Source organism: Hippocampus bargibanti, linkage group LG01 (assembly GCF_051943395.1).
Source record: "Hippocampus bargibanti isolate YZ-2025 linkage group LG01, ASM5194339v1, whole genome shotgun sequence".
Taxonomy (NCBI): Eukaryota; Metazoa; Chordata; class Actinopteri; order Syngnathiformes; family Syngnathidae; genus Hippocampus; species Hippocampus bargibanti.
In genome coordinates this window covers 17,151,058-17,223,146 of record NC_142734.1, presented here as the reverse complement: position 1 = coordinate 17,223,146, position 72,089 = coordinate 17,151,058, and the positions used below count along the sequence as shown (strand labels likewise).

General features: G+C 44.2%; 2 protein-coding genes across 2 annotated transcripts; both read right to left on the bottom strand.

Annotated features, from left to right (window-relative positions):
* Positions 1-16,557: 16,557 nt before the first annotated feature.
* Positions 16,558-46,137, bottom strand: LOC148903358 (sodium/potassium-transporting ATPase subunit alpha-1). The gene is made up of 23 exons (XM_089001063.1): positions 45,962-46,137; positions 24,325-24,438; positions 23,932-23,991; positions 22,470-22,571; positions 22,260-22,361; positions 22,053-22,166; positions 21,819-21,953; positions 21,618-21,735; positions 21,241-21,509; positions 20,867-21,175; positions 20,316-20,450; positions 20,033-20,228; positions 19,772-19,947; positions 19,546-19,682; positions 19,216-19,366; positions 18,958-19,126; positions 18,730-18,884; positions 18,520-18,643; positions 17,775-17,920; positions 17,572-17,702; positions 17,295-17,396; positions 17,113-17,204; positions 16,558-16,915 (listed from the first exon to the last, which is right to left on the bottom strand). Exons 1-23 carry the CDS (start codon positions 45,971-45,973, stop codon positions 16,887-16,889), a joined length of 3,078 nt encoding a protein of 1,025 aa, XP_088857189.1. The 5' UTR covers positions 45,974-46,137; the 3' UTR covers positions 16,558-16,886.
* An 8,591-nt stretch (positions 46,138-54,728) lies between these two features.
* On the bottom strand, positions 54,729-66,658 carry LOC148903357 (sodium/potassium-transporting ATPase subunit alpha-1). The gene is made up of 23 exons (XM_089001057.1): positions 66,405-66,658; positions 66,031-66,141; positions 64,151-64,210; positions 63,314-63,415; positions 63,121-63,222; positions 62,928-63,041; positions 62,717-62,851; positions 62,492-62,609; positions 62,148-62,416; positions 61,763-62,071; positions 61,252-61,386; positions 60,845-61,037; positions 60,434-60,609; positions 60,220-60,356; positions 59,470-59,620; positions 59,214-59,382; positions 58,038-58,192; positions 57,823-57,946; positions 57,558-57,703; positions 57,314-57,444; positions 56,665-56,766; positions 55,717-55,808; positions 54,729-54,884 (listed from the first exon to the last, which is right to left on the bottom strand). The coding sequence occupies exons 1-23, from the start codon at positions 66,414-66,416 to the stop codon at positions 54,856-54,858; spliced, it is 3,072 nt and encodes a 1,023-aa protein (XP_088857183.1). The 5' UTR covers positions 66,417-66,658; the 3' UTR covers positions 54,729-54,855.
* Between the last annotated feature and the right edge of the window lie 5,431 nt (positions 66,659-72,089).

Genomic DNA, 72,089 nt, shown 5'->3' with positions numbered 1-72,089 from the left:
TTAGTCTCACAGTGGAGAAATTTACATTTCACAGCAGCAAAGTGATGAAAGGAATGAAAGTAGAAAAACAAAATACATGAGCTGCTGGAAAGGCAGCCACTCTCGGGGCGCCGTCTTGAAGTCAAAAGAAAAAAAAAAACTAAATAACCAATAATATGACAGCTTTGGGTTCTTCATCTTCCTGCCAGCGTCATCCTACACACCACCAACCTATGCTGTCTGGCTACACCAACGACTACTTTGCAGTCACTGATTTCCTTTAGATGGCGCCGTTGACACAAAATGTAGTCTACCTCTTTACTTCTGCCTCCACTCTTATAGGTCACCCTATGTTCCTGTCTCTTCTGAAAGAAAGTATTCACAATAGCCATTTCCATTCTCTTAGCAAAGTCAACAACCATCTGTCCTTCAGCGTTCCTCATCTGGAGTCCAAACCTGCCCATCACCTCCTCATCATCTTTGTTTCCTGCGCCAACATGTCCATTTAAGTCTCTACCCATTACAACCCTCTCACTTCTCGGGATGTTCTGTATAACTTCATCAAAGTCCAACCAAAATTTCTCCTTCTCCGCCAGCTCACATCCTACTTGTGGGGCGTACCCACAAACAACATTGAACATCACACCTTCAATTTCTAGCTTCAGACTCATCATTCTATCTGATAGTCTATTTACTTCTAAGACATTCCTAACAAACTCCTCTTTTAAGATAACCCCAACTCCATTTCTATTTCTATCTTCACCATGATAGAACAACTTAAACCCTGACCCTAAGCTTCTAGCCTTGCTCCCTTTCCACCTGGTCTCCTGGGCACACAGTATGTCTACCTTCCTTCTCTGCATCATGTCAACCAGCTGTCTCCTTTACCTGTCATTGTTCCTACATTCAAAGTTCCGACTCTTAGTTCTATACTCTTGGCGTTCCATTTCTCTCTTTTCCTCCGGGCACACCTCCCTCCTCTCCTTCTTTGACTAACAGTTTTTCACAATTTTCCACTGGCACCCTGAAGGTCAACAGTACCAATGGCGTCCGTTGTTAACCCGGGCCTCGACCGATCCGGTATGGGATTCAGAGGTTTGATTCGCATATTTGTTTTGGCAAAAATTTTTACGTCGGATGCCCTTCCTGTCACAACAGTCTGTATTTAAATGTCATGCAACACTCTTCCCTTTTCAACTTCTACCATTTTGTCCTCATTTCAGCCTTTGGGTTCTTCATCTCCCTCACTGCCAGCGTCATCCTTGGGTCCGGCACAATAAGACACTGGCTTGCGCCCCCTTGTGGCTACATTATATACAGTATTTTTTATGTAATCTTGAAAATTAACCTCGTACATATTTTGTATTCCGTTTGTAGTCTTGAAATGTTGCAGGTTAAACAATGGACTGTGCAATACTGGCCAAAACGTAGGAAAGAAAAAGGAAAGAAAGATGTGATGAAATTTTGTGATAAACCTGAACTTGCCTAAATATTGTCACATATGACTAATTAAATGTGATTTGACTTGATACAGTAGTTCGGCAATCAAGGAACTGTGCATGCCATTTTGCTTTTTCTTGATCTTATTCTCATGGAAGGATCATAGTCAAAATAGCTAGAGTGAGGACTCATTTTTCTCGAACTCAAGTTTTTTCCTCCTTTATCATTTAACTGAAACCCATTGCGTTACAACCACAGCTTACAATAACTCATTCACTGCCATTCCCGAATTTATTCGTGAATTGAAAAGCAAAAGCCATTGGTTCTTGAATTTGTTCGGGTTTTGATCAAGCTCCGGTCAGACCTTTTTCCTTCCCACGATGGAGCAGCATTTGCCTTTTGTACAGCCGCCCCCACTTGCACTGCAGATAACTCTGGAACCAAATAAGCTTGACACAAACTTTTTTCTGATAAAAGAAAAGAGTCTAAGGTTTCTTACACTGCATTGAACGATTCTGTAGTTCTAAAACTCAATATTCTTTGGGTCCTGCAATTTGAGTGAAAATGACCAAAACTCTAGCGCTAGAATGGACACATATTTGCCCAATGTCTGGCAGTGAATGAGTTAAACAAAGAGAACCTTTCATTTGTATCGCGATTTTTCACCCAAAAGGCACTCAAAAGTGATTCATGCTGACTCTTCATTCACTTACTTATTATTATTATTATACTGAAGAAAAGACAGGAAGCAGAGCTAGAGGTAGCAGAGCTGAAGATGTTGAGGTTTTCTTTGGCAGTGACCAAGTTGGATAGGATCAGGAATGATTACATTAGAGGGACAACTCATATTAGAGACTTTGGAGAGAAAGTCAGAGAGGCCAGACTGAGATGGAGGGTGGGTGAGAGGGGGACTATATCGGGAGAAGGGCTTGAACTGCCAGGCAGGAGACCAAGAGGAAGACCGAAGAGGAGGTTTATGGATGTGGTCAAAGAAGACATGAAGGCAGCTGGTGTGAGAGAAGAGGATGCACAAAACCGGGTGAGATGTAGGACATTGTTTCGCTGTGGCGAACCCTGAATGGAAAAGCTGAAAGGAAAAGAAAAGGAGATTATTATTATTATTATTATTATTATTATTATTATTATTATTATTATTATTATTATTATTACTCGTGACACAGCATCAGTAGCGAGTTGGGATTCAGTATCTTGCTCAAGTTCACTTTGACATGGTCATAAAGGTCAGGGCATCGAACTCAAAACATACGGGTTGCAAGACGTCAACTCTACCTGAGGCACGCCGCCCCCATAAGGTGCCAGTCTATTTTTATAATCTCTTTTGTGGAGCAGCTGCTCTCAGACCAATTGGAGAGCCCAAATGTCTTTGTCTTCATCGATATCATGCAGACTCATGTAACTCCTACACAGGCCAGCTTGTTTTTGAAACCTCCACATCCTCAAAATGGAGTCCCAACAATTTAATGGTGTTCTTGCCACCCAAAATGCACCGTTCACTCTTGCAGACACACTGAATCACCTCATTCTCTTTCGCATATGCTGTTTTCCTCCCCATCTTTCCACATCTATTATTCATGAAAGTGGCTCAGAGAGAATAAATAAAGACAATGTTCACCCTCATTGCTGTGACTTTTATGGCAATCCTTATACAGTGATTGAGTGGATTTGTTCCAATTGTAAAGAAGCACACAAATGTGATTATATGCGCATGTTTTCTTTGCAAAAGAAGAGCTGGTAGAAACTGCATAGAAAATACAACCGACATTGTTGATTACATTTGCGACAGAAAAAGACAGAAAAACAGAGATAAATGTTTTGTGATGAGAAATTGTCATATTTCGTCAACATTTTCCATGCATAAATGTAGTTGCACATAATATAGGGTGCGAGCTCACTAAAGGAAGGGTACAATTGCATAAACACTATTAATTAAATAAGTGACATCCATTTGGTGTTTGATACAGCGACTAAGATGTTCACCCAGGTGATGAGGAGCACAAATGGGAGATCTGCAGTGTGAGGTGTCAGTGCTCGGTCTGCTGGGACTCTCATCATGCCTCTCAAGTCCTTGTCAACATGTTTGCTAGGTGATACCACAAACTGCTGTTGCAACACGCATACCGTAGAGCACATGTGAGCAACACAGTGACATGTTTCTAAATCCTGAAAGTCATTACACTGCAGGATCAATCCTACCTCTCTTTTTCGGTTTTCCAAGCAAGATCCTGTGCCTCTTTCTATCACATCATCCACCAAGTATTTCATCTGCCACCCAAAATCAGGCATTGATCAGCATTTCATTTGTCATAATTAAAGGATAATGTCTTCGAAAATCGACTACTTCCGCCTCTGACGAAGGCGGAAGTAGTCGCCGAAACATGTCAGGTATTTGAACACCGACAATACACTGTCTGTAAGTAAGGAATCTGCTTAACATCGGTTCATTGTTTGCTGCATGCATTGTGTATGTGTTTGTTAAACCTTGGCGGACTTTTCCTTTTGGTCTTCTTTTGATACTTTGTATTTTTTCCGTTCAGATGATTTTGATGTTTTACATTTTGTTCCTGCTGACCTTTATTTTAATATAATTTGTCAAACAATCTCCTGCTCCCTCCTGCCTGCTTTTTGGGATCCGCACCCGCCATCACCACCTCGCAAACCGTGACAGAATGAACCGACCAACCATTGGATCCCGCAGGTACATCGGACCCGTCTCATTTCCACCTTGTGCCTGGCAATGCTACGTTCACGTTAGCCAGAGCCTCGACGAGTTTGAATTGCGTCACTCGACGAGCTGTAACGTCCACGTAAATGTCTGGCCGAGACCTCCTTCTAGGTGGCCGTCCAGGGTGACACTGGGTGACTGGCAGTGCACGCCCACGTCCAGCCACGCTGTCGTCGTGCATGACGAATTGAGTCTCATCCACGACGAGCCGTGCAATGTCCGCGTCAACGTCAGTCCGAGACCCCACTCACCGCTGGATCCCGGAGCGGCTCTGGACTGGTTTCGTTTCCCCGGTGCCGGGCAGTTCACGCCCACGTCGGCGTCCGGGCAAGACCTGGTCCCATACGGCCGTACGGGGTGCCATTCTGCGCCTGGCAGTTCGACGTCCACGTTGAGCCATGCGCCGTCGCGTGAACGTGCGAGAGGAATCGCACTCACGCCCACAACGATCCGCGCAGCATCTTCGTCCACCCCAGGCCGAGTCCCGTTCCCATCAGGCCGCCGCCCGTCGTATGCTGGAGAGGCAGCGGTTGCCCTCTCCCCCGACCGTTCCCTGGCGAGTGGACCTTTTGGGAGACTGTTGGGACTTCTGGAAGCAGCCCCTTGAAGGGTGGGTACTGTCATGATCTGGTTGGTGATCAACGGGGGGCGCTGTCGGCACCGCCTGCACCTGCACAGGTGCTGGTCGTCCCGATCAGATTGGCGACCAACGGGTAGCGACGTCAGCCCTGCCTGCAGCCTCGCAGGTGCTGGTCGTTTAATCACTGACACTTAAAAGGACACCCGGCACGACCATCCGGTGTCGGTTCATTGTTTGCTGCTTGTTTGCTGCATGCATTGTGTATGTGTTTGTTTAACCTTGGTGGACTTTTACTTTTGGTCTTCTTTCGATACTTTTTTTGATTATTTTTTCTGTTCAGATGATTTTGAAATTTTAATGTAGCCACAAGGGGGCACAAGCCAGTGTCTTATGGTGCCGGTCCCAAGCCCGGATAAATACAGAGGGTTGTGTCAGGAAGGGCATCCGACGTAAAAAATTTTTGCCAAAACAAATATGCGAATCAAACCTATGAATCCCATACCGGATCGGTCGAGGCCCGGGTTAACAACGGCCGCCATTGGTACTGTTGACCTTCAGGGTGCCAGTGGAAAATGGACTACTGTTGGTCAAAGAAGGAGAGGAGGGAGGTGTGCCCGGAGGAAAAGAGAGAGATGGAACGCCAAGAGTATAGAACTAAGAGTAGGAACTGAATGTAGGAACAATGACAGGTAAAGGTAGAGAGCTGGTTGACATGATGCAGAGAAGGAAGGTAGACATACTGTGTGTCCAGGAGACCAGGTGGAAAGGGAGCAAGGCTAGAAGCTTAGGGTCAGGGTTTAAGTTGTTCTATCATGGTGAAGACAGAAAGAGAAATGGAGTTGGGGTTATCTTAAAAAAGGAGTTTGTTAGGAATATCTTAGAAGTAAAAAGAGTATCAGATAGAATGATGAGTCTGAAGCTCGAAATTGAAGGTGTGATGTTCAATGTTGTTTGTGGGTATGCCCCACAAGTAGGATGCGAGCTGTCGGAGAAGGAGAAATTTTGGTTGGACTTTGATGAAGTCATACAGAACATCCCGAGAAGTGAGAGGGTTGTAATTGGTGGAGACTTCAATGGACATGTTGGCGCAGGAAACAAAGATGATGAGGAGGTGATGGGTAGGTTTGGACTCCAGATGAGGAACGCTGAAGGACAGATGGTGGTTGACTTTGCTAAGAAAATGGAAATGGCTATTGTGAATACTTTCTTTCAGAAGAGACAGGAACATAGGGTGACCTATAAGAGTGGAGGCAGAAGTACACAGGTAGACTACATTTTGTGTCAACGGCGCCATCTAAAGGAAATCAGTGACTTCAAAGTAGTGGTTGGTGAGAGTGTAGCCAGACAGCATAGGTTGGTGGTGTGTAGGATGACGCTGGCAGTGAGGAAGATGAATAAACCAAAGGCTGAAGTGAGGACAAAATGGTGGATGTTGAAAAAGGAAGAGTGTTGCATGATATTTAGGAAGGAGGTAAGACAAGCACTGGGTGGGCAAGCGGTCCTTCCAGATGACTGGCAAACTACAGCAAACATAATCAGAGACACGGGTCGGAAAGTACTTGGTGTATCGAGTGGAAGAAAGGTAGATAAGGAGACTTGGTGGTGGAACGAGGAGGTGCAGGAGTGTATACAGAGAAAGAGGTTAGCAAAGAAGACGTGGGACACTGAGAGGATGGACGAGAGTAGACAGCAGTACAAGGAGATGCAGCGCACGGTAAAAGTAAAGGTGGCAAAGGCCAAACAAGAGGCCCATGATGACTTGTATGCTCGGCTGGTCAGCAAGGAAGGTGAGACTGATCTTTACAGGCTGGCGAGACAGAGAGACAAAGATGGTAAGGACCTGCAGCAGGTTCGGGTAATTAAGGATAGAGATGGCAATGTATTAACAGGTGCCAGTAGTGTGATGGCAAGATGGAAAGAGTACTTTGAAGAATTGATGAATGAGGAAAATGAGAAGGAACAAAGAGTAGAAGACGTGACTATTGTGGACCAAGACGTAGCAAGCATTAGCATGGATGAAGTGAGGAGGGCGCTGAAGAGGATGAAGGTGGGAAAGGCACTCGGGCCTGATGATTTACCAATCGAGGTATGGAAGTGTCTTGGAGAGGTGGCGGTGGTGTTCTTGACTGGGTTATTCAACAAGATCTTAGATGGTGAACAGATGCCTGAAGAATGGAGACGAAGTGTACTCGTGCCCATTTTTAAGAACAAAGGAGATGTGCAGAGTTGTACTAATTACAGAGGAATAAAGTTGATGAGCCATACAATGAAACTCTGGGAAAGCAGCAGAGCAGTGTTTGCTTTAAGAATGCTGATAGAGAAGTACAGAGAAGGTCAGAAGGAATTGCAAAGTGTCTTTGTAGATCTGGAGAAAGCGTATGACAGGGTGCCCAGAGAAGAGCTGTGGCATTGCATGAGGAAGTCTGGAGTGACGGAAAAGTATGTCAGAGCGGTGCAAGACATGTGTCATGACTGTAAGACAGTTGTGAGGTGCGCTGTCGGTATGACTGAGGAATTCAAGGTGGAGGTGGGACTCCACCAGGGGTCAGCTCTGAGCCCCTTCTTGTTTGCTATGGTGATGGACAGGCTGACAGACGATGTTAGACAAGAATCTCCTTGGACCATGATGTTTGCAGATGACATTGTGATCTGTAGCGAGAACAGGGAACAGGTGGCCGAGAAACTAGAGATGTGGAGATATGCCCTGGAAAGGAGAGGAATGAAGATCAGTCGCAGCAAGACGGAATATATGTGTGTGAATGAGAAGGATCCAAGTGCAAGCGTGATGCTACAGGGAGAAGAGATAAAGAAGGTGGAGGATTTTAAGTTCTTGGGTTCAACTGTCCAGAGGAATGGAGAGTGTGGAAAAGAGGTGAAGAAACGTGTCCAGGCAGGCTGGAGCGGCTGGAGAAAAATGTCAGGTGTGATGTGTGATAGAAGGGTTTCAGCTAGGATGAAAGGAAAAGTGTATAAAACCGTGGTCAGACCAGCCATGACGTTTGGACTGGAGACAGTGCCACTGAAGAAAAGACAGGAAGCAGAGCTGGAGGGAGCAGAGCTGAAGATGTTGAGGTTTTCTTTGGGAGTGACCAGGTTGTATAGGATCAGGAATGTGTACATTAGAGGGACAATTCATGTTAGAGGCTTTGCAGAGAAAGTCAGAGAGGCCAGACTGAGATGGTTTGAACATGTCCAGAGGAGAGACAGTGACGAAATCGGGAGAAGGATGCTGAGTCTTGAACTACCAGGCAGGAGACCAAGAGGAAGACCGAAGAGGAGGTTTATGGATGTGGTCAAAGAGGACATGAAGGTAGCTGGTGTGAGAGAAGAGGATGCACAAAACCGGGATAGATGGAGGACACTGATTCGCTGTGGCGACCCCTGAGGGGAAAAGCCGAAAGGAAAAGAAGAAGATGATTTTGATGTTTTACATTTTGTTCCTGCTGACCTTAATTTTAATGCGATTTGTCAAACAATCTCCTGCTCCCTCCTGCCTGCTTTTTGGGATCCGCACCCGCCATCACCACCTCGCAAACCGTGACAGTTGTGCTATATGCTCACCAGTTTCACTCATAGTGGCTCATCTGTACATGGAAGAGATGGAGAAACAGGCCCTCACAACCTTCCCAGGGACAAAACCTAGACACTGGTTTAGATATGTGGACGATACTTTTGTCATAATTAAAAAACAAGAAATTCAATCCTTCACAGATCACCTCAACTCTGTAGACATCAACATTAAATTTACTCGTGAGGGCATTAAAGAGAACCAACTGGCCTTCTTGGTTTGTAAAGTAATTAAAAAAGAGGACAGCGCGCTAAAAACAGAAGTCTTTAGGAAGGCTACGCACACTGACCAATACTTACTTTTTGACTCTAACCACCCTTTACAACACAAACTAGGAGTTATCAGAACCCTCCAGCATAGGGCTAAACTAATACCAACTAGCATTGAAGGTAGAGAAAAGGAGTCAAAACATATCAGGAGAGCACTCACTAACTGTGGGTACCCTCAGTGGTCATTCAACAAATGTCAGAAAGAAAGAATAGGGAATGAAACCAAAAATTCTCAAGATACAAAAAGGAGAGGAGTAGCAGTACCTTACATTGCAGAAGTTTCTGAAAAATTACAGAGTCCTTTGGCAACACAAAATTCCTACTTATTTCAAACCGATAAACACGTTAAGGCAAAAATTAGTGCATCCAAAAGATAGGCTACCAAATGAAAAACAAAGTAATGTAGTTTATTCAATACATTGTAAGAATGAAAATTGTAAAGAGCAATACATTGGGGAGACTCAACAAAATCTCAAAAAAAGACTTTATCAACATCGCAGGGATAATACGAGTAGGCCTCAATCGGCAGTACATTTGCACCTAAAAGCTAGCAACCACTCATTTGACGACAATGAGGTTAAAATCTTAGCGAAAGAACATAGATGGTTTGAAAGGGGGGTAAAAGAAGCGATTCTTATAAAACAACAAAATCCTTCATTAAACCGGTCTGGTGGTGTGAGGTTCAATTTGGATTGTTCATACAATAGCCTGCTTAGGCAAAACAGGTTCGGCAACATTCATAATGCTGATGAGGTGATACCGGGGGGAGTGGGGCAAATAGGCCAGTCGTTAGTCAGGAATGTAGGAACAATCAGTGGGGTCACAGGGAGTGGTCCTCTGTTCCCCCCAACCTGAGAGTAGGGACCTATCATAGCTGTGTCCGGCGCCGCCATGTCTGGACAGTAGGGATATATAAATAGGGCAGATACGACCAGTCAGACTTTAGTTCTCTGACGAAGCCCCTTGGATAGGAGGCGAAACGTCCGAAACCTTCAAATTTGTACAGATGACGGCTGAAGAAACCTTCTCACCGATCTTGTTATCATAGTTTACATGAGATAAGCTACAAAAAAGCAAACCTGAAGGAATCGCCTCCTCCATCTTAACACTGTCTTGCTACTCAGAACTGCACGGTTTAGTTAGCACAAGTGAAAAGCTTCACTCAGCAGATGCTGCCAACACTCAGTGACCTCTGCCAGGGGGTCCAGGGCCTTAGAGGCCAGCCTGCTGTTGCTTTGAGCATATGATGTAGAGCACTGATGAATGTTCATGCTACTCTGTGCTACTTATGTTACTCTCATGCACACACTACACTATAGTATATTATAAACACCATTTGTTCCTTTGCTCTTGGACACATTTTCTGGTTCATTTATTCCTCTTATAAGTGGCGAGGAGCACTTGTTATAAGGGGTTGCCAGTAGCAAGAATGGCAATGAGCGCCATCAACTCATAAAAGTCACTGCTGTGTGTGCACGCTTTGCCTAGCCAGCAATTGTAAAAGCAAATGCACGACTATAGGCTCTTAAATAAGTGATTTGCACAGCTGTTCCAAACATACATGTGAGCTTCTCTGCGCCATTTCCCAAAAACATTGAAGTCAGAAATGTCAAGCGCCTGATGAGGAAAAGAGCAGCAGGAGGCCATTCACAGTGAGTTCCTCTGGTAGGGTTATGGTTTTATGCTCTTTTATAACACACAACAAACCCCTAATCCAATGTTTTTGTGTATTTAATGTTAAAAGAAGGCAATGTATAGTGCACAGGTGTCAAAGTCAAGGCCTGAGGGCAAAGTTTGGCCCGCCACATCATTTTATTCGACGCGCAGAAGCAAATCAAGCATCTCAAGTGCTACGATACCTGCAAAAGTTCGAACCAAAATTTCAAATTGTCGTATGTAAACCACAATAATAGTCATTATTCTTGAGTTCACATTTCTAAACAACCATTCGTCAATTTGATGTGTGTTTATATGTAATGTGTGGAGAGGATTAAACAAAGGCTGGAGTGGAAACCATAACTACAATATGGCTTGTAGCAAAAAATGATTTTGAGACTCCTGGTATAGTAGAATCTCTGTCGTCAAGCACCCCAGAGGTCCTATAATTCTGAATGTAGGATGCCACATGAAATATCTGCATATACCTGTCTCAGTTCTGATGTCATCTCTGCGAATCTTGACACATTTTCATGTGTTCTTTTTCTGAAGGACTTTATCGCTTTTTAGTAAATACACTTTGTTCGCCAATATCCTGGAACTGGACTTGTCCTAATCTTCCTCGTTCGATGGCATTTCATGAATGTAATCATGTTTTTCTGCGATACAAAAAGGGGGCTATACAAAGATCTTGCAGTCTTCCTGCCAATATCATGCACGGACCCCAGCGAGTGTATTTCTGCCAAGTAGAGCATGCACCCTGACCACCCTGATTTCAATATGAATGAGGGATGCTGCTACAGCTGGCCATTGAACACACCCTGTCACTTGATCTTTCAGCAAATTAATGAATTAAAACCAAATACAGCGGCTTCTTGAAAGCTCATCACGTGACAGATCGTTGGGGGTGAATATTCCAGTCTGACTCCACCAGCTCTGCGGGTGGATGAAGCCACTTTGAAGAATTAATTCGATTCTCAAGCAGACATTCAGCTGTGGCCCAGCACACGACTTGGTTTGACAAAATATTTTCTGGCACACACTCAACATTGAAGGATCTCAGACCTTGGAGCTCAGCTGGGATCTGCGTCCTTTAAAAAGGATTAATACGCCTGCGAGCATAAAGACTGAAGACAATGATGATGGATAGGACAAGAGATGAAATAGAAAAGGCAACGCGCACACCTGCAGGACATGGTGATTGTTTGTACTAGTATTTTTTGTGTCAATTTACTGCCATATCTATCATGTTTTATTTTGATTGTGATATCTGCTTTTTTTAAGTGGACAATATATGCACCAAGTATCGTAGCTGCACCACAGCATATTGATATGAACACAACAAGCAGGATCATGCATGTCAATCTGGTTTTGGACGTACTGTACCTTTGGCACGATTTGAGGACTCTGATTCTATCCGTCCTCTGCAAGGCATTTCCTCACCAGCTTATATGACATCTGTCACAACAAACTAAGCCTCGGCACACTGCGAGGCCTCGTAGGCAATGTAGAGACAGTGGGGCCTGAGACAGCACGCAATCATGAAAGCCACAGGTCAGAGAGGAGCCTGCGATATTTTGACAGAGACCAAATGCTGGCTGGCATACAAACACCAACTGCACAGGCTCACGGGCTTGGTGTAAAACTATGGAGGCATTCAACTGTGTGGCAAAGCAGAATATAAATTATAACACTGCATTGGAAATTATAATAGGTTTGCATAATTTATCTCTGCTATTCAAGGGTATGTTTGGGCAAAATGAAAATATATGCTTAATGGGTTATGTCACAATAGATAGAAAATCACGGATGTTTGGCTTTTGGATGGAATTTCAGGAGGAGCCTTGAAAACCTTTCCAGGTGAACTGAATGCAACCTCCTCTACGGTTAAAGCTTTCTGTACTTTTTGTACAAGTTGCTGTTCTCGAACAAGGAGCAAAATGTCAAAGTTGAGCTGGTGCTTAAACAGTCGTCATCACCATGTTGTTCACATTTTGACATCGTGAGTTAAAGGCGACACCTATCAGCAGATCCTTGCCATTGTGAGGTTTCAAACATGACATTCTGGGACAGAAACGGACACCAAAGTGTTGCAACAAAGATAGCAATCCCATGTTAACTCATTCACTGCCAGACATGTGCAAAAATAATAATAACACATTCAATTTATAAAAATGTGTTCACTCCAGTGCCAGGGTTTTTGTCATTGTCACTCGATTTCCAGCAAAATGTGACATACTGTTGAAATACCGAGCATGGAGAACTATGTTTTTCCCGTCTCCCCAATGCTGCACATCTGCTGGCCGAGGAGAAATGAGTGTAGAAAAACGGTATATTGTAAATATTAATAACTACATCTGTTAAAATTGAACAGAATTCTCCATTTAATAAAATATTTTCAGGAGGCTGGAACACTGGAACCTGCTACAAGTCAAATACATCCTTCTAATGAGGTCCCAGGCCACTTGAGTTCAAGCCAAATGACAATGTTTCTATGGGATGAGAGACAGCTGTCAACATTCACTTGTGGGTTAATTAGCGTTTATTTTGGAGACACTCAAATTGTCTGTTATACAATCATCTCCATCGAGTTCAACTTTTCAAAATGTTGAAACTTCAAAGGCAATGTAAGCCTGGCCAACTAATTTTTTCACTGTTTCAAAAAAAATATGTGAATCAGTGATTTTGTCATACGCCGGCTGTTAAAGCATAAACTGGTAATTGTCGGGAAAATAATAAAATTATGCATTAGCTGTGCCATAAATTCTCACTTGGCACTCTTGTTGGAGGCACTGAACCCCACCAGTTTCATATGATCATTCACCGAACCCTTTTTTGATAAAAAATAAAATATGATTTTTTTTTTACTGGTGCACGAAATGAATTGTGCATTAATATCACTGAGTTCAAATAACAAAACAAATACAGTGCATGAACTCATAACACTTTCAATGACTGTGCCAACTAACTACAGACTAGAGCAGATTTAGGCAAACTACGGCCCGCGGGCCACATACGGTCCGTTAGGCTTTTTAATCCGGCCCGCCGAATTTGCCCAAATTATAGAAAAAACAGTGTCTGAAACTCATGACAAAAAGTTAGTGGACAACAGGGCAGATAACTGAAAAGTTGCCTGCCCGATTTTTTCACAACTTGATGCACAATGAGACAACTAATCACATTAAAAAACATTGTCACAAAGTATAAAGTTTTTTTTTAAATCAAGAATGTACCTACTACAATTGCTACCGTGCTTAATTTACGGTAAACGTGCATGACTGTAGATTTTGCTGCAGTAGTCGATTGTCATTGCGGTGCACAATGCAACGTTCGCATTCCTTCTTAGAGCCACTAAGCCCCTTTCATAAGTCTCACCTACACTTTACAGTCACGGTTTAATGTAAATTTACATTTACATTGTAGCATCACACATGTTGTTAGCTTCTTTTGAATCTTTCTTCTGGGCTGAGGTTCTGTGCATCTATTTTGGAAAATGACACGCAATTGCACGACTTTATAACGCTTGCGAAAGTCCGGAAGAAAGAAGCAGGCTTCTGATTGGCTGCCGTGCCGAGTATGCAAATTCCAACTGCAGGAAGCCTATGTCTGTGTGCTCGGAACGAGTCAGTGGAGAGTTTGTTGAGCGCGCGGTCAGGACAAACCATCTATGATTTGGCGAAATTTAACACAAGTCGGTATTATTGAGCTTGAATATTTCGTTGTGTAATAATATGTTTTGAATGTTGAAAGTGATTCCATTTTTCAATAAATGTTGATTTCTTTAACTTTGCCCCTTCGATGGAAACTTATTAAAAACAGACGCAATCTTGATAAATCACAGTGCATATGTTATTTTAATCTATTTCCATTTCCTCCTCCAAGTATCTGCGAAATAGTATGTAAACACCATATTCCTTGCGACAAATTTATTAACTGATCAGGGATATTTTTCACATTTGGTTGTCGTGTTCTTACTGTGCTATGAGGTTTGTACACGCTATGTTTAAAGGACAACCGGCACCATTTTTTTTTTTTTTTTTTTGTTTCCTACGGACATCAGAAAAACGTTTGATAGCATCTAAAATACCCAAATCAGGTAGGCTGATATTTTTAGTTAAATGAAAAACACCAATAAAAATGACTTCAAAATGAATCCGTAAATGGCCAGTTTCAGAAGGTCCCACCCCCTTGTTCGTGACGACACGCCAAGATGTCTTGCCTTGCTCGAGAATCAAAACAATGGCTTCAGATTCGGAGAAGATGCTTTCTTGTTACTCATCCAGTTATGAATATGATTCAAATAGTTCTGAAGAGGAAAGCATAAATGTTTGCAATTGATTCAAGGAGTCCTCCCATATCAATTCGAGCCGTCAATGACAGCAATGTAGCACCCAGAAAATGCAGAAGATTGCGCCCAAGCTCCGTTGGAAATGGGCTGATTTGTCAGGTGGGAAATTGTGTCAGCGAATATCAAATAGTTGTCTTGGTGCAACACACAACGATTCACCATGGCATTATTTATGTGTTTTCCTACTAATTTCTCCATCAACACGGATCAACACGAAGTTTTCAGACCAAACAAAGTACCCAAAATGCATTGCGTGTCGCTTTCTTGGTCAGGGGCGGTCCTAACGTGATGTCACATGGGGATCGTCATCAACTGGAAAACAAGACTTCCTGAATATTCAGCGCAAGTCTTAAAACGTAAACTACAGCTATATGCCGTGGAATCTTTGTAAAATACGCCCAGTCAAAGTCATTTGAAGTGATTTTATAAATTATGGACATAACTTGTCCGGAGGCGTCGGTTGTCCTTTAATGTTTTAGGTTTAGTATTTCCGGCCCAAACACTCCCTCCAAATGCTCCTGGCCCGGCCCCTCTGTCAAATTTTAGAACCCAATGCGGCCCACGACTCAAAAAGTTTGCCCACCCCTGGACTAGACTGAGGGGTGGACCTCTGCGGTGGAGGATCCACCGAAGCCCTGAGACCGACTCACCGAACCCCTAGGGTTGGATAAAACCCAGTTTAAAAATCACTGCTTTAGACATCGATTAAAATGGTTTCTTCAGACGCGATTTATACTTCGTTGAAGGTGTCTGACGTTTCGCTTCTTATCCAAGAGGCTTCGTCAGTGAACTAAATTTTTTTAACTAAATGTTCGCTGACGAAGCCTCTTGGATAAGAAGCGAAATGTCCGATACCTGCAAAGAAGTACAGATGACGGCTGAAGAAACCTTTTCATTGATGGACCACTCCTGTACGACTGAGAGCTTACACAGACGTACTGCTTTAGACAATTGACACCGGTCATTGTCACTCTCTAAGAAATAGTAGCTTCACAATATGGTGATCATTGTAGGTGTAGTTTGCAGTATGTGCAACGCCTGCACTTTATAGCATCGATGGCACTTTCTAATCATTTTTAACCCCTTTCATTTGCTGTTGACGTGTTGGGTAACGGCGCAAGTAGTGTACTGTGTTTTCGAGATTAAAGATCTCAGTGTGCTCTCAATTCGTTCAACGGTAGTGCAGTTTTACCACAATGCAGTGTTGCAAGTAGTAGTCCTCTAAACTGAAAGTGTAAAACTAAGATTTGATGTGAATAGTATGGCACATCACTTGATGCCATTGTTCAATGTGTACCAGAGGAAGTAAAATTAAAGTAAAAGTATGAACAACAAGCATAACATGCAAACGCATGTCCTCACCGTAAAAAAAAAACAGTTAGCTATTGTCATGCAAGTGGTATGTTTGAAAATCAGTCACCTCCCTACCGGTTTACAGTTCTCACGTTTGCTGAGAAAATGTGTATTGCCCGCAATTAGAGCACAGTATGATGAATCTTCCATCAAGATGAGGAGTGTTTTTAACTTCCTTCCCACGTGACATGCTGAGTGATGATTTTGGGTATTTTTGCAACTACGGCGTTGTTCGGGAAGTTATCTGACTTGTGTTTTTGGCATGAGAAGGTCACACAATCATCCTGAAATTGCCTTTCCAATTCAACCAATGATGTCACTATCCCCGCCCAGAACTTGACAAATGACTTATGTTCTTTTCATTTGACGTTTCATGACTTTGACTGCACGTCCATGTTAATAATTCATTGATGCTATCACTACAAAGTACCACAAATATGATCCTTTTTTCTAAAATGGTGGGATTCCAACCTTAAGGTGAAGTTGTTGGTTGCCCACTGCTGTATTGTTTTAAAATGGTTATCGTATTGTTTCTAACAGGACAATACATTAGTTTGCAAAAAGCTGAGCCCGAACTTCACAAATAAAATGACAGAATCAATAACAAGAACAGCAAACATGTAGGACCTGACTCAAGCGCATTTTATTGAAGATTTATAACTGTTAAAAACATGTATAAAATTGGTCCTGTTTCAGAAACAAGGCACGCATAGTCAAAGTCAATGTTCAGTGTTCATGTTATTATTAGCATTTATCATATACGTATCATCAGCACGTTCCATCTCAGTATGTCTATAATAGTAGTATCAAGCATTCACTAATATAAAAACATGTTCCAATGGGTTACTTTTTTCCCCACAGAGGTTAAAATTTTATTCCGAGCAGCAAGACAATATTCATGCAATGATGAGAGTGAGGGGGAAGATGAGAGCTGATGGGTTGGTGGGTCTTCAATAGTAGGTCTCTTGTTCCACCCAACCTGGAAACACAGGGGGGTGACATATTACAAAAACAAACTACGTTGCAATGCCATTACTTTCCGGCTGTTCACTGGGGAGGAAATTTACACCCAAGTGAAGAGTTTCTTTAACTTAATACAAATTTGGAAGAGAGGAACACAAGAGAGCAGGACGCTCTTGCAACTGAAGATAATGAAAGCATGGCGCTTGAGCTCACCTCCTGGGCTGCGTCTGATGATCAGCTTGCGGATTTCATCATAGATAAAGATGAGCAGGGAATATGGGAATGCGCAGAACCACCAGTTGGCCCTGGAAAAAACACAAGCACGAACATACAAGGAAATCAGATACTACGCTGCGATGTGAGGCTGCCGTGTGACATTCTGGCATCCCACTTACCTGAGAGGATACATTCTGAGGGCGACGTCCATGCCAGGGCAGTAGGAGAGGAAGGCAGCCAGGGCAGTCTCCTCAAATAACCCAAAGATCAAGATCTTGTTCCTGCAGCATGAAAATAATAGTTTACTCATTAAAGAAGCCATATGATCCAAAAACAATATCATTAAAGTTGAAACAGTTTTAATATTTTTTTTTCCAGCTTGGGACGATCAATTGGTTGCGGCATGGAAACAATTTGATCTTTAACACTTTGTTCAGGTGATGCTTTTCCACTGACCTCATGCCCTGCTGGAAGACAGAGTTCCTCCTGGTCTTGCAGATGATGAGATCAGCCCACTGGACAATGACAATGCTGGCAAAGAAGGCCGTATGGCATGTAAACTCGACGATCTTTCTCTGCTCATAAGTCTGCACACACAAATAGGCAGCAGAATGAAGATCTGCAATGTTGAACGACCGTGTGAAACTGATTGTACTAACCCATTGCTGCCCGTAACTGTCTTCTAGATCATTGCAATACTTGTTGTCCCAGGACACACGGATTCCCAACAATGTCCGCGGCAGAAAGCCGTTCTCAGCAAGAATCACAAAATAGGTAAAAAAGCCGGCAAGAGCTTGGATCATGCCTGCAAGCAGATACGTGAATGGATCACCAACATTACATTGTCAACAGGAAAATAGTTGAAACATTTCGGATGACAATGTATCTTCAGACTAAATTCCAAATCAATACGTGATTCCATTCACAGATTGGTCTGGAGGTCCTGATGATAAATTAAGACAAAACATCTGTCATTCTACAAATAACCAAGTCAATTGATCCATTATGAAATTACCTTGAAAAAAAAGAAAATCATAAATCCTCCTATGAGAAGTTATGAGACAGTGGAGGGCAGTTAAAAATATTTTGTTTACGAATGACGACACTTGAAATTCATTGTTTTCAGAGTCATGAGATGGGGAAGCTATTTGTTCAGGTCTATTGCGTGTTTGCATTTTGTTATTTCATGAAGCCCACGTTAACTGGGAGGTCAAACTTTATCCTGGCTTTGTTACAAAAAAGAACACTGAGCTGTCATCCCATAAACACATGGTTGCTCTGTGAATGTGGGCCTATGGTTTTCTATTCATCTTAGAAGATCGAGATACCAACCCACTAGAAAAAAAATCTAGCAATGACATCAAGAGTTTGGGTTCACAATGGTAAGTTTGGTTGTCAAGTTACCAATCTGTCCATAGGCAATGCTGATGAGTCTCTCGTTGACCAGTTTGTCTGTTTTGGGGTTTCGAGGCTGTCTCTTCATGATGTCACTCTCAGCTGCCTCATAAGCCAATGAGATGGCAGGAACCTGAAAGGCAGCATAGGACAATTTAGCCATGCACAGACACAACTGGAACGCACAAAAAACAACTTGAGAAAAGGTCATGCATGCACCATGTCAGTCCCCAGGTCGATACAAAGGATGGTGACGGTACCCAGAGGCAGGGGGATGCTGGCAATAATGAAGAGGAGGAAGGGGGTGATCTCAGGAATGTTACTGGTCAGAGTGTAAGCGATGGACTTCTTCAAGTTGTCAAAGATCAAGCGCCCTAAGTAGTACGAGAAACACACAAACGGCATTCAAAGAACATATTCCGCCGAGGCAGCTCGGATGCGCATTACCTTCTTCGACTCCCGTAACAATAGAAGCAAAGTTGTCATCCAGCAGGATCATGTCAGCCGCCTGCTTGGAGACGTCCGATCCGGCAATCCCCATGGCAACACCGATATCGGCCTTCTTCAGAGCGGGAGAGTCATTAACACCATCACCAGTCACGGCGACAATGGCTCCCTGTATGGTGGGGAAATTACAAATTTGCACTGCCCAAAAAATGAATAAAAATAAAGAAATGAATGATGCTCAAAGTAGGCATTATGCACCTGTCGCTGGCAGCCTTCCACAATGATGAGTTTCTGCTGGGGGGAGGTTCTGGCAAAGACAATCTCGGTGTGGTACTTGAGAATGTCATCAAGCTGCTCTGAAGTCAAGTCCTTCAGGTCTCCGCCATGGACAACACAGGCTTTAGCATCCCTGCACCAAAGTTTAGGTCACTCGAACTTAAAGTGCTACATGCATCAAACGTGGGGTTGCATGTGACCAAATTATATTAAAGCTATTTGGGAGTGAGTGGGCATTGGACCCAGATTATGATCTTCTGGCTCAACAAGTGATCAAAATTATCTTTCAACTGCTTTTTCCGCACCAAATACCTCGGGTTGACTTCATTGATTGGGATGTTGAGACGTGCAGCTATGTCTTCCACGGTCTCATTCCCTTCAGAGATAATGCCAACACCCTTAGCGATGGCCTTCGCTGTGATTGGATGATCCCCCGTTACCATGATCACCTTTAAGATAAAGTGTTGCTTGAATTTTAGCGAATCTGAAACAAAAAAATGTTTAATTTACCTGCAGCAATCGGGCAGCGAAAGCATACCTTGATCCCAGCACTCCTGCATTTGCCGACGGCATCAGGCACAGCTGCTCGGGGAGGGTCTATCATGGACATTAGGCCGATGAAGCACAGGTTCTCAGTAGGGAAGTTCACTTCATCAGTATCGAAAGCAAAGCCTTCTGGAAACTGGTCATCGGGCAAATTGAAATGACAAAAACCTAAAAAAATACATTAAAAAAAAAACGCTCATGAGTCTTTCAACTGCATGATGACACTGCAGGCCAAATTTAGACTAATCCTTACCAAGCACCCTTTCTCCCAAACCTCCTAATTCGAGGTAGGCATTTTGGAAGGCATCCTTCATCTCGTCATCCAGAGGCTGCTCTTTGCCCTGGATCATGATGGAAGAGCAACGGTCCAAAATTCTCTCAGGGGCACCTTTCATAACCAGCAGATGGTTGGACTCCCTTTCGGTTAATGAATTCTTGTGAATCGAAAGCTGAGAAACAAAATGTTTTGCCAGTTAGGGTCTTGTGAATTCTAACCATTATCCTTTGCTGGCTTCCAACCGGAAAATGAACAATACCTGGTACTTGTTGGTCGAGTTGAAAGGGATCTCTGCAATTTTGCTACTTTTTTCCCTCATCTCTTGGACTGATCCACAGCAAAGCTCAATACATTTCAGAAGTGCAGACTCTGAAGCATCACCAGCTACATCTCTCTGGAGGGGAAAATCTACCGTTAGCCTGAAACCAGTTTGGCATCAGAAAGCGTATACTTAGCATGCATCATCTATATCCAAAGGGAAAGGAAATTGCCAAAACACAAAGATGCTTGTTTCCTTTCTCTCATAGACACCGGAGAGTATAAAAGGAGCTTAAAAAAAACAAGAAAAAACATTGTTGGACTGGTACTGGTAGATATCGGCTATAAGACATAAGTGAAGAAAAAAAAAAAGATTGGCAACAGCATTTTTTTTCACACATAATCAGCTACTCTGCATTTCTAAATCTCAGTATCGGTCTCAAAAGAAAGAAGGAAAGCTACAGATATTTGTTGTGTAAGTTAATTTCATCTCCAATAAATAGGAATCATTCATACGTTGCCACGATAAGAGAGAAAATAATTAAATCATACCTTGAGGATGGGAACGTTGGTCTGTTCTGCCAGGAAGACGGCACGGTTACACAGTCCAGCAATTCGAGCCAGGGCAGCCCACGTGGCGGAGCTCTTGTCAAAGGACGTCCCGCTCTGGTTCTCAGTTGTGTCTGCTTCATGGATCTGGTTATCAAACCACATGTGGGCAACGGTCATCCTGTTTTGGGTCAAGGTGCCAGTCTTGTCCGAGCAGATGGTGGAGGTGGAGCCCAGAGTCTCAACAGCTTCCAGATTTTTTACCAAGCAGTTCTTCTTGGCCATACGCTTGGCAGTCAGCGTTAGACAAACCTAGACATGAAAGGCCTCTTAGATACTGAGGACCCACTGAAGTTGAGAAAAGGCTGAAGACTCACAGTGACCGTCGCCAAGAGACCCTCGGGCACATTGGCAACGATGATGCCAATGAGGAAGATGACAGCCTCCAACCATGAGTACCCAAGAATGAGAGACAGGACAAAGAAGGACACGCCCAGGAAGACTGCTACACCAGTGATAATATGAATGAAGTGCTCGATCTCGATGGAGATGGGAGTGCGCCCAACTTCAAGTCCTGAGGCAAGTGTGGCAATGCGACCCATGACGGTCCGGTCACCGGTGCTGATGACGATGCCTCGGGCAGTTCCTATTGGGAACAAATCCAGGGTCATGAAGTTCACAACCCAACGGGTTTCTTCCTCAGATCGTGGAGTCCCTATCCTCAGCTGCTTGACGTAACCTTCCTTCTTCATACCTTCAACACAGTTGGTGGAGAAAAAAGCAATATTCCTAGTTTCCAAGGGGTTCTCGTTGGAGAAATCAGGAGTACGTGTCTGCGGCTCAGATTCACCCGTCAGGGAGGAGTTGTCCACCTGAGAATTGTCACATTGCCTGTGAATGTGTGAGATAGTTCCACGTTTCTGTTGTGCTAAGATCTTCTCTTTTGTGTTTTTACCTTGCAGCCATGGGCAGAAATGATTCGCAGGTCAGCGGGGATCCGGTCACCGCCTTTCACCTCTACTAAATCCCCGACGACGACATCCTCTGCGTTAATGCTCTGCTTTTCACCATCACGCACAACCAGCGCTTGCTAAGAGTCAGATGGATGCAGTCACTTTTCACAGACATGCAAAAAATCACACAGACCATGCTGTACATAATATAGCAACCAAAAGATGGAAAAGGCCACCTGTGGGACAAGATTTTTGAAGGAATCCATGATCTTGGAGCTTTTGGCCTCTTGATAGTATGAGAAGCACCCAGTGATGATGACAACAGCGGAGAGCACGACTCCCAAGTACAACTGCAAAACAAACATGACATTTAGACCTCCACGCGCCATCAATCATAATTTCCAACATAAATATAAATGTTTTACAATTTTCAGTAACATTACATTATCATTGGCTGGGTCATGCTCCATAGCGGCCTGGATACCATAGGCCAGGAAACAGAGGATGGCACCGGTCCAAAGGAGCATGGAGAAACCTCCAAACATCTGCATGAAGTCAATTGATTCAAAGGAAAAAATATATTTATGTATATCTATAGTGATTTTTATAACAAAACAAAACTAGAATTAAAGAGTTGGGATGTATAATGTTACCTGTTTGCAGAACTTGACCCACTCTGGAGTGGTGGGGGGAGGAGTGAGAGCATTGGGCCCATCTCGGGCCAGGTTCTCAGCTGCCTTGGCGTTTGTCAAACCCTAAAATGGTATGAAGAGTAGTCATTTAAAAGGCCACAGAGCTGCTGCGCTCCATCCCATCAGATAAACAACCAGAAATAACTGCAACTGTTCTCCACCTCATTTTGAATACAGTATACAAATATTATTGTGAGTGGGAATATACAAATATTTGTGTCCGGAGACACCAAAGACGATTTACCTTGGAACAGAAAATGTTTCATCCCCTTCATTGGCACAAAGAAGAATGTGGAGGGAGATAAAGTAGTGTCGTCAAAAAATCAGGACACAGTAGGCTTCTGTGGCTAATAAATTATTCATGATTCATTACCACTGTACATATGCAGTGCTCGAAGACGCCGCATTTAAAGGCACTGATTAACAATTCTTCTTGATCTTCACTGCATGACCAGGAGCACATTAGCATGAAAAAAAGCTTGAGCTGTAGCCCACACAATTTGACAGACTGCTAGTCAGGATTCACCAAAGCAAATTGTCTCAAATATAAAATCAATGTCATATTAACAATGTATAATCAGTATTTATTTTATGCTAGAAGCATACCAACTAGGTGTCAACAAGGTCAATGCAACTCATTGACATATTATTTAGTTTTATGACTCCCACATGATGCTTCCAAATCCAACTAGGAGCACATTATCAAAAATTATGACTGTTGGCCACTGCCTAGAACACATTGGCCGACCAAGCACAAGTACTCTTTTGCAATGTGAACAGTGCAACCCTGTATTGTGTACTGATGCTCCGTGTGTACGCATGTTGTTTTTTTAATCGATAAAAAGATGGTGTATCAGTCAAGAAAGATGCACCTTGCTACAAAGATTCAACATGGGCAAGAATAAAGACTAAAGAAATGGAGACTTCTTGTAGCTCCACCTCCCCCCATTCAATTGCATGTAGGTACGTTCACCACAAAACTAATTTTTTCCTCACCAGTGTTGCTATTTTCCCACATGACATTCATGAAATGATAAATATGGTCAAATACTGATGTTAAACAATATGTGTACTGTATATATAATGTATTTCAATTGATGAGCAGCACATGGATAGCGGCTGTGTCGCAAATTGCGTGCATGATGAGTGAAGTTCGCTCACTGAGCTGAGGCCCTTAAAGGTAAAGGACTATTCAGCAAGAAACCAATTTCAAAAAAGGTCCACTTGTCACCATTCCTCAAACGTCTCCTTCACACGGCTTCCCCTTCACCTTATTTTTAGGAGCGCAATCTGCTGCTGTTCAGATGAATCCTTTGCAGCACACTCAGTTGCGGTCCATATTATTTACATTGAAGCACACTGCAGTCAAAATTGTGCAACTTTTCAAAAACATGTCTAATAGGTGGAAAGTGGCACTTCTCACATTGCTTAAATCAGTTCCATATTTGCGATTCAGCTCATCCAAAGTCAGCTTGTGATCATCCTGCAAAGATACACAACAAATTGGATTTAAGTGCCAAATACTTCACATCTATGACACTTTGCGATACATTACAGGTGCATCTAGTTGTGTGCCTATAAACTGAAGTTTAGGACCATGATGTACTTAAGAAGTGTGGATGGTCAATGTGTTGTAGAATAGACATTCATCATCACGGCTACTGGCTTCCAAAGCACGAGCCGCAAATGGCACTTCAAGTATGGAAGCTGATTTACAATTTCATTGGCTCAGCACAAGACTGAAGGTAGTCATTTGAGTCCAGGATAAACGCAACCAATGAATGCAAGTCATTCCTTGGGTCAATCGCAAACTCACCATGTCCACTTCCTTTTTTAGTTCATCCATATCTTTCTCTTTCTTCTTCCCTTTTCCCTTCTTTTTGCCGCCCTGCTCAGAAGTGGCCGCCAGCTCATACTGCTCTCGTCCTTCCTGGAAAAACAAAGTGTCAGTGGAAAGACACAATAAAAAGGTGCCATTCAACCAACTTTCAATTTTGCAATAGACATGCCGTAAATACTGCCATCTTTTCTTTCAAGACTGGAGAACAAAACGTAATGAGGTGAGCATGAGTCTGCGGTACAAGCATGTTGGCGTCACCAGGTTTAGAAGTTCAATTAAAAGGATGCTTTTCAGGAGCTGCAGTAGTATCATGACAAGCCAAAGTCAATTAGCAGTTAAGACTCATCTATAATTCAAAGCCACATGGGGATGAGAGGTGCTAGCATATTAGCGGAGAGGTACATGTGACTACTAATGAGCCATTTGTCCACGGTCAAGGATACATAGTGAAACAGTCACCCTTGTCGTGATATTTTCGACCCAAGTTCACTGTTTTCACACTGAATCCTGAAAACATCCTTGGTCATGGAAATATGCAAACTAATAATGTTTCGAAAAGTTTCCCAGGGAGTTGCTGGAACAGAGTGCTTGATCCCGCACATGTTATTGTTGCATGAAACCCCCCACCCTGGTCAGCTAAGCTGGGAAAACACTGGTTCTGCATCACTACGGTTGGATCTTAGCCTCAGGCCATCCAAGGGCCCCCGGGGGCCATCTGGCTTTTGACAAATTATTCCAAAACAGTTTAGAGGCTGAAGCTGCTAAAGAGGCAGATTTTCAACACGTTGGAAATCCAACTTTCCCTCATCCAATAAAATAGAAAATAATTCGAGTTCCTGATGTTTGGAAATATGTTTTTTGATCCATCTGTAACAATTCCCTTTAACAGGGTTGTTCAACTTAATCTTCATCGTGGGCCAAGCCAAAGTCAGAGGGCCTGACTGCCCGAACATAATCTCAAATTTTGGCTTATATATATATATATAAGCTCTCCTCTTTCATCTAGAACTGCTTCATGTCATCACAAAGAGGGTACAGCAAGTCCTGAAGAATTAATGTCTCTCTGTGTCTTTGTTTTGTCATATTGTCTCTATGCTGTCATATTATTTGTTATTTAGTTTTTTTTGTTCTTTTGACTTCAAGACGGCGCCCCGAGAGTGGCTGCCTTTCCAGCAGCTCATGTATTTTGTTTTTCTACTTTCAATCCTTTCATAACTTTGCTGCTGTGAAATGTAAATTTCTCCACTGTGAGACTAATAAAGGCAAATCCAATCCAATCCAATATATATATATATATATATATATATATATATATATATATATATATATATATATATATATATATATATATATATACATCCCAAAAACATGCATGGTAGGCAGATTGAACACTCTAAATTGTCCCTAGGTGTGAGTGTGAGAGTAACTGTTGTACGTCTTTGTGTGCCCTGCGATTGGCTGGCAACCAATTCAGGGTGTCCCCCGCCTCGTGCCCGAAGACAGCTGAGATAGGCTCCAGCACCCCCCGCGACCCTAATGAGGAATAAGCGGTACGGAAAATGGATGGATGGATATATATATATATACACACACACACACACACACACACACTCATATATATATATATACACTCATCAGTTTGGCATACGGGAGATGAGGGTTCGCCCGCTTGAGGCTGAGAAAAATGAGCACAAAACATCATCCAGTGTGGGTCCTTGGACAAGACCCTTCACGCTAATGCCTAGTGGACCTAGCTAAGATAAGTGGACACATGGATCAATACATGAGCAAAGCACAGGAAGGCATTGGTAGAGATACTAGAGGTGCCAAACATCACCTGCTGGTTGACAGAACAGTCGCACAAAACTGCAGGTCCCGACATGCCAACCTGAGCACAGCCTGGATTGATTACAAGAAAGCATATGACTCGATGCCACACACATGGATCACTGAATGCTTGGAGTTGTATAAGGTCAACAGGACCCTGAGAGCCTTCCTGTGGGACTTCCAGATACAGACTGACAAGATGGTAATGGCCAACCAACCAGATATTGTGGTCATAGATAAAGGGCAAAGGAAAGCCATTATCGTGGATGTAGCGTCCCGAGTGATGGAAACATCAGAAAGAAAGAACATGAGAAAATCGAGAAATACCAAAGGCCAGAGAGGAGCTGGAGAGAGCCTGGAAGGTAAAGGCGACAGTTGTGCCTGTGGTGGTCGGAGCACTCGGGGCAGTGACCCCCAAACTAGACGAGTGGTTGCAACAGATCCCGGGAACAACATCAGATATCTCGGTCCAGAAAAGCGCATTACTCGGAACAGCACGGATACTGCGCAGAACCCTCAAGCTTCCTGGCCTCTGGTAGAGGACCCGAGCTAAAAAAAAAATGGGGACAAAAAATGGGTGAGACGAGGATTGTTATACACTCATATATATATATATATATATATATATATATATATATATATATATATATATATATATATATATATATATATATATATATATATATATATATAAAAATAATGAGGAATAAGCGGTACGGAAAATGGATGGATGGATATATATATATATATACACACACACACACACACACACACACTCATATAATATATATACACTCATCAGTTTGGCATACGGGAGATGAGGGTTCGCCCGCTTGAGGCTGAGAAAAATGAGCACAAAACATCATCCAGTGTGGGTCCTTGGACAAGACCCTTCACGCTAATGCCTACCTCATACAATGATGAGAGACAATAAATCGAATGACATGCCGGCTCAGACGTCGCCCGGCCAAACAAGGTCTGCTCTCAGGTGCTGGGGAACTGGAGCACCTTGATGAAAAACGGGCTACTGGAACAAAGCGGAGATGGACGAGATGCGATAACATGGCTCTGTTGGAATGCTACTACTCAAGCAACCCTAGTCAGAGGGGTTACATGCGAAATGGTTACTTCGAAACCCACAGTCACAGTTGACAACGAAACAACTAGTCGCTCAGTATTCCAATATCCACAAACGGCAATTGCTATCACAACTTGAGATTGATGAGGTACAACACAAATTCCAAGGTGAAGGGCCGCAGGCTGCCACATCAGAGGAAGAGGTTGGACCAGAGATTGGGAGGCAAGCCCCAATGAATGATGAGATTGGGAAGCTAGCCCCAATGAATGAAATGCTGAGCGAAGCAGCAACTGACCTGAGAAATAAGATCATGGCAATAATGAAAACTGGGCAACCAAGATACCGATTACAACGGCTATGTGAAGTACCACCTGAAAGTCTCATGGAAACTGTGAATGCAGCACTGAGAGCGACCCCGACCGGAACGATCACGGAAACCAATGAGCTGATATACGCTTCAGCATCAGTGATCATAGAGATGCTTGGCTACAAGAGTAACCGTGAGAGCCACGAGATTCGTTACCTACCATGGAAAAGACGGTTGGAGGCTAAGATCAAGGCGGCTCGGAAAGATGTGAGCCAGTTGACGGAGACCCAGAGAGGTGTGAATAAAAGGCCAATACCCAAGGGGTATATGTAGATAACCATACCTGAAGCACTCGCAACTGCCAAAAATGGCTCCAGGCCTTGTCCAGTCGCCTAAAGAGGTACACGAAAGAGAATGAGGCCAGAAGAATAAACAGGCTGTTCGCAACACAACCTGCGAAAGTGTATGCTCAGTGGCAGGGTCTAACAGCAGAGCAGACCCTCCAAGGCTGGAAACTGAAAGATACTGGAAAGGCATATGGGAGAAGGAGGTCGCACATAACAGCAGTGCACAATGGCTGGTGACTCTGAAAGAGGAGCACAGCAACCTCCCTGAACAGAACCCAGTTACCATCACAGCGGCAGACATACAACAACGAGTCTCAGGTATGAAAAACTGGACGGCACCAGGCCCGGATATGGTCCACACCTACTGGCTAAAGAAACTCACAGCTCTCCACGAGCGCCTAGCAGCACAAATGAACCAGTTGCTGATGGATGGGACTCACCCAGGATGGCTAACCAAAGGCAGATCATGAAGGATTCCTCAAAGGGCGCAGTTCCTTCCAACTATCGGCCAATAACCTGTCTCTCCACAACATGGAAGCTCATGTCAGGCATCATTGCGGCTAAGATAAGTGGACACATGGATCAATACATGAGCAAAGCACAGGAAGGCATTGGTAGAGATACTAGAGGTGCCAAACATCACCTGCTGGTTGACAGAACAGTCGCACAAAACTGCAGGTCCCGACATGCCAACCTGAGCACAGCCTGGATTGATTACAAGAAAGCATATGACTCGATGCCACACACATGGATCACTGAATGCTTGGAGTTGTATAAGGTCAACAGGACCCTGAGAGCCTTCCTGTGGGACTTCCAGATACAGACTGACAAGATGGTAATGGCCAACCAACCAGATATTGTGGTCATAGATAAAGGGCAAAGGAAAGCCATTATCGTGGATGTAGCGTCCCGAGTGATGGAAACATCAGAAAGAAAGAACATGAGAAAATCGAGAAATACCAAAGGCCAGAGAGGAGCTGGAGAGAGCCTGGAAGGTAAAGGCGACAGTTGTGCCTGTGGTGGTCGGAGCACTCGGGGCAGTGACCCCCAAACTAGACGAGTGGTTGCAACAGATCCCGGGAACAACATCAGATATCTCGGTCCAGAAAAGCGCATTACTCGGAACAGCACGGATACTGCGCAGAACCCTCAAGCTTCCTGGCCTCTGGTAGAGGACCCGAGCTAAAAAAAAAATGGGGACAAAAAATGGGTGAGACGAGGATTGTTATACACTCATATATATATATATATATATGATATAAAAATTATATAAAAAAAATTATATAAAAAAATCCCATTAAAATGGGAATAATCTGTTTCCGGGTTTCCATAAAATATAGTTTTTAACTAAATAAGCCTTAAAACTACACACAACATGCCTTATTCTATGTATAATAAATGTGCTATTGTATTGTAAGAAATACACTGCATCGTATCATAAAGTCACAAAGAGAGGCACATTACATGAGGACTGTAATTAAAGAAATAAACTGTGCTGTAAAATAAAGTTTTTCTTCAACTTCTTCGATTGCAAGAGACCGTCGCTTTGAGAGCACGGAAACACCTTTTGCAACAGACACACCTTTGATGGCTTCTGTGCTCGGCCACTAAATCACACGAGCGCACACCTCGTTCGTGTTTTTCAATTATCTCCTTCTTCTCAGCGACGGTGATTTTATTTTGTGTCTTCCTGGGCTGAACACGAGCCTGTGGTGGTTTTTTTTTGGTCCCATCATAGTAAAATTATCAGCAAAAAGCTCCAAGTAGGCGATCGACGTGTGCATTCAATGAGAGGGGGTGTGCAGCGCCGGCTGGAGCGCTGTTTGGTCGTGTGCTTCCGCCGAAGATCACTCTGCCAGCAGTGGTGTGTGTGTATTATATATATATATATACAGTAAAGTCTCGTTATATCGATATTCAAGGGAGTCCGAAAAAATATCGATATAACCGGGACTATCGATATATCCGACCCTGTTTGCATGTAATTTTCTCCGTGCGTGAATAGAAATAGTATCGATATAACCGGGACTATCGATATATCCGATATCGATATAACGAGACTTTACTATATATATATATATATATATATATATATATATATATATATATATATATATATATATATATATATATACACACACACACACACACACACACACACACACACACACACACACACACACACACACACACACACACACACAGTGGGACCTCGGTTTATGAACCCCTTGGCTTACGAACTAATCGGTTTACGAACGTTACATTTATGAAAAAAAATTACCTTGGCATACGAACTATTTTTCAGGATACACACGGAGCTGCCACAATGAGTAATGTTTCGTTCGTGAATGTGCCCGTTCTCCAAACAAGGAAATGGCAGCGGACTTTTTTTGTCCTCTATTCCCTGCCCCTGGGGTATCGGGTTACAGACAGAGAGAGAGTGAGGCCTTCTCCAAAAAACAAAATGGCGTCTTCGGTTAAAGCCACGTGATTGGTCAAGAACCCAGCAGTGTGATGGGGGGGGGGGGTCAAACATTAAAGAGACAGGGAGACAGAGAGAGAGAGAAAACACACACACACACACACACACACACACACACACACGAAAGGGAGAGGACAGAGCTTGAAACAAAAAAAAGAAAGGAGGGGAAAGAAACAAGTAAAATGGTGAGAAAATGGATAGAAAACAGTGAAATGTGGACCCATTTCAACTTTGATCATTCAAAAGCGGAGTGTAGACTGGAAGATTAAATATCCCATCAATCAGGCTCCACAAATAACCCGCAGAAGTCATCTGCACACTTGATGTAAAAAGCTATTAACCCAGCTAAACAGATCACAGTTGATGAACTAGATACAATTATCACAGAGAAAGCACCTACAAGGGATCATTCCTCAAGATGGTGAAAGAAGCCTATGTTCCTCATCAAGTGTTTAATGCTGAGGAAACCGGAAACTCCATTCCATCAAGCCATTAATGACCATCACAAAGCTAAATAAAATGAGTATAGTTTATTTCTTTAATCATAATACTATAGCACATTTATTATTCATAAAATAAGATATATTTTGTGTAGTTTTAAGGCTTAGAAAATTAGAAAGTAGAAAATTATGTTTTATTGGGACCTGGGAACGGATTCTTCTCATTTTAATGGTTTCTTATGGGAACATTTTTTTGGAGATGCATACTTTTCGCCTTACACACTCTGTCTGGGAACCCATTAAGTTCGTAAGCCAAGGTCCCGCTGTATAAAAATAAAAATTAAAAAAAAATCACTGCCCCGAGTGCTCCGACCACCACAGGCACGACTGTCACCCTTACCTTCCAGGCTCTCTCCAGCTCCTTGGTATTTCTCGATTTTCTCATGTTCCTTCTTTCTGATGTTTCCATCACTCGGGACCGCGACATCCACGACAACGGCTTTCCTTTGCCCTTTATCTATGACCACGATATCTGGTTGGTTGGCCATTACCATCTTGTCAGTCTGTATCTGGAAGTCCCACCGGATCTTTGCTCGGTCATTCTCTACTACCTTTGGAGGTGTTTCCCATTTTGACCTTTGGGTTTCCAGTCCATACTCCGCACATTTGTTTCGGTAGACTATGCCAGCCACCTGGTAAGCTTTCCCTGCCAGCAATGTTCCCTCTAATTTTTCATGTGTGTGAGCAGACACACAAGCTTTCTGAGCACACTGAGGACCCCTGTGAGCAACATCAGATGTGGACGCTGTGGCCACACGCCTGTTGAACTACGCCTATGGGCAGGGCACATTCGTGCCGTTCTGCTCCGATTGGCTGCGTAACGTACGTGAACTGTACGGCATTATTGGCTGGACACCTGTCACTCCAACAAATAACCTGGCACCTGAGTTATTTTGCAAAACGGCACAAAATATATATACTGTATATAATTGGTCTAATTAACTAAATTATATCAGTTCTAAAAATAGATATTAAGTAATGCATTTCTGTTTTATTTTATTTTGTGCGCTGCATAGATCACCTGAATATGTGCAAGCAGTGCGCGATTGCGCACGCGCGCAGTTTAAAGGGAACATTGCCTGCCAGTATCTTACACCCTGCAGTTATGTGTTGGATTGTCTCAGGTGCCTCTTTGCACAACCTACACACCTGTGGCTGATCACGGCTTGATTGGCAGGCAAGGCTTTTAAGGCGGAGAGCCTCTGAGTGTGAGCCCGGGGGAGACAAGCTCTGTTGCTGTGCTCCGTGGAGAAACTGATTGCTGCGTGGAACTCATTACCAGTTGGGACCATACGACAGGACACTGGATTCGGACCTTGCTAAAGGTGGCTAGCCTACATGAGGAGGACATCAAGAGGGGTGAGGCCTAGAAACTCATGGAAAAGAACTCCGTCTTCAGTTTCACCTCAGAAGAGACTTTATTATGATTTAAATATTGGAAGAGACACTATTCTTGCCTTTGTTACTTGTGAGTTCCCCCTGAAACCCTTTATTAAAACCTTTGTTTGTACTCAAACCTGTCGCCCATTGCGCTCCTTGTCCTGTCCCGCTGAGAGCTAGCCTCTCATGACATTACATATGGTGGGGAATGCGGGCACTGGACAAGCGTTAATAAGTGCATGGACATAGATGGTTTGTGTTATGTTTTTTCTAAATTGAAAATATCTTCAATTAAAAAAAAAAAAAAAAAAAAAAAAAAAATGGAAGACATTTTGAAAACCCTTCTCGCAAGTCAGGAAGCCCAATATCAGGCCAATTTGGCTCTCCTAGAGGAGCAAAAGTGAGCAAATGAACTGAAGGCAGAGGAATTGCTCTTGCAAAAACAAATGGCCGCCAAGAACATTCCCTGGGTGAAGGCGGGTGATTTTTTAGCCAAGATGGGGGCGACGGATGATATCGAGGCGTACCTGCATACATTTGAAGCAACAGCCATTCCAGAAAGGTGGCCCAAGCAGCAGTGGGTGGGATTGCTTGCACCCTTCCTGACAGGGGAATCACTGAATGCTGTCCTGGACTTGACCGCAGACAGAGCAGAAGACTATGATTATCTAAAAGCTGAAATTCTCAGCAGACATGGGCTCACCAAATTCGGAATGGCACAGCGCTTCCACACCTGGACGTTCCAGCTAGACCAACCTCCACGGGCACAGATGCACGAATTGGCCCGCATCGCCTGGAAGTGGCTGGAACCCGAAAGGAGCACGGCAGCTGAGGTGGTCGAGGCCATTGTCGTGGATTGCTACTTACGAGCCCTGCCCTATGAGGCAAAAAAGATCATCAGCCAGCAGTCGCTGACTACTACCTGTCAAACAGTGGCAGCAGAGGAACAGTACCAGGCCACAGCGGAGATGCTACGAACGACCAGGAAGGAAACCGGCAACACATCCCCACCAGGACTGGAATGGCCCGCACAAAGGGCGCCCAAGCTCCCCAACATAGCCAAGATGGCTCCAGGCGGCAACAGAAGCCCACCCAGGCAGTGGCAGATGCCCAGGGGCACTGAGCCCAGACGATGCTACAGATGCGGAGAGACGGGACACATCTCACGGCAGTGTGGAAAACCAACGGAAGAGTCCAGGCCGACCGCTGACTCTTCCAGTGCCCACCCTGCTCACTATGCCTCCCTCCTGGGGGATAGTGACAGCTCACTAACAAGACCCCCCACCTGTCCAGTGACAGTGAATCAACAGGATGTTGACGCCCTGCTGGACTCCGGAAGCCTGGTCACCTTGGTGCGCCAAACGCTGGTGGATCCAACCAGGTTGTCTCCAGAGAAAACCCTTCCAGTTTTCCTGTGTCCACGGAGACACCAGAGAGTACCACACCACCGAACTCACCATGACCACAACCAAGGCAATCATCCGCACGGTAGCTGGTGTGGTTGACTCTCTCCCTGTACCCCTCCTGATTGGACGCGACTTCCCGGCCTTTCACCCACTGTGGAGAGAAACACAGGAAAGACTGGCCCGACTACCTCGGAAGGGGAGAGGTAAGACGCGTGTAGTGAATACCCAAGCCTACCCCTCTGATTCACTCTCCCCAGCCTGTGTTCTCCTAGGGACAGCAGATGCACCACCGGAGACGGAGTCTGGCCCAGAGACCACCGAGGAAACTCCAGACCCAGCAAATCTCCCGGCTTCCAGTAGTGATGAGAACCCAGGGACTCAGAAGCTGCCTCCTCTAACAGGCCGGTATGGTACAGCCCAGTTACAGGATCCTACCCTTGCCAACGCCATGAAAAATGTGCAGGTTTTAGAGGGTGTAGTACTGGGGGAGAGGGCAGGTCCCACCTATCCCCATTTTGCTGTTGACCGGGGGTTAATATACCAGGTAACGAAGCAAAATGGTGAAGTACGTGAAGAACTTCCCGTGCCACAGCCACACCGAGCTAGAATCTTGGACTTGGCACACACACACCTGCTAGGGGGACACCTATGGGTAGAAAAGACGAAAGAGAGAATCTTGCAACAGTTCTTCTGGCCAGGGGTGCACAAGGATGTGGAGAACTATTGTCGTTCTTGCCCCGAGTGCACACAGGTGGCGCCAAACCCCACATACAGAAACCCGCTCATTCCCTTACCCATCATTGAGACCCCTTTTCAGAGGCTTGGGGTGGATATAGTTGGACCTCTGCCAAAAAGTGCTAGGGGACACCAGTAAATTTTAGTTATGGTTGATTATGCCACTCGGTTTCCAGAGGCTATTCCCCTCAGAAAGGCTACCACTAGGCAGATTGCAAAGGAACTATTTGATCTCACCAGCCGGGTGGGAATCCCAAAGGAGATACTGACAGACCAAGGAAGCCCCTTTATGTCCAAGGTCATGAAGGACCTATGTGCCCTGCTCAAGGTCAAGCAACTGAGAACCTCCATCTACCACCCACAGACGGATGGGTTGGTAGAACGGTTCAACAAGTCCCTCAAGGCCATGATGAGGAAAGTGATCAAAGAAGATGGCCGAAACTGGGATCAACTGCTGCCGTACTTGCTGTTTGCCGTGAGGGAGGTACCACAGTCTTCTACTGGTTTTTCACCCTTTGAGCTGTTGTACTCTTACAGACCCCGGGGACTGCTGGATATCGCCAAAGAGGCTTGGAAAGAGCAGCTGTGCCGACAACGTACCCTCATCGAGCATGTGGGGGACATGAGGGAAAGGATGAAGGCCATTTATCCGATGGAAGCGGCCCAACGACAGCAGCAAGCCTCCTACAATAGACCTGCCCAGCCTCGAGAGTTCAAGCCAGGAGACAGAGTGCTGGTCTTGGTGCCAACGGTGGAGTGCAAATTCCTGGCATCCTGCCAGGGGCCCTTTGAGGTCATCGAACGCATGGGGGAGGTAAATTATAAGGTGAGGCAACCTGGTAAGAGGAAACCTGAGCAGATTTACCACGTTAACCTCCTAAAGAAATGGCATGCCAGAGAGGCACTGTTCAGTTGTCTCCCCCCCAGCAAAGCGAAGGAACCGGCAAGAGAAGAAGTTCAGATGGGTCCAAGTTTGTCCCTACACCAACGCCAGCTGACGCTCGAATTGGTCGAGCGTAACCAAGACGTCTTCTCCTCCATACCTGGGCACACAGAGGTGGTGCAACATGAGATACGCACCATACCTGGAAAAACAGTACACCAGCGTCCATACCGTTTGCCGGAGGCCCGTAAGGTCGCTATTCAGGAGGAGATAAGGAAGATGCTGGAACTTGGAGTGATTGAGGAGTCCCAAACTGCCTGGGCAAGTCCGATCGTGTTGGTTCCCAAGCCAGACGGGTCAATACGATTCTGCAATGACTCGGAAGTTGAATAAGGTGTCTGAATTTGATGCGTATCCGATGCCTCGTGTTGATGATCTCATTGACTCCCTGGGACAGGCACGCTTCATCACCACGCTCGACCTCACAAAGGGTTATTGGCAGGTGCCCTTAACCCCGGCATCAAAGGAGAAGACAGCCTTCGCCACGCCTGAGGGACTCTACCAGTACACCAGGCTCCCGTTTGGTCTCCATGGAGCACCCGCCACGTTTCAGCGCCTAATAGATCGGATTCTCACCCCCCACAAGAGATACGCGGCAGCATATTTGGATGATGTTGTCATACAGAGTCCCGACTGGGAGAGTCACTTACCCCGAGTGCAAGCTGTGATTGACTCCCTCAGAAAAGCAGGTCTCACAGCAAACCTGAAAAAGTGCAGGTTGGCATTTGGCGAGACCAACTACCTGGGCTACACTATAGTACGGGGGCTGGTGAAGCCTCAAGAAGCAAAACTACGGGCTATACACGATTGGCCCCAGCCCCTTTCCAAGAAGCAGGTGAGGTTGTTATTAGGCCTGGCTGGCTACTATAGACACTTTATTGCTGACTTTGCTACTATAGCAGCCCCCATAACAGAATTGACGACCAAAAAAACACTCCCGGTTGGTGAAAAGGAGCCCAGAGGCCGAAATGGCCTTCATCAATCTAAAACAGGCGCTGTGTTCCAGTCCGAACCTGGTGGCACCAGACTTGAGCAAACACTTCATTGTTCAAGCTGATGCATCAGAAGTTGGTCTGGGGGCTGTACTCTCGCAAGTACATGGAGGAGAGGAACATCCCATCTTGTACCTTAGCAGGAAGCTGTTGCCCAGGGAAAAGAACTATTCCACAGTGGAAAAAGAATGTCTTGCCATTACATGGGCGCTGGAGTCATTTCGCTTCTATCTCCTGGGTAGACATTTCACGGTGGTCTCTGATCATGCTCCTCTACAATGGAAGGCCGCAAACAGGGAGACCAACCGCAGAATAACCAGGTGGTTTTTGAGCCTGCCCGCATATATATATATATATATATATATATATATATATATATATATATATATATATATATATATATATATATATATATATATATATATATATATATATATATAGCCCTGGATAGCTCAGTTGATAAGGCATCGGTTTGGCAAATGGGAGACGAGGGTTCGAATCCCACTTGGCAGAGAAAATGAGCACGAAAACATCATCCAGTGTGGGTCCTTGGGCAAGACCTTCACGCTAATGCCTACCTCATAAAAATGACGAGAGACAATAAATGGAATGACATGCCGGCTCAGACGTCGCCCGGCCAAACAAGGTCTGCGTCAGGGGCTGGGGAACCAGAGCACCCTGATGAAAAATGGGCTACTGGAACAAAGCGGAGATGGACGAGATGCGATAACATGGCTCTGTTGGAATGCTACTACTCAAGCAACCCCAGTCAGAGGGGTTACATGCGGAGAATGGGGGCTGAATGGTTACTTCGAAACCCACAGTCACGGTTGACCACGAAACAACTAGTAGCTCAGTGTTCCAATATCCACAAACGGCAATTGCTATCACAACTTGAGATTGATGAGGTACAACACAAATTCCGAGGTGAAGGGCCCCAGGCTGCCACATCAGAGGAAGAGGTTCAACCAGAGATTGGGAGGCAAGCCCCAATGAATGAGATTAGGAAGCCAGCCCCAATGAATGAAATGGTGAGCGAGGCAGCAACTAACCAGAGAGATAGGATCATGGCAAGAATGAAAACTGGGCAACTAAGAAACCGATTACAACGGCTATGTGAAGTACCACCTGAAAGTCTCATGGAAACTGTGAATGCAGCAATGAGAACGATCCCGACCGGAACGATCACGGAAACCAATGAGCTGATATACGCTTCAGCATCAGTGATCCTAGAGATGCTTGGCTACAAGAGCAACCATGAGAACCACGAGATTCATTACCCACCATGGAAAAGACGGTTGGAGGCTAAGATCGAGTCGGCTCGGAAAGATGTGAGTCAATTGACGGAGACCCAGAGAGGCGTGAATACCCAAGAGGTACACGCAGATAACCATACCTGAAGTACTCGAAACTGACAAACAAAGGCTCCAGGCCTTGTCCAGTCGTCTAAAGAGGTACATGAAAGAGAATGAGGCCAGAAGAATAAACAGGCTGTTGGCAACACAACCTGCGAAAGTGTACGCTCAGTGGCAGGGTTCTAACAGCAGAGCAGACCCTCCAAGGCTGGAAACTGAAAGATACTGGAAAGGCATATGGGAGAAGGTCGCACATAACAGCAGTGCACAATGGCTGGTGACTCTGAAAGAGGAGCACAGCAACCTCTCTTCACAGCGGCAGATATACAAGGAAGAGTCTCAGGTATGAAAAACTGGACGGCACCAGGCACACCTACTGGCTAAAGAAACTCACAGCTCTCCACGAGCGCCTAGCAGCACAAAAGAACCAGTTGCTGATGGATGGGACTCACCCGGGATGGCTAACCGACGGGCGAACAATCCTGATCATGAAGGATTCCTCAAAGGGTGCAGTTCCTTCCAACTATCGGCCACAACATGGAAGCTCATGTCAGGCATCATTGCGAGACTAAGATAAGTGGACACATGGATCAAAGCACAGAAAGGCATTAGTAGAGATACTAGAGGTGCCAAACATCAGCTGCTGGTTGACAGAACAGTCGCTCAAGACTGCAGGTCCTGTCATACCAACCTGTGCACAGCCTGGATTGATTACAAGAAAGCATATGACTCGATGCCACACACATGGATCACTGAATGCTTGGAGTTGTATAAGGTCAACAGGACCCTGAGAGCCTTCGTTGCAAACTCGATGAGGATGTGGAAAACCACACTTGAAGCCAATGGCAAGCCAATAACGCAAGTGTCCATCAAATGTGGCATATACCAAGGTGATGCACTCTCCCCACTGCTGTTCTGCATAGGACTGAACCCCCTCAGCCAGATAATTGCCAAGACAGGCTATGGATACCGCCTCAGAAATGGAGCTACGATCAGTCACCTCCTCTACATGGATAACATAAAGCTGTATGCTAAGAGCAAACGGGACATAGACTCTCTGATCCACACAACCAGGATCTACAGCAGTGATATCGGAATGTCATTCGGACTGGAGAAATGTAGTCGGATGGTGACTAAGAGGGGCAAGGTAGTCCACACTGAAGGGGTCTCACTCCCTGAAGGAACAATAGCAGACAATGAAAACAGCTACAAGTACCTCGGTATACCACAGGCCAATGGCAACCTCGAACTAGCAACAAGGAAAGCGGCTACGACCAAATACCTCCAGCGAGTGAGGCAAGTCCTCAGAAGCCTGCTCAATGGCAAGAACAAGACCCGGGCAATAAACAGCTATGCCCTGCCAGTGATTAGATACCCTGCAGGAATAATAAGGTGGCCAAAGGAAGAGATTCAGACCACGGATGTTAAGACCCGAAAACTCCTCACCATGCACGGAGGGTTCCATCCCAAGTCCAGCACCCTGAGACTGTACACAAGCCGTAAGGAAGGAGGCCGGGGACTAGTGTGTGTGAGAGCCACTGTCCAGGATGAAACATCCAAGCTCCATGAATACATCAAAGAGAAGGCTCCAACGGATGATGTACTCGGAGAATGTCTCAGACAATGGGGAACAGAGGATGAGGTGATGGAAGAGGGACAATCATGGGAGGAAAAGCCCCTACACGGGATGTACCACCGAACCATAGCAGAAGTGGCTGATCTCAAGAAGTCCTATCAGTGGCTAGAGAGGGCTGGCCTAAAGGACAACACAGAGGCACTCATCCTGGCTGCCCAAGAGCAGGCCCTGAACACCAGAGCCATAGAGGCAGGGATATACCACACCAGACAAGACCCAATGTGTAGGTTGTGCAAAGAGGTGCCTGAGACAATCCAACACATAACTGCAGGGTGTAAGATGCTGGCAGGGAAAGCCTACATGGAGCGCCATAACCAGGTGGCTGGCATAGTCTACCGAAACATCTGTGCGGAGTATGGACTGGAAACCCCAAGGTCAAAATGGGAAACACCCCCCAAGGTGATGGAGAATGACCGAGCAAAGATCCTGTGGGACTTCCAGATACAGACTGACAAGATGGTAATGGCCAACCAACCAGATATCGTGGTCATAGATAAAGGGAAAAAGAAAGCCGTTGTTGTGGATGTAGTGGTCCCGAGTGATGGAAACATCAGAAAGAAGGAACATGAGAAAATCGAGAAATACCAAGGGCTCAGAGAGGAGCTGGAGAGAGCCTGGAAGGTAAAGGTGACAGTCGTGCCTGTGGTGGTTGGAGCACTCGGGGCAGTGACCCCCAAACTCGACAAGTGGTTGCAACAGATCCCGGGAACAACATCGGATATCTCGGTCCAGAAAAGCGCAGTGCTGGGAACAGCACGGATATTGCGCAGAACCCTCAAGCTTCCTGGCCTCTGGTAGAGGACCCGAGCTAAAAATGGGGGACAGACACCACCCATGGTGGGTGAGACGAGGATTTTTTTTTTTATAACTTCACAGTACAGAGGTCGCCGGTTTGCGTCCCGGTCCGGCCTCCCTATGTGGAGTTTGCATGTTCTCCCCGGACCCGCGTGGGTTTTCTCCGGGTCCTCCGGTTTCCTCCCACATTCCAAACACATGCATGGCAGGCAGATTGACCACTGCAAATTGTCCCTAGGTGTGAGTGTGAGAGTGACTGTTGTATGTCTTTGTGTGCCCTGCGATTGGCTGGCAACCAATTCAGGGTGTCCCCCGCCTCATGCCCGAAGACAGCTGAGATAGGCTCCAGCAACCCCCGCGACCCTATTGAGGAATAAGCGGTATGGAAAATGAGATGAGATGAGATATATATATATATATATATATATATATATATATATATATATATATATATATATATATATACAGTAAAGTCTCGTTATATCGATATTCAAGGGAGTCCGAAAAAATATCGATATAACCGGGACTATCGATATATCCGACCCTGTTTGCATGTAATTTTCTCCGTGCGTGCATAGAAATAGTATCGATATAACCGGGACTATCGATATATCCGATATCGCTATAACGAGACTTTACTGTATATATATATATATATATATATATATATATATATATATATATATATATATATATATATATATATATATATATATGACGTCAGCCCGGTGTCGGTCAGGCTCTGGCTGCCACCCACGATGAAGGTCCACCCGGTCTTCCACATGTCCCTCCTCAAGCCGGTGGAAACCAGCTCCCTAGCTCCCTCCAAACCGGGTAGGCTGCCAGGGGGCGTCCGTTGAGGGGGGGCCACTGTCACATCCTGATTGGCGTCAGGTACGTGCCCCTCCCCTACCTGCTCCTCCGGGCTCACGCACCTGATCCCTATCCACTGATTGTGCCTTCTGGCTATAAAAGTCACCCGGATAGGCTCGGTATTCACCGGTTTATTTCCGCATTCCACGCCCTTGTCGCCTCACAGTACGCAGGTTGGTCCCCCTCTGCAGTCGTTGCCTTGCTTTTCCGTTTCGCCACTTTATGTTTGTTCCCTGCGTGTCTCAGTAAAGCTTCTTTTGAACCTATTCCTGTCTCCATCGAGTATTTTGGATCCAGCTCTCCTTTTTGTCCGACGAAATCTGTTGCCACACCTCGTTCGGACGTGACAGCTGAGATAGGCTCCAGCACCCCCCGCGACCCTAATGAGGAATAAGTGGTACGGAAAAATGGATGGATGGATCGATATACAGTGAGACCTCAACTTATGAACTTAATTGGTTCCCAGACAGAGTGTGTAAGGCGAAAAGTGTGTATCTAAAAAAAATTCCCATAGGAAACCATTAAAATGGGAATAATCCGTTCCCGGGTTTCCATAAAATATACTTTTCAACTAAATAAGCCTTAAAACTAAACACGACATACCTTATTCTATGTATAATAAATGTCCTATTGTATTGTAATGAAAGAAATACACTGAATTGTATCATAAAGTCACTTTATTTACATTTGTGATGGTCATTTATGGCTTGATGGAATGGCGTTGGAGGTCGAAGGTCAAAGGGAGTTGGTGTTTGGAAAGAGAGGCGCATTACATGACGAATGTAATTAAAGAAATAAACTGTGCTGTAAAATAAAGTTTCATTGACCTTTTTGATGGTCGTTGATGGCTTATGGAAGGAGAGTCACCTTCCATAAGGACTGTTGGTAACTTAACCTGTGGTGCTGTTCGGTCGTGTGCTTCCGCCGAAGATCACTCCGCCAGCCGTGGTGGGTGTGTATTATGAAAATAGTGCTTATTATAAGGTTTAATTTTCATAAATTTGACGTTTGTAAGACAAAAAGTTTGTAAGTTGAGGTGTTTGTAAGTTGAGGTCTCACTGTACATATATCGGACAAATCATGGGACAAAAGACGGAAAACAGCACTTCGTCCAAATACTTGCACATCTTAAAACACTTGTTGCTGGCAAAATTCCTTTGGACAGACCCAGTTGGCATCAGATACCCGAGCTGCTCATTCAGCTGTGCCGAACAATGTGCACGCACACACACATACACAACACACACTCCTGGTACTTTTCCCGGTTGCTACCGGTGACCAAAGCCACACCTCTGGAGATATGTGAATGGACAGTCAGTCACATGCTTTACACCCTCTTCTCTTTTTTTCACTTCCCCTCAGTCAACAAGTATAAAACGTGAGAAAACAAGTGCATACTGTTTTAACACCCGTCTCACGTCCTGTGCAACCTTCAGTCCTCTGCAATCAAAACAAAAGATGCCAGATGAATCAATGGCATTTGTTGTTGCGGAAGGGCAGCAAGCCTGATAAGATTGAGATTTACACAGTCAAGCCTTCAAACCAGCGACAATCAGAAAAGCAGCCGCAGGAGCTCACACATGAACTTTGGAAACAACCCTCATGTCCAAAATCTGCTGGCCATTAGCTGATATTTCATGAACTGAGACTAAATGAGTACAAATGACGTCAACAAAAAACATTCCTGTTTTTCCCATGCTCTCCTGTTTTTCCCATGCTCTCTCCTACTTTCACCAAGTGAAACCAGAGGGGGAAAAATCCCTGAGAGAGATGCAAAGTGAGAGCGGTGCGGCACGTAGGACACTGCGGGAACGGGACAGAGAGTGCGTGGACCGTCACAGATGAGAGGCGGCATTTGACAAAAAAAATTGTGATTGACGGAAAGAATGTCAAACCCCCAGGGAGCGTGTGTGTGTGTGTGTGTGTGTGTGTGTGTGTGTGTGTGTGTGTGTGTGTGTGTGTGTGTGTGTGTGTGTGTGTGTGTGTGTGTGGATTGAGGGGATGATCAGGTTGAAAGAGAATGGACAAACATTAAACATTTAGTCAGTGTGCCCCTTCAGGGGAGAATATCTGCTGGTTCGATGGAAAAACAACAATTGCGCGGCTCTCAAATGGAGGATAATGTCTTGAGATTGAATCAAATCTGTCCTTTTTCAGTCCAATCACATCAAAAGCTCTTTGATTTATGAGAGCCTAAAAACGTGGCATTAAATAAAATAAGCAGAGTCTCTGAGAGAGACATTCCACTTGGATGAACTTGGCCTTTCCACCAACCTGTAGTTGAAATGGATGTTACAGTGTTTGTCAAGTTGGTTCCAAGCAGCGCAACGAAGTTTCTCTTGCGGGAAGACTTTATGTAGTTTCTCCGTGGGACTTTGTGTCCATACATCCACATAATTACAAAAAGGGTCAGAGGTCACTGATGTTGACTCACAAACTCTCTCCTTGCAACACGATAGTCAAGCTTTCGACAATCCTCAATTGACTGTGTCTGGAGAATGCTGGACATGTTTTTGATGGTGAATACAACGGCCACAAAACAAACAACAGCAAGTCCAGAAAATCAGCTGACGTTTGTTTTACCAATTGTGCGTCTAAATCACTTTTTTGGGGAGGAAATCACTTTTTAAATTTTTGTTAAAATGTGCTTTCTGACCTGACAGTAGAAATGACCTTTGGACATAAAATTCATCAATCATGCCTCGAATCATATATGTAAGAAACTACTGTGACAACGGAAATACGACAAATAAACATAAATTGTTGACAAAGAAAAGCAAAAAATACAAAATGAAGTCTAATCACAGCACTTAACTCATTCACTGCCATTCAGAAATTTATTCGGAAATTGAAAATATGACATCGAGTGCCATTCCCAAATTTGTTCGGGTTTTGGTTTTTTTTCTTGTTTGGGTGCCGATAAGGCACTGGCCATGGCCTTTGGCAATATTTTTTGACTTCCACAAAGGGGCAGCATTTCCCTTTTTGGTGCTTTGTTCCAGCGTCAGCTGTTGTTAAAGCCAATGTTTTGCATTGTATTTTGGACAGCCACCCTCATTTCAAGTTCATATAACTCCAGACCCATATAATTTAGGAATTAACTCTTTTTTATGATGAAAGAAAAGAGTCTAGGGTTTCTAACACTGCATTGAATGTTTATGTAGTCCTAAAACTCAATATTCTGTGGGTTGTGTAATTTGAGTGAATGACAAAAAGCCTGGCACTGGAGCGGACACATTTTTGCACATTTCTGGCAGTGAATGAGATAATCTTCAGGTTTTTTTTTAACAAACCCGCAGGGATGATGCTGTGTTTGGGTGACAAATGTTATCAAGTTATGCCTTGCATCTGATTGGTTGTTTTTCCTCAGGCGTTGTGGTTTCTTGCAAATCCAAATTGAGACATAAAGTGGGGCCCCAAAGATCAGATTTTTTTCACAAATCATAACCATCATGTCTTACTATCAAGTCACAATAACTACTTTAACATATGACTTGAAGGGGTGGGGGGGGGGTCAAACTCCCTTTAATATTGCAGTTTCTAATTAATCTGACAACACTGCTGTGATGGAATCCCCGCACTGCTTTCAGACATATGGGCTGTTTGCGTACTATAGAGGACATGCTGTGATGCGGTAATGTGTAGTTCATTGCATTTCAGCTAGGTGGAAACTTCTCAGCATTTTTAAGACAATAGTTGTTCCTTGACAAGTTATCTACACTGTACACCTGACTATTGTTGTTGCAATCACAAATAATCGGACAGACTTCAATCCAAGGAAGAGCCGACATCCTTCTGGATCAGTCAGTGGCGACAATGCGGCAACTAGTTGTCTTCTTACATCATACACAGCCCTCTCTCATCACCTTATTTGTTCAGTCTGTTTATTGCAACTTGAGGATGTGGGAAGCGTAAGAAAATGCTCGGAGGACTGTCAGTCTCCAACATGAATAGAAACAACAATCATCTTGCTCTGACCACCCGCCTCCTCACATCAGGAGAGCTGTGTGGTGACGGCTATCTTCGCACGTGTGGCGACTTGAAACTAGCAAAGGGAAGAGACTGGGTGTCAAGATGGGGGGCGGGGTATGCCTCTCACCGGGGTAAAAAAGGAAAATACGGGCAGCTATTGTCCGAGATGCAGAGCGGCCAGATTTGCAGGAGCATCATGGTATGAGAACAGGCAGAAGAAAATGGGTTGGGGGGGTTTAAAGGGGCCAATCTGGTAGACGTCTCCTCTTGTTCTCTCTCCTCAAGCAGCTCCACATCCAGGGGGTTGTAGGCTGAATCAATAATGAGTGTTTGTGGTGCACAGCATGTTGGGGTGTGGCAGCCCCTAACACTTAACAAAACAACTTCAGAAAAACAATTTCAATTGTGACCTCAAAGTGTGTATACCTGTCCGTGTTCCCCTCTGGGTGAAAAAACATGACAAATGCGAACACATCTTAAATTGAAGCCTAAAAGCTCGCATTATACCTCTAATCCTATGAAACGTTATCAACCATGCCAAATTTATTTGAGCCCAACGTCACTGTATGATGATGTGCACTTGTCAATTATGTCCCAGCGAGGTGTGAAGATGTGACTTTTCAAATTGGATTGTTGTGCAATGAAAGTGTTTAACATCCCTCTCACTTGACTCCCAGCTGCGCCGAAATGTACCAAACGTTACAAGACTCCAAGAACGCGGTGATCAAAAACTGATTAAGCGTGGCAGTGTGAGAGCCAAACTTGACCAGCATCAGCATTCAACCACATCCCGTTATGCAACATCCCCGCTTTGTGATGCAAACTTAAGTTAAAGCTGCCGAAACTATACGGAAGTTTTTGGACACAAAAAAATCATCAGAGTCGACGCTTAAATAATGGCAACATCAACCACTTGTTTGAATGCCTTTTATGGACTCGATGGCGCGGGGGGGGGGGTGGTGGGGCGGGGATGTTCTGTACTTACTCCTCTTCCCATGGTTGATGAGATGACTCTTCACTCTTTAACAGAATATCCACCTTCAATTAAAAAAAAACACCTTTAAATTAATATAAAAAGCAGGGTATGCCGCCGTCCTTTTTCTGTTTATCTTTCCCCCCACAAGGGATCAGCACGTGTCGCCCCTCTCCGCGAGCTCGAAAACGGCCGCGCAGTGCCCCTTACTTATAGACGGCGTACCTTCCATTTTGACGTCACACAACTTGCCATGACAACCCCACGGATGAGGGCGGGGCGTCCTCTTTTATTGGGCGTTTTTTCTTGCTTTCATCTCTCCATCCATATCGCTCTTTTCGGCTTGCCTTGCAACTCAGAAGAGGTTATTTATCATAGATGAGGAAGACAATACACTGATGTGGCAGCATTTTACACTTTTTTTTCTCCATGTATTTGCACACATACGTTCCGTGTGTGCAAAATATGTTGAGAATCATGGTGTGTGAGAGCACCACGTATACTGATTCATCCACACATTACAAGCTTGACAGTTGGTGTGCATGGGGCTTTGCGTGCAGTCAGCTTGCTTGTTTCCAAATTCTCATTCACATGTTGATGAGCACTTTTCTCTTGTGTGGCAAAAAAAGTGTCATCAAATGGAATTTGTCAAAGACACACACATACACATACACATACACACAGGCCCCTTTTGGCTGTGAGGCCCACTTGGCATATCCACGCCTCTTCTCCCCTGACAAGTGGAGCCCCTGCTCATTGTTTCTTCAAACACATTTCACTGGCTTGCTGCAGCTATTGGGAGAACTGTGCTGGCTCCAGGATGCTGAGTGCACTCTGTCACCTTTGCAGAGAGACAAGGTTGGAGGTTTAAGCACACTGGAGGTATAGCTCAAAGGCCAAGCATAGCCTTGGGGTGTATTTCCACTATGGTATGTGTTGCTGATAGGTAAATTCTCAGTGGACTCACAATTAAGCTGGGGTCACGTCAACCTTAAAACTTCCAATGCATGTTCTATGGGTGCCTCGTAAATTAGCAAACAAAATCCCAGGTGGACAACGCACAGATGGGCGCACAGCAGCAGCTCGTTGCTTGAGCACATGTATGTAAGTGTTTCTGTTTATGAGCTGTATTTTTGTTTTGCATTCACATCCCCGCATGTGTGATCCGTGTTGCTTGTGTGTTGCCAGTTTTGCTCTATAAATAGCATCGATTTTATTTAGATGTTGGAGAGAGTCTGAAGGGGGAGGTCTTGAATGAGTTGCCATAGCAACAGGCACGTTCTGGTGCTTGTGAACGGAGGATGAAGGCATGATGTCAACCTCCTTTTCATTCTGTCTCTCTCCCAACTCTCTCCATCCCTCCCTTCATCGTTGAAGTGAGTACTGGCATGAGCATTTGTGAGAAATATTTGAAACAAACGAAAACACATCCACAGCCAAAACATGCCCATTGTTTTCTTTCATCTTTTCTTTCTTGTCTTTTTTTCTTTAAATGGCACAGACTCATCTCTTGGCCTGCTAAAATGCTGCTTCAGGAAGGTAGCTGACACAACTTGGCGGCAGCATAGACATTGAAGTCTCCTGCTATTTACAATGGTACAGATTGTAAACGAAACGGCAATGACAATTTAGCTATTGAACTGGCTGTCACACACTACGGTCTACAGCCTGTACTGTCTAGTCCACTAGAGATTACTTAGTGTATGTTAATAGTATGACAAAAAAGTCACCTGTCCATGTTAGGTTCACCCCCTCCCCATTTTATTCTGTACAAGTCTGTGGGGGGTGGGGGACTGAAAAACACTGAAGCTTTCTTGGTATTTTAACCATTTGTCTTTATGATAAGATGCATGTGTAACGGAGTTGTGCACTAAGATTATTAAATTATAAGGGAAGTGACGCAACGGCGCACAGTAAGGAACGAAGTCCCGCCCAGAGTTCTCAGAACTACTTGGACAAGTCTTCTGTTATTCACAAGACAAAACCTATGCGACTTCACCCATCCCTTCTGCCATACTGTGTTGCAGCAATAAAAGAAATAAAAAGACACATCCACACGTCTGGTATTATTAAGACAGCAGCAACGTGGAGCTCAATATAGTCACTGTTGTGACACCAGTCGCATTGGTGCCGTGACCCGTCGATCACGAGTGACTCTCCACTTGGGACCGGGACCGCGATGCTGCACAGCGTCTTCATCCCATCACTCGGTGGACGGTGTGTCGACCCCCGTTCTGCAAATTGTGTGTTAATTGTCTGAACCGCTGTTTTGCAATTTGCAAATATGGCTCATCAACTTTATTCATCTGTAGTTAGTACAACTCTACACATCTACTTTGTTCTTAAAAATGGGCACGAGTACACTTCGTCTCCACTCTTCAGGCATCTGTTCACCATCTAAGATCTTATTGAATAACACAGTCAGGAACACCACCGCCACCTCTCAAGACATTTCCATACCTCGATTGGTAAATCATCAGGCCCGAGTGCCTTTCCCCCCTTCATCCTCTTCAGCGCCCTCCTCACTTCATCCTTGCTAATGTTTGCTACGTCTTGGTCCACAACAGTCACATCTTCTACTCTTTGTTCCTTCTAATTTTCCTCATTCGTCAATTTTTCAAAGTACTCTTTCCATCTTGCCATCACACAATTGGCACCTGTTGCCATCTCTATCCTTAATCACCCGAACATGCTGCAGGTCCTTACAATCGTTGTCTCTCTGTCTCGCCAGCCTGTAAAGATCAGTCTCACCTTCCTTGCTCTCCAGCCTAGCATACAAGTCATCATAAGCCTCTTGTTTGGCTTTTGCCACCTTTACTTTAACCGTGCGCTGCATCTCCTTGTACTGCTGTCTACTATCGTCCGTCCTCTCAGTGTCCCACTTCTTCTTTGCTAACCTCTTTCTCTGTATACACTCCTGCACCTCCCAATTCCACCACCAAGTCTCCTTATCTACCTTTCTTCCACTCGATACACCAAGTACTTTCCTACTGATTATGTTCGCTGTAGTCTTACCTCCTTCCTAACTGTCATGCAAAACTCTTCCTTTTTCAACTTCCACCATTATGTCCTCACATCAGCCTTTGGTTTCTTCATCTTCCTCACTGCCAGCGTCATCCTACACACCACCAACCTATGCTGTCTGGCTACACTCTCACCAACCACTACGTTGCAGTCACTGATTTCCTTTAGATGGCGCCGTTGACACAAAATGTAGTCGACCTGTGTACTTCTGCCTCCACTCTTATAGGTCACCCTATGTTCCTGTCCCTTCTGAAAGAATGTATTCACAATAGCCATTTCCATTCTCTTAGCAAAGTCAACCACCATCTGTACTTCAGCGTTTCTCATCTGGAGTCCAAACCTGCCCATCACCTCCTCATCATCTTTGTTTCCTGCGCCAACATGTCCATTGAAGTCTCCACCAATTACAACCCTCTCACTTCTCGGGATGTTCTGTATGACTTCATCAAAGTCCAACCAAAATTTCTCCTTCTCCGCCAGCTCACGTCCTACTTGTGGGGAAAACCCACAAACAACATTGAACATCACACCTTCAATTTCTAGCTTCAGACTCATCATTCTATCTGATACTCTTTTTACTTCTAAGACATTCCTTACAAACTCCTCTTTTAAGATAACCCGAACTCCATTTCTCTTTCTGTCTTCACCATGATAGAACAACTTAAACCCTGACCCTAAGCTTCTAGCCTTGCTCCCTTTCCACCTGGTCTCCTGGACACACAGTATGTCTACCTTCCTTCTCTGCATCATGTCAACCAGCTCTCGACCTTTACCTGTCATTGTTCCTCCATTCAAAGTTCCTACTCTTAATTCTATACTCTTGGAGTTCCATTTCTCTCTCTTCCTCCGGGCACACCTCCCCCCTCTCCTTCTTTGACTAACAGTAGTCAATTTTCCACTTGCACCCTGATGGTCAACAGTACCAATGGTGACCGTTGTTAACTCGGGCCTTGACCGATCCGGTATGGGATTCAGGGGTTTGATTCGCTTATTTGTTTTGGCATTTTTTTTTACGTTGGATGCCCTTCCTGACACAACCCTCTGTATTTATCCGGGCTTGGGACCGGCACAATAAGACACTGGCTTGTGCCCCCTTGTGGCTACATTAACATTTGGACTTTACATCAATGAAATAAAATGTATGCAATAAAATCATACACACCACTTTGCCCGCTTTCTGTCCGAAATAGAAGTTTTTGGTCTTTGTCCTTTTGTCTTTTCCTTGCTAAACAGTACAGCGATAAAGCATGTCGATCCTCGCCGTCTTCTCAGTAAAATGAACCTTAAATAACGAAGCGCAGAAAGTAAAGCCTGTACCGGAAGTGACAACAGCCCAACGGAATGTCAAGAAAATAAAGCATAGCCATCTGCTGGTCAACTACGGGACATCAGTCATAAACAAATGTATCAGATGCAGTTACACTCCCACCAATCACACAGTGATTCTTGAACCCTTTACAATGTATATAAATATTTTTAAACAAAACAAAAAGACTGCAGTGCATTCTCTACCCTGTGTCTAGCAATAGGACTGTTTTGTGTCTCGCCCTCTCTACATAACGTGGCTGAAACGTACTTATGTCTTTGTTGACTAATGTGTCACTGACCAAAGGTTTAATTCTTTTAACTCTATTGTTTTGTAATTGTTTGATGTGTTTCTTGGTATCTTGATCTTTAAAATCCGGTTTCTGAACTTCCTTGGAACGTTACTTGACGAGACTCTCTATTTTTAGAGCTTTGTCAATTTCTTGAGGACGGGTCTTGTCTTTTTTCGCTTCTCTGTGGTTTCTCTCGTAGTTTTTCACCATCTTCTTTCAGTGATTCCACACACCTTTGTTCTTTGGAAGGTTTGCTCAACTCAACATTGTCCCATTTTACTTTCTCTTCTATCTCTTTCTGTGCTGATTCTTGGATTATCTTCAATCCCTTTTTAGATTTCCTCACGTCCTTTTCTTTGTTAGAAATTTCTTTGAGTTCTGTCTCAGTTTTCTTGACTTATTTCTCTTCCTTCAGATGTTTCTTAGGTTCCTTAAAAGGTTCTTTGATCTCCTTGTCTTGTTTTTGCGGTTTCCTGGCTTGCTTTGCAGATACCTTGACCTCTGTGTCTCCCTTTTGAAGTTTCCCAATAGTCTTCTCCTTTTGAGAAGGTTCTTTGAGTTCTTTCTCTTCTTCAAGAACTTTCTTACCTTCTTCAAAATGGTCTTTGTCTTCTTTCAGGACTTTCTTGACCGCCTTATGCTTTCCAGTTGGTTCTTCAGACATTTCATCGGCTACATGCTCTACGTGTGGCCAAGATCTTGCTGTTTCACTAGTGGGCAATTGCGATCTGTTTGTTGGAACGTATTCCTTTTCTTTGCATTCTCTGCTTTGTTTTCAGCTCTCCATGTTACATCTTGCAGCTCCAGTCTTCGGATTTCTTCTTCTTGTTCACTAATTTCTTTCATGACTCTGAGAGCTTCTCTTGATTCTGCTGCAGCTTGTCTTCCATCTTGGGATACGTATGAAGACTGCTTAGAGTTCATGGCGTGTGCAGATAAGGAGACATTGAAGAGTGTAGTCTCAAACACTGATTCATTGTTTGTCCAAGATGAGATTTCCTATTATTTTGCAGGAACTGCTGAGCCCTTTTCTTGGCAGTTTGGATGAGTGCTTTGCATGTGTCATTCTTTCTATGCAATTCTGAGTATGGGTGCTCTGTATGTAGAGTGTCTCTGATTTTTTGGTAAGTAATGTCAATCACAGCTTGAGCTGTATTTATTCTGCTCATTGTATTCACTAGGTCAGAACCGTCATTGTATTTGATGGCCTTTTTTAGTCCATTAATATTATGTTTCCACCTTTCATACGTCACTTGTTTTAACTTGCTCTTCTTGAGCGTACGGTTGCTCTATTTCACCTTCACGTGGCATGTTGACTGTGTGGCAAAATGTAATTGAAATGTAAATAAATTCTCTCTTTTGTGTAAATATACTTTTAGGCTTAGCCTTTTTAACTTTAAATGTACAGCAGTGTCACAAAATACAGGTGCTAAATATACTACAGTAAAGTCTCGTTATATCGATATTCAAGGGAGTCCGAAAAAAATATCGATATAACCGGGACTATCGATATATCCGACCCTGTTTGCATGTAATTTTCTCCGTGCGTGCATAGAAATAGTATCGATATAACCGGGACTATCGATATATCCAATATCGATATAACGAGACTTTACTGTATTTTCAATTTAACTTATAAACCCAAACTTCAATACTTAAAACAATTGCAATCAACTAGGTTAATATAGCAAATCACAATGACTTATATCATGATCACACTTGCGATGCAACTATAGACATGCAAAACTCAGCATTTGCGACGAGTGATAATTATATCAACTTACTGAATCTTCTTTGGCAGTGCCGATGTATGGAAAGGTCTGCTTCTCTTTTAAGATGGCGGGGTCTTTTTGCAGCGAAGAGTTCAGTGGCAGTCCTTGGGCCCGCTTGGCGAGACATTGCTTATTCAACGTGCTCCTTGTTTAGGCTTGAGACACTGCTCCTTTCACTTCGCAGCTCAAACCTTTACCACGGACATCCTCTACTGCAGCGAATCCGACTCCGCAAATCTTGAGCTTGTCATTTTCATGCTGGAAAGAGTTTTGCTGCAGGGCGCTAACCATCCATCTACCTCTGATAGACGCAAGTCAAAGCTTCCTATGGTGGAAGGTTTGGATATGCTACCATGTACTGGTGGAATTATACCTGACAAAGTTGGCACGCTGAAGTTGCAGCAGTGTGTGATGTTGCAACCAGAGAGTGAACATCTTGTTTGGGCTAAGCTTCCCGCCTCCGCACTGATGTCAGTTGGCAGCACAGTCAGTGATGAACCAAACCAAGCAAGGTGCAGATCCAGGAAGATTCTGGTTGGCAGGATTATCACACCGATGTGGGGCGATGGATGGCTCCCAGTGAGGGTCATCGAACCCTCGACTCAAAAAGTGGTGTTGAGAAGAAACACAAAGCTGGCAGATGTGTTTCCCTGCATTGCTGCAGAAGACTTGTCTGAACCTGACAACATCCAAGTTTTGTCCCAATCTGTTAAGAATGCCACCGCAAGGCCAAGGACCAAAGAAGACATCAAAATAGCACCGGACAAGCTTGGGCTACATGATCTGGACTTGGATGTGTGTGCTGTCTCCGATACGTGGAGGGACAGACTTTTCCAAATTATTGAGAGGTATGAATCAGTCTTTTCACAGAACAGGATGGACTGTGGAGAGGCCTCTGAATTTGTGCACAAGATACACCTCATGGACATGCTTAGTTGAATATTTTTCTTTTGATATTTGGTTAAATGTAGAATTAAAAATGATGTTGTGGACATGCTATCCCAGTTGGCTTCGAGAAGAAAAACGCCCATTCACACTCACAATTACACCTCCAGGCAATTGTGTTCCATTAACCTGTGGTGCATATTTTCTGGATGTGAGTGAATAACATGAGAACGCAGAGAACACCCACACAGGAATGAGAACATGCAAACAGCACTTAGGAAGCACAGGAAGGTGTTCGTATGTATTTACAGTATGTTTGTAATGTGTGTATTTGTGCCTGTGTGTGTGTGAAGACCTATTGATCGATTGATAGCTTTACTTTGGGACCAGCCAATCCTCCATGAAGCGTCTCCAGCTGGTCCAGAATGCTGCTGCTCGCCTCTTGACTGGTACTCGTAAGAGGGAGCACAAAACTCCTATTCCGGCATCCATTCACTGGCTCCCCATACATTTTAGAGTTCTTTTCAAGATCTTATTGTCTTCAAATCTTTAAATGGCCTCACTTCTCCTTACCTCTCCGAGCTCATCCACCCTTACACATCTTCTCGACTCCTCAGGTCTGCTGACCAGACATTATTAGATGTGCCAAAAACTAAACAGAGGCTCAGAGGGGATGGAGCCTTATGTTGCTTGTCCCACTCTCTGGAATGACCTTCCACTGAACATTCGGCAAGCTTCCTTACTGCCCATCTTTAAAACCTGTCTCAAAACTCACATGTACTCTTTGGCATTTGACTCAGCATGATTCTAACTTGCTCTTGGTTTCACTCCCTGGTGCGTTCTACTATCTTTGTGACTGCTCTTTTTCCTGTATATGATAGCAGTCCATGTTAAGCGCTTTGTTACAGCTTCAGCCGTTGTTAAAGCGCTATATAAATCAATAAGTATTGTATTGTATTGATGTATATAAAGTGAGTATATGAGTGTGAACCTACACGGGAGGAGTGAAGGGTCTTGAATGATGACCCAGGTAAATACAGCGGTTGAAAGGCATCTCTGCTTATTTTCACTTAGGGCCTCATTGCAGAAATGCTCAACAGTGTGACCCTTGGCAAACACAAGCTCTTGAGATAATGGACACACACACACGCACACACACATACAAACACACATATTGGCAGTTTCTGGTTGCCGCAGATAACACTGACACGATTAACAGATGGGATGATTAGTACACAAAAAGAATCTCGCCCAGTTCATGTTTTGTATCTCAGGGCTGTTAATACACTCTCCTTTCTTGTTGGTCTGTAACTTTGTATACAACTCTTGGACCCAACTTTTTTTGGTGCAGCTGAGGCATGAAATCCTTTTGCTTGTTGAGCAGACATGATACACTGGTGCATAACCGCTGACCCCAAAAAGCAAGTGCAATTTCCACCCGTGCACATGTCCCATAAAGTAAGTAGAAATGCATTTTGACAGAAATAAGTCGCAAGTAGCTTTGTTGTACATAATAGTTGGGTGATGTTTATTGACATGTAAATCAAGGAAATTCATTTCTTGATGGAATCTGTGTGGTTCCTCAAGCTAGGATGTAACATGGCAGTAAATAATGTCCAACTAGGGCTCAGTAGTAGGTCTCCTGTTCCACCCAACCTAAAAATCAAAGGAGACACAATTAATTCGCAACTTTGCCAGAATGTCACACAAAGTGTAGTCTCTATGCATGGACAATAATTATTGACCAGACAATTATCATCAATATCTAATGGTGAATGTGACTTCTGTTTCTGTATTGATAAAAGAAAAAAATCATTTAAGATGAGCCCGAGGTAGCATTTGTTGAATTGATTCCTGAGAAACTTCCATCATCCTTGAGATTTTAAAAAAAGGGACAGAAAGTCAAATTTTGTTGAGCCTCATATAATCCAACCATATGAAACGTTTAGAAATGTTGAGCTGCACTAAAAATGTTATGGGTTGTGATGTTTGGTTATAGTTGTGATCGTGACAGTCACATTGTTCACAATGGATGGGCAGCACTCACCCATCTGTGCCGCAAGGCTCAGATGTAGCGCGCGCACACACGCGCACACACACACACACACACTGGCTGTGTGTCGAAACGCAGCTGCATCATCATAAGCCCGCATACAGGTTCTGCTTGTTTCATTCAGGCAGTGGGAAGAATCAAGCATTAACAATGGCTAAGTTGACAGTTCAAATCCCACAAGGACCCGCCATCTGCTCACGATCGCTGATCCGCACTGAAGCAATGAATGTTGTAAATGCATGCACATATTGAGTCAGCCTTGCTTTGAATGCTGAAATGCTGATGTCACTCCAGTAAGGAATGAAAAGTACTGCCACCAGTTCAGTTCTTTACTACATACATTAAACTACATGCATGTCAATGAATAAAAAACAACCACATTAAACAATCCTTCTTCAAACTGGTGTCAAAAGAAGAGAAAAAAAATCATCTCACCGCCTGGGTTGCGTCTGAGGACGTATCTTCTTGCCTCATCATAGAGGAAGATCAGCAGTGAATAGGGGAAGGCACAAAACCACCAGCACGGCCTGAGGTCATAGACAGACAGCCAGAGTTTAGACATGACAAATGATGGGAAAGAGACTTGAAGTGCAATGAAGGACATTTTGTATTCTGCACCACATTCTACACGATCGCCAGTTTTAGGCATAGAACAGCAAGTCCACGGTGGTAACTTCAATTCGATTTTACTTCTAAACCCATGAACCTGAGATTTGACTTTGTTCAACATGGGAAAGATACTTGCCTTTTTAGGCCCAGGGTTCAAAACGTTACCTTGCAGTATTGCTTCTATATACACACTTGTCATTTTGTGAACTGTATAAATCAAGAATCAAAACAATGTCAAAATATAAAGTGGTTAAAAAGAATGCATGAAAATATGCTATATATAGAGCATGGGCAAGGCTATGAATGGGGAGAGATGTTCACAATTGTGCATACTTTTAAAGTATACAGCAGTGCTTCAACAGCATGTGGTATGTGGTATGTCGTAGTTTCTGCGACCCTCAAAAGGATAAGCAGTACAAGTAATGGAGGGATGAAGTGATCCATCCCCTAATATATCCATTCACATTGGAATAGCTAGCAGAAATTCCCTTCTCAGAGTTCGACATCTCTGTGCCTGAGTTCTGCGCAATTCTAAGACTTCTACCAGGTGGACAAGCCTCAAATCCTCATGCGCCCAAAAGGCATCACAAGCAGTGACTCTACTATGAGTACCTCTGAGATAACAAAGGGTGAACTATGCCTTTTGACTCATTACTGTTCACCGCGAAAGAACAGTGCAGCAACAATGTATCTGTCAATGGTGAACAAAACCTCAGAAAAAGGAATTGTAAAGGAATGTTGCGACATTGATTTTGGTTGTGCATAGTTACTCACTTGAGAGGGTACATTCTGAGGGCAACGTCCATGCCAGGGCAGTATGATAGGAAAGCTGCCAGGGCTGTCTCTTCGAAGAGTCCGAAGATAAGTATGCGGTTCCTGTGAGGAGAAATAATTGACAACAATAGCTCTTTTGGTTTTTACTCCTGAAAACACGGCAAGAGAGGCAAGATGGCAAGCAACATTGAATTTAAAAGGTGCATTCTACTTGAGGTGGGCACTCCTTTGGTATTGACGGTTGACATGCACACTGGCGGACCGATGAAATTAGTTGATGGAAGGCGCAGTTAAAATAACATGACAGACTGACAATTACAGTTTGGTTTGGCTTGAACAAAAAAATGATGAAATGTCAAATTGACTGGCAAAACTTGGAAAATTGTCCATCTCCAATCCAATCTCTGATTTTTGTTCCCATCTTTTTGGTGATTCAGTAGGAAAATAGCTTTTATGTGAATACACAAGTATCAGAACAACCGCCCTACTGTTATTTTCATGTTTTTGGTTTAAAGTGGTATATGTAAATAAAAGTGAGATGGGCAAATTTCACTTGGTGCAAAATCTATTTTTTTTTTGCATATTGCCATGAAAAATACATTTTAGTGTCAACAGGAACAGCTCGATCATGATACAAACATGGACATACTTCATGCCCTGCTGCAGGATAGAGTTCCTCCTGGTCTTGCAGATTATCAAATCAGCCCATTGTACAATGACAATACTGGCAAAAAAGGCTGTGTGGCATGTGAACTCAACAATCTTCCTTCGCTCGTACGTCTGGATGGAAAAAAAACAAACAGACAAAAACCAAATGCCATTCGGATGCTTTCCCAACCAAACGTATAATTTTAGTCCTTTGAAAGTCACTGCTTTCCAAGTGTATCACTGACCCATTGCTGCCCGTAGCTGTCCTCCAGGTCATTTACATGTTTGTCATCCCAGAGCACTCGAATTCCCAATAAGTCCATGGGCAGGAAGCCATTCTCTGCCAGGATCACAAAGTATGTGAAGAAGCCTGCTGTGGCCTGCATCATACCTGGTGGAGGATCACAACACAGAACGTCAGAACTGAGACATAAAGCAATACGAAGGAGTTTTATGTGTATAAGAGACAAGCTGGGTATTTATTTCCTGAGTTCAAGCATAATAAGGTACCAATTTGTCCATAGGCGATGCTGATAAGCCTCTCGTTTACTAGTTTGTCTGTTTTGGGATTTCTCGGCTGCCTCTTCATGATATCACTCTCGGCTGCTTCGTATGCCAGGGAGATGGCGGGAACCTGGGGATCAGTGAACAAGGCTATTTACTCAAACACAAATCCCACAGAGTAAAGTTGGGACCAAAGTGGACTAAAAATATCAGACACCCACCATGTCAGTTCCCAGGTCAATACAGAGGATCGTTACGGTTCCCAAAGGCAGGGGGATATTCGCAATGATAAAGAAGAGGAAGGGCGAAATCTCAGGGATGTTGCTGGTCAGAGTGTAAGCGATGGACTTCTTCAAGTTGTCAAAAATCAAGCGGCCTGAGCAATGAAATACAAACAAACATGTTAACTCATTCACTGCCGTTCACAAATTTATTCGTGAATTGAAAATATGACGTAGAGCATCATTCTCGAATTTATTCGGGTTTTGTTTTTTTATGCTTGAGTGCCGATAGAGAGCTGGTCATGGCCTCTGGCAATGTTTTTATTTTCCATAAGGGGGCAGCATTTTCCTTCTTTCCATGGTAGCTCTTTGTTCCAGCTTCAGCTGTTGTTAAAGCGCTATATAAACCAATATGTATGTATTGCATTGTATTTTGGACAGCCGCCCTCATTTCAAACTCATAACTCCAGACCCATAGAATTTAGGAATTAACAATTTTTTACTAATTGTCGTGCGGCGAGACAGCAAGCAGGTGGAAAGTTGATAAAAGTTCACACAGCAAGATGCAGGAAGGGTATTGTGAGTTTTCTTTATTTGAAGTTGATATCAGTTTTCGGCAGACCCCAGGTAACACTGCTCTCCAGGTTGTCCTTTGTCCCTCTTCTTCCTCCTCGAAGTGACTCGCTCAGTCTGGCTTTAAAGGTGCTTCACCTGAGCTTCTGGCCAATCGGGTCCCAGCGGCAATTGGCCATTCCCAGGTGGTTGCAATCACCTCAAGGAGGAAGAAGAGGGACAAAGGACAACCTGGAGAGCAGTGTTACCTGGGGTCTGCCGAAAACTGATATCAACTTCAAATAAAGAAAACTCACAATACCCTTCCTGCATCTGGCTGAGTGAACTTTTATCAACTTTCCACCTGCATGCTGTCTCGCCGCATGACAATGATAAACTAAGATAGTTTAAGGTTTGTTAACGCTGTATTGAATGTTTACGTACTCCTACAACTCAATATTCTGTGGGTCCTGGAATTCAAGTGAAAATGACAAAAACCCTGGCACTGGAGTGGACACATTTTTGCACGTCGTCTGGCAGTGAATGAGTAAATGTTACTCAATGACAAAGGAGCCGACATGATTGTGCAACTGACAATGTGTCATCTGAAAACCCCCAAGTTACCTTCTTCAACTCCTGTAACAATAGAGGCAAAGTTGTCATCCAGCAGGATCATGTCAGCAGCCTGCTTGGAGACGTCAGATCCGGCAATCCCCATAGCAACACCAATATCAGCCTTCTTCAGTGCTGGAGAGTCATTGACACCATCACCAGTCACGGCAACGATGGCTCCCTGGATGGTGAAGGGCGACCAACAGATTTAGGGAGCTGTTAGCAACTTTTTGAAAGGAGCAGCCATGCATACGACTGAATTTCCCACCTGTCGCTGGCAGCCTTCCACAATGATGAGTTTCTGCTGGGGGGAGGTTCTGGCAAAGACAATCTCAGTGTGGTACTTTAGAATGTCGTCAAGTTGCTCTGATGTCATCTCCTTCAGCTCCCCACCGTGGACAACGCAGGCCTTGGCGTCTCTGAAAAGAAAATCAAAGTAACATGAGCTGACATCCCAGTTTGGTTCAGTTCACTACGATAAGGCTTTTTTCCATTTCATCGGGTTGGAATATACTGTCTGTGAACAGCACCACTCAGTTTTTCAACACGTGTTGATTGGATGACACAGAATTGTGATTTTTGTGTTGTCAATGAAGTGTAAGGAAAAAAGACCCGCTAATTTAAAAATAACACTGTTTATAATGGTTTGATAAATGGTCATGTGTGGTTGTTTTATGTATTGAATTTGTTGTTGAGCAACCTACTGCTCTGGTGTCACAATGTTTACATCATGCCAAAATAATTTGCGCAGATCATCATTTACTGTTTCAACTCATGCCATCGTCAGGTGAATTGAACTGAAGCGCTTTATGAATATGTGGCTGTGGGTAGCAAAATAACTGAACCTGAAGGTGTCATGTGTTGACGCACTATTTTTTCATGACTCAGAGGTAAAAACATTTGTGCTGAGTGCGGTACAGGCAGTGATTTAAAGATCATCTTCAAAAAGACTGTACATTTTAAATGTTGCGCGTATTTCAAAATATCAACTGTCACAAGGTCTGAGATGAGTACAAACCTGGGATTGACCTCGGATACTGGAACATTCAAGCGAGCTGCAATGTCTTCGACTGTCTCGTTGCCCTCAGAGATAATGCCAACGCCCTTGGCGATGGCTTTGGCGGTGATTGGATGATCGCCTGTTACCATAATAACCTTTGGGAGATGACAATGGTAAAATTATTGATAGAATGAGTGACATACCTCGCCGGCACTTTCGAATGTGATTTTACCTTAATTCCAGCGCTCCTGCATTTTCCAACAGCATCTGGCACGGCGGCACGAGGAGGATCGATCATGGACATGAGGCCAATGAAGCACAACTTCTCGGTAGGAAAATTTACCTCGTCAGTGTCAAATGCAAAGCCTTCTGGGAACTGGTTATCAGGCAAATTGAAGTGGCAAAAACCTGAAAGTGTTGTAAATCATGTAGACATCTTTTTCTATCCATATCTCCAGTCAGTCAGATACATCACACTCACAGGCAATGTAGATTTTTAATTGAACGAAACATGCCGTTTGTGATTTTGAACTGAATCCAGATTGCCACAGAAAACCCACCCAATGTATAAGGAGAACATCCAAAGGCTGTTTTTCCGTAGCCCGTTCCAGACCTCAAGTTTTGGATTTTTCCAAGCACTTACCAAGCACTCTCTCTCCAAGTCCTCCAAGCTCAACGTAGGCATTTTGGAAAGCGTCTTTCATTTCCTCATCAAGTGGTTGTTCTTTGCCTTGGATCATGATGGTGGAGCAGCGATCCAAAATTCTCTCTGGAGCACCCTTCATGACCAGCAGATGTTTGGTCTCTCCAGGGGTTGAGTTCGTATGGATGGAGAGCTGTGAAACAAGTCAGGTACACCTTATTTTTTTAAATTCTAGGCAGATATTCCCGAAATTTCCAGTTTCACGGAATGTTAAGCAGGTAAATATATAAACGGAAAGTAATGTTCCATTTTCCCTGTGATGAATCTGATCAGCTTCAAATATTCGATGACGAATCTGTCCACCAGGGGGGACATAGGAGCGGTTTACGTGCATTATGGCCGTTTACCTGGTACTTGTTGGTGGAGTTGAAGGGGATTTCAGCAATCTTTTGGTATTTCTCTCGCATGCCTTTGACAGATCCGCAACACAATTCAATGCATTTCAGCAAAGCAGCCTCAGAGGCGTCTCCGGCTACATCCCTCTGTCAATGGAAAGTGAGTGATCACATTCCAACCACAGCAGTTATTTTGCATACTTTTCAATTTGGTGGTGTCAATTATAGAAGATATCTGGAATATCTTGCCAAGGAACTACAACCACTTGTGAAAACATTTCATATAACAGAAAGCTTTTCAAAAAGATTTGTTGTTCATTTGATTTGTGGCGGCTTTCTTCTGCATTCATTCTGCTGAGAAACTCAACGTGTGTCTTTAATTTAATTAACACCGATGTATTCCTAGGTCAGCGAAAGCTATTAAGCCATTAATTTAACACAGCTTTATTGTTTGATTTAGTTTTTTTGTAGCACCAGCACAAACCAAAAAATATGATACAATGAAGAAATAACGAACCAATACCTTCAGGATGGGAATGTTGCCTTGTTCTGCCAGGAAAACAGCACGGTTACAGAGTCCGGCAATTCTGGCCAGGCCAGCCCAGGTCTCAGAGCTCCTGTCAAAGGATGTTCCACTTTGGTTCTCAGTCGTGTCTGCCTCATGGATCTGGTTATCAAACCACATGTGGGCAACGGTCATCCTGTTTTGGGTCAAGGTGCCAGTCTTGTCTGAGCAGATGGTGGAGGTGGAGCCCAAAGTCTCAACGGCTTCCAGATTCTTCACCAAGCAGTTCTTCTTGGCCATACGCTTGGCAGTCAGAGTCAAACATACCTAGAGATATCCAGTGTCATGGCGGCATTCAAATAAGTGAAACAAGATAGTAGAGTTGAACACTACCAAAACTCACAGTGACAGTCGCCAGAAGTCCCTCCGGTACATTGGCGACAATGATGCCAATGAGGAAGATGACAGCTTCCAGCCACCCATACCCAAGAATGAGGGAGAGGATGAAAAAGGACACCCCCAGGAAGACTGCTACACCGGTGATAATATGGATGAAGTGCTCAATCTCAATGGCAATGGGAGTTTTGCCGCCTTCCAAACTAGATGCGAGAGTCGCGATGCGACCCATGACAGTGCGGTCTCCTGTGTTGATGACGATTCCTCTGGCTGTGCCTGTAGAAAAAATTCCCAAAGTCATTCACCATTCGAGAAAGTAAAACCTTGCTGATGTTTTTTCGTAAGCAAGACCTTCGACGCAGTTGGTGGAGAAGAAAGCAATGTTTCTCGTTTCCAGAGGGTTGTCGTTGGAGAAATCCGGCGTACGGGTCTGTGGCTCAGATTCACCAGTCAAAGAGGAGTTATCCACCTAGACAGCGAGAGCAATGGTGAAATAAAAAAAAAACACATTGGAAGATAACCTGTTTCAAAAACAACATCCCACATTAAGGCCTCTTTCATGAGATGGATACTAACCTTGCAACCATGGGCAGAGATGATTCGTAGATCCGCGGGAATCCTATCTCCACCTTTTACTTCCACTAGGTCTCCCGCCACCACATCCTCAGCATTCAAGTGGTTCTTCTCTCCATCACGGATAACCAAGGCTTGCTGTGTATGAAAAAGTGAAGTCCGGTCATCTTTTGCGCCTCCTTGTGAAAGTTGATGTGATTTCGTCGAAGCTCACCTGAGGGACCAGATTTTTGAAAGACTCCATGATCTTAGAGCTCTTGGCTTCTTGGTAGTAGGAGAAGCAACCGGTGATGATGACGACAGCGGAGAGCACAACGCCCAGGTACAACTACAAGAGGAGGACTGGTTAAACAAACGGTGTTGATCAAAAATGCTTCACATGCTCACGCTCATAAAGACTGGTTTACGTTATCATTCGCGGGTTCATCTTCAGAGGCAGCCTGGATGCCATATGCAAGGAAGCAGAGAATGGCGCCAATCCAGAGCAGCATAGAGAAACCTCCAAAAAGCTAGCAAGGAGATATTTGGAATTCACAATGAACACGGTGGTGAAATTGTTGATATTGAATCAATTCAATCCAGAATGGAAATCCATTTCACCTGTCTACAGAACTTCACCCACTCGGGGGTAGTAGGTGGCGGCGTGAGAGCGTTCGGACCATCCCGGAGCAGAATCTCCTTTGCTCTGGTGGAGGACAGACCCTAAAGAGGTGTCAAATAATTGGAAGAATTCAAAAAGAATACATTCATTGAATGAGTGTGTACTGTAAATGTAAAAGGGGGAGAATAATTCAAGTTAGGAACAATCCTAACGACTGTAAAGTGTTCTTGAGAGTATTGAAAGGCTCTTAAATAAAATGTATTATTATTATTATTATTATTATTATTATTATTATTATTATTATTATTATTACAAGAAATTAACAGTCACTGTGTGTGTGTTCATGGTTGTGTTATTCTGGAACACTTTGTACTCAGACTCTCAAGTCAAGGTCATGTTTTTGTCGTTATGTAAAAAAAATGTGGGAGTCAATGAGAATGAAGACTTTGTTTTGGGGAAAACTGAGGCAGATCAAGTTTCAGGAGATAATCAACAATCCAGTGTCTGGTTTATGCGAGGCTGTGTTGTGCTTGTAGTTTGATCCCATTCGTGCTCAGCCAGGTCAACCTAAGCTGAAATTTGTTTGATGAAATGAATAAATTGCTAAATGAAGGTAGCCATGTCAATCAAGACCAATGGGGACATAAGATGGAATAGAGATGGATTCAAAATGATACATATCATCATCTGTAAATTTAATTTCTACCACTATATTAATATAGTAGGACAAGTATGTGCATACCGGTGAGTGTTTTTTGTTTATACCATTTGAATCTGTTTTAGCCTGTCTTGTTTGGGCGTGAACACAACAACGCTAAGACACATTCAAAACTTACCCGAGCCAGGTCGGTTCCGTATTTTCTATGAAGTTCATCCAAGGTAAGCTTGTGGTCATCCTAAAGAAGAAGAAGAGACAGTGAGAAATGTTTACAGGAAAAATTCCCCTCAGAGAAAAAATGACATGTCATTTCCTCGAAAGGGAACTCCAGGATGACATCTAAGACGCAGACTAAGAGTCTGCTGAAAGAAATTTCCACCCAATGAACCACTGCTACAACAGAAGATTGCTTAAGTGCTTGGCATTTAACAATAGCCGTGTCAACATGGCTTACACACTGCTTCATGTGTTTACTTAGTAAAGTGATGTAACCAAAATGGATATGAGTGAGGGATATGAACAAGTGGCTCTGACGTGCATGCAATCGCCTACACAGCATCTGTGTTTGAACGCCCACGAGTAAAAAGCAAGATATCGTTTGGATGATAAACCGTCGGTGCTGTATTAAATTGTAGCCTCCAAATTTGATGGCAATTTAAGGCATTTTAAACATTTCAAATTCAGAAATTAAATAAGATTTAGCCTTGGTCTTGATTTGAGAGAAGATGTGGCACCGTTGGATAAATATGCAGGCATCTCCATTCATGACTCAATGGGTACATTTGCATTCGCTGGGATGTTTGGAGCAATGAATGAAATCATTAACAGCTTCATCATTGTTTTACAAATTCTGCAGTTGTTTCTTTCCTTAGACAAACAATGGCAAACTTTCATGGAAAAGCTTTACAAACAGTTACTGAATAATAGGGATGGTTCTGGGTGACACCAGGCCTCTGATACTTTTGTTATTGTTCCACTGTGTCCTTCAGTGGTGCAAGGACTTTGAGTTCATGTTCAGACATACTGAAGTTCATAATCATTAATATAGCTTCCAAAGAGCAATTTTTATTGCCTGTGTACTTGAAGTACTGTCTTTGCTCTTTAAATTCAGCTTTAATGGATAAGACCCTTTGGCGGGTATCTCTCAATACATGGTAGAGGCCACCAACCATAGAACATGCTGTACATATATACAAAGATGCTTCATAAACTGATCTCAACAAGCACTGATCAATGTGACCTTGTCAACGTCAGTCAATACAACTGATCACACTATTCAAAGGCGGACGCAAAAAAAATGTCTGAACGTTTTATATTATTTGAGTAGGAGCTGGATTGTGAAAAATGTAGATTTATTCCCGGTATTTAGGTTGTTCTTACAAATGACTACATCATGACCTGACCCAGTGAAGGACACTGTATGATCTGAAGGTCACACTATCCTTATTTCTTTTCTTCAGATACACGACAAAACATTTGCAAAGCGGAGTGGCAAATACTTTATTGTGGCTGCTGACTGGAACACGGAACTTCTCTGTGTATTCACTGTTTTTTTTCTTGATGTAAACTTCGAACTTTTTCGTGACCTTGACAACATAACTTCCTGCCTTAAAAAACTAAAAAGCACCGACAGGCGTCACTTCAAACACCGGACATGTCAAATTAAATGTTGTCTTGTGCAATAACATAGAGCAGTTACGCTTGAGTAACTTTACTTACAGTAAACGTGTGAAGTTTCTGTTTCTATGCTGAAAAACTGCTTGTAATGGCTATTCCTGCTTCCCCCAGAGACTGAATAATTTACAGCATGAAATGGCTAACACGTGACGGCGCTTGTATCCGCTTTGAAAGCAGCTCTTGTGAAATTGTGGGCATACGGCCTCCTTTCATGTGACTACGACATGAGGTCAAAGCCGAGTATTTGTCCAGGCCATGACGGTGACCAATGGCAGCCGACGGTGGCGTGACAGAGCCATAGATGGGTCATGCTTGACTCTAGGCAGGATGGTAAGGTTTTCGGGTGTCGATAGGTCGCCACATTTCATGCAAAGTACTCACCAAATCAACTTCTTTCTTCAGGTCATCCATATTCTTTTTATCCTTCCCCTTCTTGCCTTTCTTGCTCTCGCCATCAGAGGTTGCCGCCAGTTTATACTCATCTTTCCCACTCTGGATCAAAAAGATAAGAGGGGCCAAAATGAGCTTTGGTGTAGGAATGGGCAAAATAGCAAGAAATGGCAGCCCCTTTGTTTCTCAAACAGACATATGCTAATGAACTGTTGAAAGTCAGTCCGTCAGGCAACATTTTGGAAAAAAAACCCACATGCACAAACAGCTGAAAGCAAAACTTAGCCGAGCATAACCTCAGAGGGAGCCACAAGACTTCAACAAAACTAGGCCAAAGCATGTGAGCAACAAGTTCCAATACTTACTCCCAGCCCCATGCTTGCAGTGTCAGTCCGAGAACAGCCAATCCAATTGTCTTTAAATTCAACTTTGCTACTCCGCCTCTCTCTCCCTCTCTCGCTTTCTCTCTCTCTATTTCCCTCTCTCTCTCTCTCTCTCTCTCTCTCTCGCTCGCTCGCTCTCTCTCTCTCTCTCTCTCTCTCTCTCTCTCTCTCTCTCTCTCTCTCTCTCTCTCTCTCTCTCTCTCTCTCTCTCTCTCTCTCCAAGCCCAAAGTTTCCCTCTCTTGCCCAAGCAGGGAAGATAGGCTGCTTGGCATTAGCATACCTTTATACCTACCTGTCAGGGAAAAGAGGGGGGTGACGAAGGAGGAGTTTGGGGGGTGGGGAAAGGGAAATTGAAGGAGGTTGGTTGTGTGCGACTGGTTGAAATTGAACAGTTGAATAGTGGCGGTGTTCATACTGGTGGGTGTGGACTTAATGGAAGAGTGCGTTCGAAAAACTTGCCCTTCATTTGCTCCTTACTCTTTGGCCAAATCTAAGCCTCCTTTCACTCAAGGTTAGTGGAAGGTAAAAGTCCAGGGAGCTCATGTGTTTGACAAAGGGTAACAGGGACAGAATGATGCGGGGGGGGGGGGGGTTACTTTCTCTGACAGAGCCCCAGAGTCCGATGTTGGAACAAAGTGCTGCTACTAAGCTGAGATAAAATGAAATTTTCAGCTTCGGTGGAGAAAGTGACCAACATTGATTTTCCAGATACAAAAGAAGAAACCATTGTCTGTTTCAAACAACAAGGTATAGCACTAACTGATGTAAACTAAACAAATAAATACATAATAAATACTCTAAAGTCTTTTGTGAGTACCTGAGAGGGAGAAAGCGGGTTTGTCTTTTTGAACAAAACTGAGCTGCTATTATATAGCAGGAAATACGCACAGGAAGCAGAAGGTGTGTTTGGTTAACAGGAAGGCATAAAACTGAAACGAGCATGGTTCAATAAATGACTGAGCCATCCCATGCCCCCAAAACGTCCTTGAAATTATTTCCACATGCAAAGGGTGAATAGTGAAGATTATGACATTCTCATATGGAATGGCTGCGTTGTGTGAGTTCTCAGGGAACTTAAGGCCCCCCGACAGGAGCAGTGTTTACAATTTATGTCTGTGTAAGCTCTCAGTCGTACAAGAGTGGTCCATCGATGAAAAGGTTTCTTCAGCCGTCATCTGTACTTCTTTGAAGATGTCGGACGTTTCGCTTCTAATCCAAGAAACTTCGTCACCAAACTAAAGTCTTACTGGTAGTTTTATATATATATATATATATATATATATATATATATATATATATATATATATATATATATATATATATATATATATATATATATATATATATATATATATATATCATCTCATTTTCCGTGCCGCTTATTCCTCATTAGGGTCGCGGGGGTTGCTGGAGCCTATCTCAGCTGTCTTCGGGCACGAGGCGGGGGACACCCTGAATTGGTTGCCAGCCAATCGCAGGGCACACAAAGACATACAACAGTCACTCTCACACTCACACCTAGGGACAATTTGGAGTGGTCAATCTGCCTGCCATGCATGTTTTTGGAGTGTGGGAGGAAACCGGAGGACCCGGAGAAAACCCACGCGGGTCTGGGGAGAACATGCAAGCTCCACACAGGGAGGCCGGACCGGGACGCGAACCGGCAACCTCTGCACTGTGAAGCCGGTGTGCTAACCACTCGACTACCGGGCCGCCCATTATATATATATATATATATATATATATAAAAAATATATATATATATATATATATATATATATATATAAAATCCTCGTCTCACCCACCATGGGTGGTGTCTGTCCCCATTTCAGCTCGGGTCCTCTACCAGAGGCCAGGAAGCTTGAGGGTTCTGCGCAGTATCCATGCTGTTCCCAAAGTGCTCCGACCACCACAGGCACGACTGTCACCTTTACCTTCCAGGCTCTCTCCAGCTCCTCTCTGAGCCCTTGGTATTTCTCAATTTTCTCATGTTCCTTCTTTCTGATGTTCCCATCACTCGGGACTGCTACATCCACGACAACGGCTTTCCTTTCCCCTTTATCTATGACCACGATATCTGGTTGGTTGGCCATTACCATCTTGTCAGTCTGTATCTGGAAGTCCCATAGGATTTTTGCTCGGTCATTCTCCACCACCTTGGGAGGTGTTTCCCATTTTGACCTTGGGGTTTCCAGTCCATACTCCGCACAGATGTTTCGGTAGACTATGCCAGCCACCTGGTTATGGCGCTCCATGTAGGCTTTCCCTGCCAGCATCTTACACCCTGCAGTTACGTGTTGGATTGTCTCAGGTGCCTCTTTGCACAACCTACACCTTGGGTCTTGTCTGGTGTGGTATATCCCTGCCTCTATGGCTCTGGTGTTCAGGGCCTGCTCTTGGGCAGCTAGGATGAGTGCCTCTGTGCTGTCCTTTAGGCCAGCCCTCTCTAGCCACTGATAGGACTTCATGAGATCAGCCACTTCTGCTATGGTTCGGTGGTACATCCCGTGTAGGGGCTTTTCCTCCCATGATTGTCCCTCTTCCAGCACCTCATCCTCTGTTCCCCATTGACTGAGACATTCTCTGAGTACATCATCCGTTGGAGCCTTCTCTTTGATGTATTCATGGAGCTTGGATGTTTCATCCTGGACAGTGGCTCTCACACTCACTAGTCCCCGGCCTCCTTCCTTACGGCTTGTGTACAGTCTCAGGGTGCTGGACTTGGGATGGAACCCTCCGTGCATGGTGAGGAGTTTTCGGGTCTTAACATCCGTGGTCTGAATCTCTTCCTTTGGCCACCTTATTATTCCTGCAGGGTATTTGATCACTGGCAGGGCATAGCTGTTTATTGCCCGGGTCTTGTTCTTGCCATTGAGCTGGCTTCTGAGGACTTGCCTCACCCGCTGGAGGTATTTGGTCGTAGCCGCTTTCCTTGTTGCTAATTCGAGGTTGCCATTGGCCTGTGGTATACCGAGGTACTTGTAGCTGTTTTCAATGTCTGCTATTGTTCCTTCAGTGAGTGAGACCCCTTCAGTGTGGACTACCTTGCCCCTCTTAGTCACCATCCGACTACATTTCTCCAGCCCGAATGACATTCCGATATCACTGCTGTAGATCCTGGTTGTGTGGATCAGGGAGTCTATGTCCCTTTCGCTCTTAGCATACAGCTAGATGTCATCCATGTAGAGGAGGTGACTGATCGTAGCTCCATTTCTGAGGCGGTATCCATAGCCTGTCTTGGCGATTATCTGGCTGAGGGGGTTCAGTCCTATGCAGAACAGCAGTGGGGAGAGTGCATCACCTTGGTATATGCCACATTTGATGGACACTTGCGTTAGTGGCTTGCCATTGGCTTCAAGTGTGGTTTTCCACATCCTCATCGAGTTTGCAACGAAGGCTCTCAGGGTCCTGTTGACCTTATACAACTCCAAGCATTCATTGATCCATGTGTGTGGCATCGAGTCATATGCTTTCTTGTAATCAATCCAGGCTGTGCACAGGTTGGTATGTCGGGACCTGCAGTCTTGAGCGACTGTTCTGTCAACCAGCAGCTGATGTTTGGCACCTCTAGTATCTCTACTAATGCCTTTCTGTGCTTTGCTCATGTATTGATCCATGTGTCCACTTATCTTAGCCGCAATGATGCCTGACATGAGCTTCCATGTTGTGGAGAGACAGGTTATTGGCCGATAATTGGAAGGAACTGCACCCTTTGAGGAATCCTTCATGATCAGGATTGTTCGCCCTTCGGTTAGCCATCCTGGGTGAGTCCCATCCATCAGCAGCTGGTTCATTTGTGCTGCTAGGCGCTCGTGGAGAGCTGTGAGTTTCTTTAGCCAGTAGGTGTGGACCATATCCGGGCCTGGTGCCGTCCAGTTTTTCATACCTGAGACTCGTTGTTGTATGTCTGCCGCTGTGATGGTAACTGGGTTCTGTTCAGGGAGGTTGCTGTGCTCCTCTTTCAGAGTCACCAGCCATTGTGCACTGCTGTTATGTGCGACCTCCTTCTCCCATATGCCTTTCCAGTATCTTTCAGTTTCCAGCCTTGGAGGGTCTGCTCTGCTGTTAGAACCCTGCCACTGAGCGTACACTTTCGCAGGTTGTGTTGCGAACAACCTGTTTATTCTTCTGGCCTCATTCTCTTTCGTGTACCTCTTTAGGCGACTGGCCAAGGCCTGGAGCCTTTGTTTGGCAGTTTCGAGTGCTTCAGGTATGGTTATCTGCATGTACCTCTTGGGTATTGGCCTTTTATTCACACCTCTCTGGGTCTCCGTCAATTGACTCACATCTTTCCGAGCCGCCTTGATCTTGGCCTCCAACCGTCTTTTCCATGGTGGGTAATGAATCTCGTGGCTCTCATGGTTGCTCTTGTAGCCAAGCATGTCTAGGATCACTGATGCTGAGGTGTATATCAGCTCATTGGTTTCCGTGATCGTTCCGGTCGGGATCGTTCTCAGTGCTGCATTCACAGTTTCCATGAGACTTTCAGGTGGTACTTCACATAGCCGTTGTAATCGGTGCCTTCGTTGCCCAGTTTTCATTCTTGCCATGATCTTATCTCTCAGGTCATTTGCTGCCTCGCTCAGCATTTCATTTATTGGGGCTGGCTTCCCAATCTCATTATTCATTGGGGCTTGCCTCCCAATCTCTGGTTGAACCTCTTCCTCTGATGTGGCAGCCTGGGGCCCTTCACCTCGGAATTTGTGTTGTACCTCATCAATCTCAAGTTGTGATAGCAATTGCCGTTTGTGGATATTGGAACACTGAGCTACTAGTTGTTTCGTGGTCAACCGTGACTGTGGGTTTCGAAGTAACCATTCAGCCCCCATTCTCCGCATGTAACCCCTCTGACTAGGGTTGCTTGAGTAGTAGCATTCCAACAGAGCCATGTTATCGCATCTCGTCCATCTCCGCTTTGTTCCAGTAGCCCATTTTTCATCAGGGTGCTCTGGTTCCCCAGCACCTGACGCAGACCTTGTTTGGCCGGGCGACGTCTGAGCCGGCATGTCATTCCATTTATTGTCTCTCATCATTGTATGAGGTAGGCATTAGCGTGAAGGGTCTTGCCCAAGGACCCACACTGGATGATGTCATTGCTCATTTCTGCTCATTTTCTCTGCCACAAGTGGGATTCGAACCCGCGTCTCCCATATGCCAAACGATGCCTTATCAACTGAGCTATCCAGCCGCATATATATATATATATATATATATATATATATATATATCCCTACTGTCCCGACATGGCGGTGTCGGACTCTGCTATGATAGGTCCCTGCTCTCAGGTAGGGGGGAGCAGTGGGCTCCACTGCCGCTCCACTGATTGTTCCTATTGTTCTGACTAACGACAGACCTGATTGGCCCACTTCCACTGGTATCACCTCATCAGTATTCCTAATCATATTTTGCCTAAGTAGGATGTTGTATGAACGATCCAAATTGAACCTCACCCCACCATATCGGTTTAAAGATGGAATTAGCTGTTTTATGAAAATCACTTCTTTTACTCCCCTTTCAAACCATCTATGTTCTTTCGCTCAGATTTTAACCTCATTGTCGTCAAATGAGTGGTTGCTAGCTTTTAGGTGCATATGTACTGCCGATTGAGGCCCACTAGTATTATTTATTATTATGAGTAAGTCTTTTTTTGAGAATTTGTTTAGTCT

Bases quoted from the DNA above. Each gene is read 5' to 3' on its own strand.
- LOC148903358 (XM_089001063.1), bottom strand. The intron at 17,921-18,519 runs GTAACTTGACAA...ATCTGCTTGCAG, and splicing joins CATTGCCTATGGACAGATTG to GCATGATCCAAGCTCTTGCC. The intron at 17,703-17,774 runs GTTAGTACAATC...TTGTGTGTGCAG, and splicing joins ACAGTTACGGGCAGCAATGG to ACTTATGAGCAGAGAAAGAT.
- LOC148903357 (XM_089001057.1), bottom strand. The intron at 63,416-64,150 runs GTAAGTTTTGAA...ACACCTCTTTAG, and splicing joins ACGGAACCGACCTGGCTCGG to GGTCTGTCCTCCACCAGAGC. The intron at 60,610-60,844 runs GTAAGTGCTTGG...CAACACTTTCAG, and splicing joins ACTTGGAGAGAGAGTGCTTG to GTTTTTGCCACTTCAATTTG.